The sequence below is a fragment of the Elaeis guineensis genome, chromosome 3, assembly GCF_000442705.2.
Source record: "Elaeis guineensis isolate ETL-2024a chromosome 3, EG11, whole genome shotgun sequence".
Classification (NCBI taxonomy): Eukaryota; Viridiplantae; Streptophyta; class Magnoliopsida; order Arecales; family Arecaceae; genus Elaeis; species Elaeis guineensis.
This window is the reverse complement of record NC_025995.2, coordinates 74,226,525-74,298,613: the sequence shown is the minus strand read 5'-3', so window position 1 is coordinate 74,298,613 and position 72,089 is coordinate 74,226,525. Positions and strand designations below refer to the sequence as shown.

General features: G+C 39.8%; 1 protein-coding gene across 1 annotated transcript; it reads right to left on the bottom strand.

Annotated features, from left to right (window-relative positions):
• Positions 1-19,636: 19,636 nt before the first annotated feature.
• LOC105042102 (uncharacterized) lies at positions 19,637-66,041 on the bottom strand. The gene is made up of 31 exons (XM_010919200.3): positions 65,792-66,041; positions 60,512-60,629; positions 60,355-60,416; positions 54,274-55,732; positions 51,973-52,247; positions 51,773-51,837; positions 50,523-51,676; positions 38,504-38,601; positions 38,152-38,337; positions 37,782-37,962; positions 37,503-37,697; positions 37,389-37,432; positions 37,153-37,209; positions 36,915-37,011; positions 36,632-36,804; positions 36,336-36,549; positions 35,927-36,052; positions 35,726-35,815; positions 31,684-31,800; positions 31,507-31,587; positions 31,321-31,428; positions 28,585-28,754; positions 28,352-28,430; positions 28,180-28,254; positions 24,825-24,922; positions 24,633-24,740; positions 24,416-24,473; positions 24,086-24,295; positions 20,074-23,990; positions 19,910-19,996; positions 19,637-19,820 (listed from the first exon to the last, which is right to left on the bottom strand). Exons 2-29 carry the CDS (start codon positions 60,614-60,616, stop codon positions 20,100-20,102), a joined length of 9,576 nt encoding a protein of 3,191 aa, XP_010917502.1. The 5' UTR covers positions 60,617-60,629; positions 65,792-66,041; the 3' UTR covers positions 19,637-19,820; positions 19,910-19,996; positions 20,074-20,099.
• Positions 66,042-72,089: the final 6,048 nt, after the last annotated feature.

Sequence of the window (72,089 nt, the reverse complement as noted above, 5' to 3'; positions counted from 1 at the left end):
ACTTATAAAGCAGTATAGATTTATAAAATTATATAATTTATATTTTTAATATAATATAATTATTTTTATATTTATAATTATATTAAATAATTATTATTTTATTTATAATAGATTTAAAAAAATATTATTGCATGTTAATGTGATTAAAATAGATTTTAAAATATTTAATTATAAATTTTAAAAAAATAAAAACTATTAGCGACGATATTAGTAACAGTAATTATCATCGCTAATAGCTTTATAAAATTTTAATAAAAAATTAAAAAAATATTAGCGATGCTAGTACCGATGAATGTGTCATCATTAATAATTTTTTAACACTTTAATTAAAAAATTAAAATTATTAGCGATAGTTTTTTGTCGCTAATACCATCGTTAATTATCATTATTAGCGACGGTGAATTTATCATCGCTAATAATGATAATTAATGATAAGATTATTTTCATCGAATTTTTAGTAACAGCGTGCCATCGCTAATAGCATTAGCAATGGTAAAATGATTATTAGCGATGGCAATTAGCCATTGCTAATAGTCTGTTTTCTTGTAGTGATGCCTGATCAACAAAGTCTTTAAGAAATAGATTGGTCGCAACATAGAGGTGTACGTAGATGATATGCTAATTAAAAACATAGAAACTGATCAGTATATTGCCGATCTTAATGAGGCATTTAACGAACTCAAGCTTTACCAAATGAAGTTAAACCCAAGCAAATGTGCATTTGGAGTAAACTTTGAAAAATTTCTAAACTTCATGGTGATCCAATGAGGAATTGAAGCAAATCCGAAGAAGATCCGAGCACTTATGAAATGAAGCATCTAGCCAACAAAAGAAAATTGAATGCTTGATTGAAAAGGAAGCAGCACTAAGCCGATTTATATCTAGATCAGTTGAAAAGTTTCTCCCATTCTTCAAGTCAATAAGATAGGCAAAGAACTTTAAATGGTTGGATGAATGCCGATCTGCTTTTAAAGACCTCAAGTATTTGGGATCGACACCCCACTTGTTAAAGCCTGTTGAAGGTGAGAAATTATCTTTTCAGTCATCTCACAGGCAATCAGTTTGGTTCTCATTCAAGAAGAAGCTAATGTACAAAAACTGATATATTACACCAATAAAGTTCTAAGAGATGTAGAAATCTGATACGTGAGAATTGAAAAGATAATTTATGCAATTGTCATAGCCAATAAGCATCTTTGACTATACTTTCAAGCTCATATTGTTGTTGTATTAACCGATCAACCCTTGAAAGTAATACTGCAGAGACCGAATACGTCGGATCATCTAGCGAAGTGGGTAATCGAGCTTGGAGAATTTGACATTGAATTTCATCCTCATACGACAATGAAGGCACAAGTACTAGCAGATTTCATTATCGAATGCATGATCCTACAAAAAAAGATAAGTATAAATGCTTGCGAATCATAAATCGACGTAGGGGATAACTAATGGATATTGCATGTAGATGGAGCCTCAAATTCATAAGCAATGTAATTTTGATTCTGACCAATCTCGTAGAGTTGTTGTCGAGTATGCTTTGAAGTTCAACTTCATAATAATGAATAATGTAGCTGAATATGAAGTACTCATCACTGGACTCAAGATCACAAAGGAGCTTGGTGCAAAAAAAGTTAAGATTTTCTTCGATTCTCAGCTCGTTGTGAGCCAAGTGTGGGGCCAGTATGAAGCCAAGAATCTCACAATGTCTAAATATCTATAAAAGATAAATGAGTTCTCCATAAGCTTTAGAAAGCTTGATGTTCAACGAATATCAAGAACTAAGAACACCCTAGATGATGCACCTTTCCATTTAGCCACTTCAAATTCTGCTAATTTGGGATGGAAGATCTATATCAAATATTTAGAGATCCCAAGCATTGAAGAAGCTCCAAGCCTCAACCAGATCAACAATGAGCCGAGCTAAATGGATCCATTGATTAAATATTTAATTAATGGTACCACTCTAGCTAATAAGAATGAGGCAAGAAGAATCAAATGGTAAGCCTTGTGATATGTTTTTCTGATGGCCAATTATATAAGAAATTATTTTCAATGCCATTACTTAGATGCCTAAGACCATCTGAGACTGATTATCTACTTCAAAAAGTGTACAAAGATATCTGCGGCAATCATTTGGGGAGTAGATCATTAGCCTATAAAGTACTCCATCAAGGATATTACTAGCCTTCAATGCAAAAAAATATGAAAGACTTCATTCAGAAGTACGATCGATGTCAAAGAAATACCAATATCCAACAGAAGCCAACATCTCAACTCACCCCCATCTCATCCCCATGGTCTTTTGTGATGTAGGGTGTGGACATCCTCGATCTATTCTTGATGGCATCTAATCAAAAAAAATTTCTCATCATAGCAATTGATTATTTCATAAAATAGGTGGAAGTTGAACCTTTAGCATAAATACTGAACAAAAGGCTAGAGACTTTATTTGAAAATGAAAAATATGTCAATTTGGACTTCCAAAGATGATCATATTGATAATGGCCGATAGTTTGATAATACGAAGTTCAAGAACTTTTGCTCCAAACGTCACATTGAGCATCAGTTCACTTCTGTCGGATATCCTCAATCCAATGAAGAAGCCCAAAATCACCAACTAAATTATCCTCTAAGGATTGAAAAAGAGGATAGACCAAGCTAAAGAACGTTGGGCAAACAAGCTCTACAGTATACTATGGGCATATCGGACAACATCCTAAACACCAACTAGTAAAATACCCTTCAAGTTAGCCTTTGGCATAAAAGCTATTATTTCAGTAGAGATTAGTTTACCATCACATACAATGGAGAGCTTCAACAAGTAGAAAAACTCTGATCATCTCCGTGCCAATCTCAACTTTCTCGAAGAAGTGAGGGAGCAAGCTCGCATCAGAATGGCCTCTTATCAACCAAAAGTGGCTTGTTATTACAACTCTCGAGAAAAGCTGAAGTCCTTCAGATGCAGCGATCTCATCCTTCATCGATCCGAAGTCTCTAAACCTATTGAGCAGGCCAAGTTAACCCTGAATTGAGAAGGATCCTACTGAATTTTCGATGTGATTCAATCGAGATCCTATTAGATTGAAGGGCTAGATGGCACTCCTATACCTCGGACTTAAATTTTGAAAATCTAAGAATATACCATCACTAAATTTTATTAAATGAATTAGCAGTGCAATCCTTGTATTGCTAAATATCATGATTCACCTCGACTTTCATTGATGTCAATTTGGCCTATGTTCTACATCATGCACGGCAATTTCATTTTGAGTCAATAAAATTCGAGAATGAACTCAAAAATTGGCAAACAAAATTTATGGAAGAAATTATTTCATTAGATGAAGTTTTCTTTATACATTTCATCTACTACATTCTTCATATAAAAAAAGAGAGATACAAAATGTATACAAGGTGTCTTATGATCTCCTACATCCCTTGGATCTCTTTGATGATCTCCCACAACTTTTGGAGCCTTCAAGATGTTTGGGTGGCCTCTCCAAATCTTTAGGAGCTTCGATCCTCAGTTTTTCAATGTATCCTTGACTCTCTGATATCCTACCAGTGGTGATAGCTATGTCAAAAGAAGTTCTGGTGCTGTAGGAATATGTGTCCAAAGGAGCACCCTAAACTTCATGACACAACTTTTCAGCATCGATATCCATCAAAGTCAGGAATGCTGAATCAATGTTGGGGAACAACTCCTTCACCTTAGTGATACATCGATTGAAGCCCATTTCGTAAACCTAGAAGAACAAGCCTGTGTTCTCGACAAGTGCTCATATCCTAGTTGTGGTGATGGTTGCCTTTGAGATCTTTTCCTCATCTTCAAGGTACACTATATTTTCACAAAAGAAAGAGGCCTTCCAAGTAGGCTGCAAGCATAGAATAATAAAAAAGATAATAAAAGAAGATAAAGAACATCTGATGAAAATCTTCAAAAAAAATATATTTTATTTCATTACAAGGTCTTTTGTTATAAGCTTTTCACAAAAGATGAAAAAATAAAACAAAAGACAAGAGTACATAAGATTATGCTTCGGCGGTAACCTTTAGATTCAGTTGGTCTTCGGATAAGTCATCTTTGAAGTCTCCAACTGAAGCCAAAGAAGGAATATCAACAATAGCTTTAGAGCGAACCTTTGCCTACGTCTGATCGAGAGTGGGGGCCTCGACATTGGCTGTGATCGTCGCTTCAATAGGAGCGATGAGATCTAGAGTACCACTTCGGGAGTAGTCTCATCCTCTTCATCTTCGCTATCCACTGGCTCTCTCACCCATGGGATGATGCGACCGACGTCAACCTCGGAGAAGAATTTCTTTATCTTCCCAAGGCACTTCTTAAAGTCGATGTGATAGGAGGAGATGGCACTCTCAACAACTTTAGACTTGAAGTCATGGGATGCTTTATACTCCACCACTGTAGCTACTGCCCGCTTTACCCTCTCCTCAGCAGCAAAAAGGATTGCATCAGTTTTCTTCTTATAATGCCAATGATCGGCCAAGTCCCTTTTCCTCTCTGACTGTTCTCTCTCAATGTCCTATTCCAAAGACTTTATCCTCCTCCAAGCTTTGTTGAGGTCAGCCTTCAATCGAACTTTATCTTCTTCAGCCTTCTTGGAGGTAGCCTTCAACTCCTCCTCAGCTGTTCTTAACTTCTCCTCAAGAGAAGTCTTAGCCCGATCATGTTCTGCTAAGGTTTTCCTAACGAAAATAATTGAGTGCATCATCTACACAAGGAATGCGAGTTACAAAAGAAGAAGGAAGAAAAGAAAATAAAAATAAAAGAGGAGAGAAGAAGAACTCACTGTAATGATGCTAATCGAACTAGCATCCAGAGCATTTTCAATTGAAAGATTCTTCTGCAGCTCCTAATCTGTTGAAAGAATTAAGAGATTCATCAGCTCACTAGCGAGCTGGCCATCCATCAACACCGATGCATCTTTCCTGAGTGTCTTTGCCAACATCATGGTCTCCTCCCAAGCAATGGGTTTAGAAGGAGGTCGGTCGTCCCCTAAAGGTCCCAAAGCCACACCAATAGGTATCATGACCTCCACTTCGGTCTGAGAGATGTCAGACCTCGAAGCCTCATCTGATGAAACCACCATCATTGCAGAAGACTTCGACTAATGTCAAAGTGAATCGAAAGAACCCGATTTCTTCCTCTTTGAGAGCTCAGCCACTAAGCACGAGCCTGATCTCTTTTTACCCCTCTTCGCCTGCACGGTTTTGATGTTATCAATTGTCAATTTCATTTCAACAACGACAAAAAAAAAATTAGAAGCTTACGGTGAGGAAAGACAAAATAATGAAACATGAAGAACAATAACCTACGTTGGGGAGTAATGTGGCCGATTCTTGCATCGTATAGTCCCTGCTCAGTTAATAGATTCTTGAATTGAGAGACGTAGATACCGACCAATTTCTAGTAGTCTCCAAGATCATCTTTAGAAGGATCCTTCCTAGTGTTTGGTTTAAGCCAAGGCTTGCCCCAAGTAGTCCTAAAGCCTCAAGACTGATCCAAAGAGATAAAGAAGTATCTATTCTTTCAACTACGTATAGAAGATGGCAGGCCAGCTATGATCTTACACTTCGGACAAAGAAAAAAGCACCACTACTCATTATCATAGGGATGCTTCTTCAAGGAAAATAAAGACCCAAAAAATAAACATGTAGGAGAAATCTTAGCAATGTCACAAATCAAAATGAAGGCAATCAAAGACCAAATTCCGTTCAAAGCTATATAATTAGGAAAGATTTTATAATAATCTAATACATTATAGATGAAAGGATAAAGAGAAAATCGAAGACAGAGAGGAATGCCTCCTCATAAAAAGAGACACAACCTTTTAGGAGAATGAAAACCCTATCATCCTTACTGGGTGTAACTAACCTAAAGAAAAAAAGGATGAAATATTGAATCCGAAACTTTTGCAAGTCGGATTTAGTAAGATAAGACTCTTCATGGTAGCCCCGACCGCAAGAAGTCTCTTCAGAGACTCTCTGTGGAGTGACCCTATGCCCTTTTAGAGAAGAAGAACTAGTAGGTTTAGAACTTTTATTTATCCTATGAGGGGCCATAAGGTCAAAGGAAGAGAAACAAAGACCTATGAAAGTAACAAAACTATTGGATAGGCAAAGTGAAGGTAGAGGCTAAGGCTTGGGAAGCTAAAAAACTAAACTTCAAGGATGATGAATTAAAGGACAAACTAGCCGAAGGATTTCTTAATAAGAGCGTAGTCAGAAGGCGCTGAAAACTGCTATCCAAGAAGAAAGCTCCAAGAATAGTAGATGCAATAGCAATGGAGGAAAGGTGGAGGCCAAGCCCGAATGACCTTATTAATAAGGAGACATCAATGGTTCTGATCCTCTGACTCTTATCATCTGATACTATGGGAACTAATACTTAGCATCATTTGATTGGTCGAGGTGGCATACCAAAAACCATCTCTTTTCGAAATCATTACAACTCAAATTTTGCTTTGACATTACCGTAGAAAGAACATGACAGTCATTTTTTTCAAATTCAGACGGCATGCCCCTTGGTATGCCATGATGGGCAATTAATGTCGGATGACAGTGCAACGGTTCATCAACGGGATATGCTGTTACAAGCACTAGATAATAATCGAAATCAAAAGTGCCCAACAACTCCAGATTCTATTTAAAGTGCAATTTCGGCAACAATCCGACATAAATCACCAACGTCTTTAAATGCTATCCGTCGAAGCAGAATTCTCATCACATCAATGAAGACCCGAACCAATGAAGCTTTACAAAGATAAAAGAGATCATTGTGACGTGACCCTGGAATCCAAGTGATGATCTACTTCCCAATACCGAAAAAGAAAAGAAATGAGAGAGCATGAAGAGATGCTTTTCGGACCGGAAAGTGGGGAGCAAGTGTTAAGCAATATTTAATCCACTTGATGACGTGTCCAACCTTTGAAAATATGGCAAATACTTGGCATTATGATGTGGATGACTTGGGACATGTGTTCTGTACAACATTGATGTCATCGATAGATAGCCGATCATTTAAGATCGACCCTCGATGAGGTATTCATCATCAACATTTTGCCAATCTCATTTTATGTTCGCCCCGATTCTCTACGAGTCATACTACATCTTAGAAACTATGAGGAGCCTATGGTGCACGGATTATTCTGAGTTAGCATTTGATTGTAACAACACCTATCTCTCCACATATGGATAGCTGGCCTCGTAACCAAGTACCAACAACCTACTAATAACCCACTACTCCAGCTCCCAGCGGTTGCTAACTGCCTTACAAACCTTTCTCTATAAAAAAAAAAAAAAAAAAAGAGAACAAGAGAGACTACAAAAAATACTCTCTTTCTACCATTCTCACTATCTTCTTCTATTGTTCTCCCTCTCTAACTATCACTAACTTAAATATTGAAGGATCTCCTACAGAAAAACCTCCCATCTCCTTCTCTGGCATATACAAACTTTCTTTGCAGGTGATCCAAATCCTAATTAATACTATACTGCTCCAGTTAGACAAAAAATCCGAGCTGTCACACCCTATCGGAGAAGCACAACAATAAATATGGATATGGATAGACAACTATCTGATCTGTATCCGAATCTACGTATAATTTCATATAATTTTATATAACACTTATTAATTTTTTTAAAAATACAATCATATAAATATACTATTAACTTGATATATTATCATTCACTAATATCTTTGATTTTATAGTCATAAGATTTAATTATACTACTTGTTGGTGCAAAAATTCACTTGCATCGGAGAAGCTGGAGTCGAGGGGGTCGCGGTCACCGCCGGGACCTGCAAAAGAAGTCTAAACCGGAGGTGGGGTTGCTCCGGCAAGACCCTCCGACGCTCAAGTCAGTTCTCTGCCTCAACAAGAATGGAGTGCTCGAACAGAAATTTTAGCAGAATTTTGGGATAGAAAAAAAATAAAATCCTTTTAATAACGTATCTGGGGCCCCCTTTTATAGACGGAGGGAGCAACAGACTGATAGTAATATCTGTAACCGTCTGGCAGTGGGATGCCCAGGGTCAGCTAGAGTTTGTTGTGAAGAGTAGTGGAGTAGACCCGTGGCTATCACCGGGGCGTGCCACATGGAGTCTGCCACGGGGAGTGGAGCAGCATCCATTGTCGTGACTTGCCAGAGGATGGAAGAATCGCGCGGCATCCATCGCGGGAAGTGGAGCAGGATCGTGGCCGTTATTGTGGCCTGTTCGGGAGTGATGGAGCCGCGTGGAATCCATCACAGGAAGTGGAGCAGGGCTGTGGCCGTTACTGCGGCCTGCCAGGGAGTAATGGAGCCGTATGGAATCCGTCGCAGGAAGTGGAGCAGGGCTGTGGCCGTTACTGCGGCCTGCCAGGGAGTAATGGAGCCGCGTGGAATCCGTCGCAGGAAGTGGAGCAGGGCTGTGGCCGTTACTGCGACCTGCCATGGAGTCCAGACTTATTCGGCTGAAGTTCGGTTGGAGTCCGTAGCTGGGGTCGGAAACGAAGTCCGGCTCCTATAGAAGCTCGGACAAGGCCTTCCTGCGGTCGAAGTTGGCGACGAAGTTCGGCTCCTGTAGGAGCCCGGACGAAGTCCACCTGCAGTTGAAGTCGGGGATGAAGTTCGGCTCCTGTAGGAGTCCGGACGAAGTCCACCTGCAGTTGAAGTCGGGGACGAAGTTCGTGGGTGGAGCCCGGCCCCCGTAGGAGTCCGGGCGAAGTCCTTGTGCAGCCGGAATTGAGAACGAGACCCGGCTCCTGTAGGAGTCCGAGCGGAGTCTTCCCACAACTGGGGCTGGAGATGAGATCTGGCTCCTGTAAGAGTCTGGGCGAAGTTTACCTGCAGCTGGAGTCGTGGACGGAGTCCGACTCCTGTAGGAGCCCGGGTGGAGTCTGCAGGTGAAGTCGTGGGCGAGGTCCGACTCCCGTAGGAGTCCGGACGTCGCGAAGAATCCGATCCTGCAATTGGAGTCGGGGGCAAGGTCTGGCTCCCGTAGGAGTCCGGACGTCGCGAAGAATCCGATCGTGCAATTGGAGTCGGGGGTGAGGTCCGGCTCCTGTAGGAGCCCGGGTGGAGTCTGCCTGCAGCTGGAGTCGTGGGCGGAGTCCGGCTCCCGTAGGAGCCCGGGCGGAGTCTGTAGGTGAAGTCGTGGGCGAGGTTTGGCTCCCGTAAGAGCCCAGACGAAGTCTACCTGCAATCACAGTCCGGGGTGAAGTCCGGCTCCCTTGGGAGTCCGGACGAAGTTTACCTGTAAGCGAAGTCGTGGGTGGAGCCCAGCCCCCGTAGGAGTCCGGGCGAAGCCCTTGTACAGCCAGAATTGAGAACGAGACCCGGCTCCTGTAGGAGTCCGGACGGAGTCTTCCTGCAGCTGGGGCTGGAGACGAGATCTGGCTCCCGTAGGAGTCTGGGCGAAGTTTACCTGCAGCTGGAGTCGTGGGCGGAGTCCGGCTCCCGTAGGAGCCCGGGCGGAGTCTGTAGGTGAAGTCGTGGGCGAGGTCCGGCTCCCGTAAGAGCCCAGACGAAGTCTGCCTGCAGCTGGAGTCGTGGGTGGAGTCCGGCTCCCGTAGGAGCCCGAGCGGAGTTTGTAGGTGAAGTCGTGGGCGAGGTCCGGCTCCCGTAAGAGCCCAGACGAAGTCTACCTACAATCACAGTCAGAGGTGAAGTCCGGCTCCCTTGGGAGTCCGGACGAAGTTTACCTGTAAGCGAAGTCGTGGGTGGAGCCCGGCCCCCGTAGGAGTCCGGGCGAAGTCCTTGTGCAGTCGGAATTGGGAACGAGACCCGACTCCTGTAGGAGTCCGGGTGGAGTCTTCCCACAGCTGGGGCTGGAGACGAGATCTGGCTCCCGTAGGAGTTTGGGCGAAGTTTACCTGCAGCTGGAGTCGTGGGCGGAGTCCGACTCCCGTAGGAGCCCGGGCGGAGTCTGTAGGTGAAGCCGTGGGCGAGGTCCGGCTCCCGTAGGAGTTCGGACGTCGCGAAGAATCCGGTCCACGCTGGCGGGGTCCTACCCGTCAGCAAAGCTTGGGAGAGTGGCGGAGGCTCGACCGCCAGGGAGGTTTGAAGAGACGTTGCCAGAGGTCGAAAGTCAGTTGGATCCCCGGAGGGTCACTCCCGTCACAAACTTTGGCTGGGGGGTATTTTATACCCAACACCAGTCCCCCTACTTCCGAGTTCGAATTTCGAATGAAGTACAGAAAGATTGTCGCAGCCAAAGTTCTTCCCTCGATGTTCGTGCACGATCGTCCTCAGATATTTTGGCATTTAATGTGCGCATGCTGGAGCTTTTTTTTGATTAGGGCGATCCGAAGAGTCTTTTCGAAACTCCCACCGGGATGTGATCCCAAGCGTCGTGCCATGAAAGTCCGCGAACAGTCAATCCTAGGTCGCGGTGAGTGGGACACGCGGGACACGTGGTGGGCATTGGTTGGCCTAGGGACACCTGCCACCATAACTGCACCAGGCTCCATTGCCTATTTAAGCCCCCACCTTTCCTCCAGGGACTTCACGACATCCTTCTTTCGCCGGAGAGCTTAGCCACTCAGACACTCCATCGGTGCTCCTTCTGACTCCGAGTGTCTTTCGCGTCGGTCTTTGCCATCTCCGCCGGCTCTCCGTCGTTTTCAGTCCCTCGAGTCTCTCCAAGGGGTTCCCCTGCTGGGGCCTCCACCCCGGAGGCCAATCTCAAGATGATGTCACAGACTAAGAAGAGTGCAAGGAGGAGAACAGCAGTCTGTGAGTTCTCCGATTGTCAAACTGCTGCTGAGGGTTCCCGCCGCCTTAACTGGGGCTCAAGGAAGAATTCCTTCAACAACAGGGGTTTAATAACGGAGACAACCGATGAAAATATTCCGCCTGAGAACTTCAAAGTAGCCGAACGGGGTGACACCGGTCAAGGGGGCAGAGCTTTCGTCACAAGCCGTGGCGGGATCCTTGATGTCGCTGGGGCCGAGGGACCAGAAGCGGTCGGCGCCGACGGTGGGGCAGCAGAACTTATTGCGGGGACGGTGGAAGTAGCGCATGCCGACCTTACCGGAACACCCAGGATGGTGGTTGCCATGGAGCACATGGCGGTGGTGCATGTCTTCGGCGCCACCGCTGCCTCCGGGGTAATTCCGGTTCTTCTTGAAACAGGTCATCGTCGTCGCTGCCGTTGCCCTTGCTGCCCTCTGGAATCTATCCCATCCTTTTCCCCCTAGGGTTGGGATTTCGGTGGTGGAGCGGAACGAGGCGGGGGGCGAGAGCCGAGAGGCTTGTCACACGTACTGAAAAATACTGCTGGGAAGGATAGAACCGGGAAGAGAAGTCTATAGCTCGAAGTGGCCTCCGGTGTATCCCTTTCGAGTCTTGTAATAATATTTTCTTTTTCTGGTCCTCCGGGTCTTGTAACGTACATCTTGTTAATCGAAAAATGAGAAGGAGATTTTATAACTTCGTTCGCGCTTTGCGTCGAATTGTTATCTGTCGAACTTCTTTCCTTTACCATTGTTGTTGTTGTATTCCCTTCTCTCTACTTCTCTTCTTTTTTTCTTTTCTTCCTCTCTTCTTTTTTTTTCTTTCCTTTTTTTTTTTTGACGTCGTTCGTTGGTCGCCGATAGTTGTCACGTCAGCTCGCCTTTCAGTTGTCCTTCTCCCTTGACCTCAATGGCTCTACGATGTATATTTGACGAATAATATGAGAAGAAAATTTTCTGCTACTTCTTTTATTCGTGTGTTGAATTGTCGCTTGTCGAGCTTCTTTTCGGCCTTTGCGTCGTTCGGAGGTATCTGATTGCCATCGTATCGACTTATCTTTTTCGTCCATGGCCGCAGATTCGTTTGAGATCGCTCGGGTTTGGCGCCCCCCATCAGGGCTCGAGCTCGGGGGTCTGAGCTTCCGTCACCCTGAGGAAGTCATCTCATCTCGGGCTTGCATTGAAAGCTTCCTTGTAAGCGGGGGTTCTTGATAAGAACCCCAATCCTTGCTAAGACGGGGTTCTCCGCATCTTTGACGCTGTTTGTTTTTCATTCGTCGCTGACGTAGTCCATCGCTTTCCCTTTTAACTCCTCTCTCCTTTTTCCTTTTCGAGTGGGATTTTTTCCTCCGCTCCTGGTGGGGCTGCGGGAGTTCGGCTCCCGTAGGTGAAGTCGGGGCGAGGTCCGGGTCCTATGGGAGTCCGAACGGAGTCTATCTGTAATTGAAGTCAGAGGTGAAATTTGGCTCCCGTAGGAGTTCGGGCGGAGCTTACCAGCAGTCGAAGTCGGGGATGAAGTCCGGCTTCTGTAGGAGTCCGAACGAAGTTTACCTACAGTTGAAGTTGGAGACGGAGTCCGGCTCCCGTAGGAGTCCGGACGAAGCTTCTCTGCAGTTGAAGTTGGAGATGGAGTCCGGCTCCCGTAGGAGTCCGGACGGAGCTTGTCTGTACTTGAAGTTGGAGACGGAGTCTGGCTCCCGTAGGAGTCCGGACGGAGCTTGTCTGTACTTGAAGTTGGAGACGGAGTCCGGCTCCCGTAGGAGTCCGGACAAAGCTTGTCTGCAGCTGAAGTTGGAGACGGAGTCTTCCTTCGATCAAAGTCGAGGGCGAAGTCCGGCTCCCGTAGGAGTCCGGACAAAGTTTTATTGCGAAGGGGCCGCTGGAGAAGGTCCTCCTTTTTCTCATCTGGTCTTGAATGACCAGACCTTAATTGATGTCGGGGCGAGATTCTTTCCCTATTTCTGTCGTAACAGGCTTCAGCCTGGTTAGGACGAGGTTCGCCTCTTGTCTCTAACGTGGCTGTAGGGGCACATATGGGCGTTGCTGGGCCCCTTCCCCCCGTCCGGTCTAAAGAGAATCGAGCCTTCGACTATGCTCAAGTTAGGACGAGGTTCTCCTCCTGTCCCTAACAGGGCTGTGGGGGCGCACAGGGGCATTGCAGGGCCTCTCCCCCCATCCGGTCTAAAGAGAATCGGGCCTTCGACTTTGCTCAAGTTAGGACGAGGTTCTCCTCCTGTCCCTAACAGGACTGTGGGGGCGCATATGGACGTTGCAAGGCCTCTCCCCCCATCCGATCTAAAGAAAACGGGCCTTCGACTTTGCTCAAGTTAGGGCGAGGTTCTCCTCCTGTCCCTAACAGGGCTGTGGGGGTGCATATGGGCGTTGCAGGGCCTCTCCCCCCATCCGGTCTAAAGAGAACCGGGCCTTTGACTTTGCTCAAGTTAGGGCGAGGTTCTCCTCCTGTCCCTAACAGGGCTGTGGGGGCGCATATGGGCGTTGCAGGGCCTCTCCCCCCATCCGGTCTAAAGAGAACCGGGCCTTCGACTTTGCTCAAGTTAGGGCGAGGTTCTCCTCTTGTCCCTAACAGGGCTGTGGGGGCGCATATGGGCATTGTAGGGCCTCTCCCCCCCATTCGGTCTAAAGAGAACTGGGCCTTCGACTTTGTTGAGACGAAGTTCCCCTCCTGCTTCCGACACAGTTTGTTTTGACTGCCCTGTCGATATAAGCTAGTGCCAAGAGGGGAGATATGTAGATATGCAACTCTTATTTAAGATAGAGTTATCGGTAATACATTCGTAAGTTTTCCGAGCTCCATGGTCGCGGGAGGTCTGCTCCTCCGAGCTCCTTGAGGTAATAAGTTTCGGGCCGGACTACTTCTTTGACCTCATACGGGCCTTCCCAGTTTGAGGCGAGCTTCCCTCGATCCTGAGGTTGCGAGACAGCGGCTCGTCGAAGCACTAGATCTCCTGCTCTAAAGGCTTTATTCTTGACCCGGAAATTGTAATAGCGGGCGACTTTTTGTCTGTAGGCTGCTATCCGAACTTAAGCTACCTCTCGCTTTTCTTCCAGCAAGTCAAGGTTGGCTTTAAGACCTTGCGAATTTTGATGTTCGTTGAATGCCACGACTCGTGCCGACGGGAGTTTAAGCTCAATTGGGATGACGGCCTCCATTCCGAAGGCTAAAGTAAAAGGGGTCTCCCCTGTGGGCAGTCTTTGGGTAGTTCGATATGCCCACAACACATGATAAAGTTCGTCTGCCCAAGTTTCTTTCGCCTTTTCAAGCCTTGTCTTGATCCCCTACAGAAGGGTTCTGTTGGTCACTTCAGCTTCGCCGTTCGCCTGAGGATGGGCTACTGATGTGAAGTTGTGGGAGATGTTTAAATCTTCACAGAATTCGACGAATCTTGCTCCCGCGAACTGCCGCCTGTTATCAGTGATTAGGGTCCTTGACAGACCGAACCTGCAAACGATTGACTTCCAGACGAAATCTTGCACTTTGGCTTCTATAATTTTCGCCAGTGGTTCGGCTTCGACCCACTTGGTGAAGTAGTCAATCGCCACTAGGAGGAACTTCCTCTGCCCCAACGCCATGGGAAAGGGTCCAAGGATGTCCATCCCCCATTGCGTAAAAGGCCATGGGGCGCTCAAGGGTGTAAGCTCGGTAGCGGGCTGTCTCTGGATGTTGGCATATCTCTGACATCGGTCACACTTTCTGACGTATTCAATCGAGTCGTGATGCATCATCGGCCAGTAATATCCTTGGCGGAGCAACCTGTGGGATAAAGATCTAGCCCCCAGATGGCTTCCGCAGATTCCTTCATGCATCTCCCACAGGGCGTAGTCAGCTTCCGAAGGCCGGAGACATTTTAAAAGGGGCAAAGAGTATGATCTCTTGTACAACTTGCCCTCATAGAGGATGTATCAGGAGGCTTGATTTCTGAGCTTCCGAGCCTCTTTTGTGTCCTGGGGGAGAACCCCGTCTCTGAGATAGGTTGTCAGTGGATCGATCCAGCTGGGCTCGTGGTCAATTTCCATCACGGGCCACGATTCTTCCGTACTCGGGCACTTTAGAACTTCAAAGAGAACGCCCTTGGGCAATTCGGCTGGAGCCAGCGTTGTCAACTTGGAGAGAAGGTCGGCCCTGGTATTTTCCAACCTCAGAATCTGTCTGATGTTGAAGCTGCTGAAGGCGGGGACGAGCTCCTTTACCTTTTCAAGGTATTTAGCCATGCTGTCTTCCCACGCTTCGTAGCTTCCGTTAACTTGTCCAACTACTAGTTGAGAGTCGCTGTGGACCTGGAGCCGATCTATCCCTAGCTCTTTGGCGATCCTCAGTCCTGCGATCAGAGCTTCATATTCTGCTCCATTATTTGTTGCGGAGAACTCGAAGCGCAGAGCGTACTCCACGATGACTCCCTCTGGACTGATCAAGATCAGGCCCGCGCCTGCGCCTGACATGTTGGAAGACCCGTCCACGTAGAGGGCCCAAAAGCAACCAGAGGGATCCGCTTCTTCTTCAGGGGAGTTCGGTCGGGACTCCAGGCCGTCAATTTTACCTTGTTCAGGTTCGGCCTCCTCTGGGATAGTACACTCCACTATGAAATCTGCCAATATCTGGGCCTTCACTGCTAGCCTGGGTCGATAGTTGATGTCGAATTCTGTGAGCTCGATCGCCCATTTTGCCATCCTCCCGGAGGCATCCGCCCGGTGCAGAATCGCCTTGATCGGTTGGTCGGTGAGCAGCGTTACGGTGTGCCCTTGAAAGTAGGGTCGGAGCCTCCGAGCTGTAATCAACAGGGCGTAAGTCAATTTTTCCAATTTGGTGTACCTGATCTCGGCATCTCTCAACACGCGACTGACGTAGTAGATCGACCGTTGGACTTTCGCTTCTTCTTTGACAAGGACTGCCGCGAGAGCCATGGGAGAGACCGCCAGGTATAAAAATAGTTCCTCCCCAGGCTCTGGCTTTGCCAACAGCGGGGGTGAGCCGAGGTAGCTCCTTAGTTCTTCGAACGCCTGTTGGCACCCAGGGGTCCAACAGAAGTTCTTCGGCTGCTTGAGAGTTTGGAAAAGGAGAAGCACCGTTCGGCTGACCTCGCAACAAAGCGATTCAGGACTGCTACTCTTCCTGTAAGGCGCTGAACCTCTTTTATCGACCTTGGGGCGGTCATCTCCTGGATGGCGTGAATTTTTTTTGGATTGGCCTCAATCCCGTGCCCCGACACCATGAAGCCCAGGAACTTTTCTGAGGTCACTCCGAAAGCGCATTTAGTCGGGTTCAGCTTCATTTTATATTTTCGGAGGGCGTCGAAGGTCTCCTCGAGGTCGGCGACGTGGTCCATGGAAGATTTACTTTTTACGAGCATGTCGTCCACGTAGACCTCCATGTTGCGGCCGATCTGCTCCTTGAAAATTTTGTTCACCAACTGCTGGTAGGTTGCGCCTACATTTTTGAGGCCGAAAGGCATGACCCTATAACAGTAAAGGCTACGGTTAGTAATGAAAGCGGTCTTTTCTTCGTCTTCCGGCACCATCCTGATTTGATTATAGCCGGAGAATGCATCCATGAAGGTGAGGAGCTCATGGCCCGAGGTCGCGTCTACCAGTTGATCGATTCTGGGAAGGGGGTAGCTGTCCTTTGGGCAGGCCTTATTCAGCTTTTTGAAATCTATGCACATCCTCCACTTGCCGTTTGCTTTTTTGACTAGGACAACGTTAGAAATCCAATCAGGATAATTGACTTCCCTAATGAATCCGGCCTTAAGGAGTTTGTCCACTTCCTCGGCTATCACCTTCTGCCTTTCTGGTGCATGACCTCGAATTTTTTCTTTCGTCGGTCGATGCTTTGGATCGACGGCCAGACGATGCTCCATGACTTTCGTGTCAATCCCCGACATGTCTGCTGGAACCCAAGCGAAAACGTCCGCATTCTTTCATAGAAAATCGATGAGACGCGTCCGCACCTCCTCCCCCAGTTTGGAGCCGATCATCGCCACATGCTCCGCATTCCCGTCGTTTAGAGGGATCGGTACTAGATCTTCGGTTGGGCCGCCCCTCTCTTCAGTGACGTCGTCGCGAGCATCTAGCCCATCAACTGGACAGGGGTTGAATTAGTCGCTTCTTTACAAGGCTATGTTGTAGCAGTGTCTGGCCGGGGCTTGGTCTCCTCGGACCTCTCCGATCTCCTGGTTGGTGGGGAATTTCAACTTCAAATTGTAGGTTGACACGATGGCTCGGAGAGCATTGAGGCTAGGTCGGCCAAGGATTGCGTTGTAGGCTGACGGCGCCTTCACCACCAGGAAATTCACCAGAGCCCTGGATTGCCTTGGATATCGACCTGCGGCCACAGTCAAAGTTATCATTCCCTCCATCGGAACAGCATCGCCGGTAAACCCTACTAGAGGGGAGCTAATCAGCCTCAAATGACCGTCAAGGATGGACATTCTTGAAAAAACGTCGTAGAACAAAATGTCGGCCGAACTTCCATTATCGATGAGAATGCGGCGGACGTCGTAATTTGCTATATTCAAGAAAACTACAACCGCGTCGTTATGAGGGAATTGAACTCTCCGAGCATCTTCTTCAGTTAAGGTTATGGGCTCCTCGATCTTTTGTCGCTTAAGGGATACGGCTGGTACGTTTGTTGCTTCCTGCCGGGATCCCTGAGCATCTTCTTCAGTAAAGGTTATGGGCTCCTCGATCTTTTGTCGCTTGGGGGTTACGGCTAGTACGTTTGTTGCTTCCTGCCGGGATCCTCCCGAGATGGTGTTGGCGAAATCCGTTGGAGACCGATTGTCCGACTGCTCCATGCCGGCCACCGTTGCCGGAGGATGCGGGGCCTGAGAAACTGGAGGCGAGGCCGAAGCTTGAGATCCGACCGCGGAGGCCGTGGGTTGCCGTGTGGACGCCTTACGGGGAGGCATCGAGCAAAGACCAAGTGGAGGAGGGAGGAGAGGGCGCCGGAAAAGATGCCTGGGGGCAATCCCGTTGAGCGCTCCTTTAAAAACAAGGGTACTGCGGAGGTTGTGCCCTTCCTCTAGCGCCAATCCTGTTGGTGCAAAAATCCACTTGCGTCGGAGAAGCTGGAGTCGAGGGGGTCGCAGTCACCGCCGGGACCTGCAAAAGAAGTCTAAACCGGAGGTGGGGTTGCTCCGGCAAGATCCTCCGATGCTCAAGTCAGTTCTCTGCCTCAACAAGAATGGAGTGCTCAAACGAAAATTTTAGCAGAGTTTTGGGATAGAAAAAAAAATAAAATCCTTTTAATAACGTATCTGGGGCCCCCTTTTATAGACGGAGGGAGCAACAGACTGATAGCGATATCTGTAACCGTCTGGCAGTGGGCTGCCCAGGGTCAGCCGGAGTTTGTTGCGAAGAGTAGTGGAGTAGACCCGTGGCTATCACCGGGGCGTGCTACGTGGAGTCTGCCACGGAGAGTGGAGCAGCGTCCGTTGTCGCGACTTGCCAGAGGATGGAAGAATCGCGCGGGATCCGTCGCGAAAAGTGGAGCAGGATCGTGACCGTTATTGTGGCCTGCCCGGGAGTGATGGAGCCGCGTGGAATCCGTCGCAGGAAGTGGAGCAGGACTGTGGCCGTTACTGCGGCCTGCCAGGGAGTAATGGAGCCGCGTGGAATCCGTCGCAAGAAGTGGAGCAGGGCTGTGGCCGTTACTGCGGCCTGCCAGGGAGTCCAGACTTATTCGGCCACGATCCTGCTCCACTTCCCGCGACGGATGTCGCGCGATTTTTCCATCCTCTGGCAAATTGCGACAACGGACGCTGCTCCACTCTCCGTGGCAGACTCCACGTGGCACGCCCCGGTGATAGCCACGAGTCTACTCCACTACTCTTCACAACAAACTCTGACTGATCCTAGACAGCCCACTGCCAGACGGTTACAGATATGCTATCAGTCTGTTGCTCCCTCCGTCTATAAAAGGGGCCCCAGATACGTTATTAAAAGATTTTATTTTTTTTTCTATCCCAAAACTCTGTTAAAATTTTCGTTCGAGCACTCCATTCTTGTTGAGGCAGAGAACTGACTTAAGCGTCGAGGATCTTGCCGGAGCAACCCCACCTCCGTTTAGACTTCTTTTGCAGGTCCCGACGGCGACCGTAACCCCCTCGACTCCAGCTTCTCCGACGCAAGTGAATTTTTGCACCAACACTACTTATATCCATAATTATACTCATATTTTTAATATTCAGATTATATATATATCTATTTAAAATAAATATGAATGTAATTTTTTACATTCGACTAATATCTATATCTATATTTATATTTATTAAATAAAATAAATATAAATATAAATATGTTGATATTTGATCCGATTTGAATCCTAATGGAACCGAAGATGATATCATTAGCAATGTACAGGAAATAGAGTAGCGATAGCTATCCACAAGAATGACACCTGGAAGGATAACATCTCCCCCCAACACCCAAACCCTCCACCCCACCCTTCACACACACACACACACACACACACGCACACACACAAAACACACCAACAATCATCATTGAATTTTTAAATAATTTTCTCAATTCTATTCTTCCTTTTTTTTCACATGCACAAACAAGTGAACTACAAATAACGAATTAGTAGTAGTTGGGCAGTGTGAGAATGTATCATGTCCCGCGGCAGTCCTATATTCCATTCAGAGTCTCAGACAGGTTCTTTCGCATTTTAATTTATGCAAGGTGGTACCAAGAATAGATTAGGCAAACCTCGCCGACCAGCCAAAGAATTCCATTCTGTGCACCAAAAGTCATTTAACAAAGACACAAACATAAGCTGATCAACTTAAAAATTGAATATAATTAGGCGCACAACAAACACAACAGCACAGAGAATAATAACTTAGGGCAGCACTGTACATCAACATAGGCCAAAAGCCAGAACAAGTCGAACATGTGATGCAGAGTATTGCTATTAAGGTAAACAAGTATTTCAAAGGGACAAAGGCCTTATATCCAAGTAATCAACTCCAAAACTTACAGGTACATAAAAAAGGGAACTGTTTCCACTTTCACTGACCATTCCAGTCCTTGCTCTTCCTCCTTTTCAGAGCAATCTTCTTTTTTTCCCTTGCAGAACAAAAGAGGAAATAAGTAGAAATATGGCTACTCTAGCAAGAGAGATAGGAATGATAAAAAGGGTGAATGGTTCTGCATACTTCTACATTTTCTTCGTTTAATTTCTCCACTTCCTTATCATATCCTGCTTTAAACTCTACTGCACTGTCCATATATGGCTTCTTTTCCTGTTACCAAAGCATCAGATGACGAACAGATCAAGCAAAAATATAATTTAAAAAGATGAAAACTCTGATTATAATACCAAAAAGAAACAGCATTCTACTCGCTTCAATCATGCATTTCTGCAGAGCTCACACATGGAGTATGGTCTTCGGAACAACTCATTTCTGCAGGACCACAATCTTTACCACCAGGATCCACATATAGCTGACCAGAGATCTCTTTACCCGGACCATCAGGAGTCAGATCATCATCTTTGTTAGTAGGCTCGCCATCTCTCTTCAATGTTTGACTAGGCAAATTTGAAGCATTGCCACCATCTAATGCAGCACGACCAACTGTCTCTTTAGTAATTTTAGTTTCATTAGAATTATCTGTGGGACTGATATTGGCAGGCAAGTCTACTTGCTGATCCAGCTGGTCAGTCTGTCCTGACAAAGGATTATCTGACAATTGGACCACAGTGCATTTTGCAAGGTCATTAACATTCTGAGGATGCTCAGATTCTTGAGATTTAGCAAGAGATGCTGTTTCAGCCACTTCATTAAAACTAGATCTGTTTTCTTGCTGATCCAGTGCACATTCAGTTGCCCTGCATATACTGGACTCTGGTAAAGTGGTAGCTGATGTCGGACAATTTGATATAGGATGACTTTTAATTTCAGCCACAGCAGCAGCTTCCATCGTAAATCTATATTTGTTGGCAGAGCTATCCAGATTCATTTCTGCAGGAGGATCACATTCAGTTTGCTTACCAATTGGAATATTTGCATGACGATCACATTCAGTTTGCTTACCGATTGAAAATTCTGCAGTAATCCTAGCTTCAGATGTTTGCTTATCCTTGCTTGCAACATTACTTGCAATAGAAGCAGAGAAAGTGTGGTCTTTCATTATTGACTTGCTATGTCTAATGTTATTATTGAATGCAGTAGTGCAAATGCTTGCAGGGCAAACATCACTTGCAGCAGACCCTGTTAAGATTTCTTTGTGTGTACATGTTGGCTTGCTTCCAGTGTCTGTTTCAGCCACTACTGAAGATGGTTCTTCACCCCTAGCTACATCTTCTATCACAGACAATGAAGGTACTTCACCAGTCTGTGTCTTTGGATTTTGCAAACAAGATTCGTCCAGTGATGTTTTTACCTCATCAACAATAACTGCCTCCCCAGGACAAGTACTAACAACTTCAGAACTAGGAGGTATAGAACAGTCCATCTCTGTACAACTCTGTGAAAGAGGATTTTCATTGTCACTCTGCCTTTCATCAGCAGCGACCTGCATAACTGGAGTACAGACACGAGGAACTTCAACAACCACCACAATTTTTTCCTCCTTTTTGGCTTCAACTTTGGAACTGAGGTGAGATGGACCTTCACCAAGCTTCCCAGAGAAGAAGCCAGATGGAGCTTCACCAGCCTCCACAATTTTCTCCTCTGCAAGTTCAGCTCCAGGTGGGATGACAGAGCTACTAGGATGCGCAGGGAATATTTCTGTGGAGCTTACATGTGCACTTTCCAACAAAGAAGTTTCTTTACTATCAGGTTTAAGAACCTCAGGTCCACTATGTCCTTGGCATATTTGAGATGTGTTTCTTGTGAACAGCCGCTGTGCAGCAGTCTCACTGGGTAAGTTTACTAGTTGATTGACTGCACCACCAATTGCAACAGCCTCTGGTTCTGATGATGGAAGCATAGGCTCCCTGGTGTCTACAGCAGTTTTCCTCGTGCATGACTGATGCTTTATATCTGCAATGTTATTTAATTTAGATTTCCCAGGATCATGTAATAAGGTACCCATCTCACCTCCTGCAGATGATTGAGGTACCCCTGACAGTGTCAAAGAAGCTTTACCTGTAACATCCCCAGCTTTGGCATTTGTTGAAGATGATTCAGTAATGTTTGGTAAAATTTCATTTATACCAGGGGTTGATGATTTCATAATATCCTCATCAGTACCATGCACATTATCTTGGATCAATTTGATTTCTGATTTAGCAGGTGCAAGAGTTGTACCAATCAAACTGGCAGCACTTTCATTAATTGAACATATATCAGACTGCCTGTTACATTGTTTGGACAATTCTGACTTTCCACATGAAATTTCCAACTGCATAGGTGTAACAGGGACCTGAATCTTTGGCAATTTCTCTTCCAAGCCAGAAACTGTGTCAAGTGTAACATGGCTTACTATAGCATTATCAGTCTCCTGTTTCTCTCTCAAAGTGTTTGCCTTCACAGATTTTCCCCTACTATCTGTCTTCCTTGATCCTTCTAACCGCTTTAATCCTGCAAGTCGCGCACGGCGTTCACATGCTGCTGTTGAAGAATTGCTTCTACTTCTTGGTTCGCGAGCAGTGGCTTTTTTCCTTGTAACTGAAGCTTTGTTCCCAGGTCCTTTTTGGATTACATTAGGGACTGGAGAACATTGCATTTGAGATAAAGGGACTGCAACGAGTACTGTTCCATGCTTCATGCTCTCGGACAATGCACCTGGTGCTATGTCAAGGTTTACATTTTCCTGGTGTTTGATGACTTCCACAGGTGTCAGGCACTGTAGTTCAGCACTGGAGGTGGCTTTGTCACCACTTGCACCACTTATAAGGCTAGTCTTAAGGGCATCACTTTGAGGTTCTACTATAACAACGTTTTGAAGGGAAGCATCATGCAACTTTTCAACTAATTTCTGCTTTTCACAGGATTTAACATCAGGACTTGTTATCAGTTTCTGGACACTTCGAGTAGAACTATCATCTTGTTTTTCAACCTCCTGCTTTTTCTCACTAGATTTAATATCAACACTAGTCGTTACTTTCTGCATTCTTGCAAGAGAAGAATCAGCTTTTTTCTCAGTTGGACACTGCTTCTCGGTTGACTTGGGATCAGAACCAGGTACTGTTTTCTGGGTGCTTACAAGAGAATATTCATCTTGCATTTCAGCTGGTTTCTGCTTATCAGTATATGTGACATCTGTGCCCACATGATTTCTTCTGTCTTCCAAATTTTGTGCAAACACAGGCATCGCAGATGCAAATGGCACAAACATTTGACCTGGACAAGCTTGCACCATAATACCTTTCACATTATCATGCATCTTTGACTGCATAAAGCTCATACTATCTGCACTTGCAGTCCATTTTGTTCCAATAGAAGCTGCTTTAATATCATAAGCAGGATTTCCCCTTCCTGATTGTTTTATGTCCACAGCAGGTAAGATATTCTTAAATTTCTCGGGCCCTTGTAGTGAACTGGAGGCTTTGCCAGCGGCCCCGTCAACAGTGTTTTGCAATCCTGAAATAGGGTTGACCTGGTAGCACACAGGAGGTGCATTTGTAATTCCTGAACTTTTGTCAACACTTGGACTCTCCTGGGCAAATGCAGAAATTGCAGATGTATTATTTGGTGCTTCAGTACCCTTTGGAGCTCCAGTAACCATATTAGCTTGAGCTCCAGCAGCAGAAGACACGCACTTCTGTTTTCTGCCACCTCCTCGAGGTGTTTCTCCAGTCTGAGTCTTCCGACGCTTAGCTTGAACTAACATTTGAGGGCCAGGTGATGGAAGAAAAGCTGTAGTTCCTACACCAATCTCATGCTGTGCATTCCTAGTAGTTTCCTCCATAGAAACGCGACCTACACCAGCAACCGTCGAGCAAGCAGAAATGCTCTCTCTCTGAGGTCCTGTTTCCTGTTTGCTGATAATATTTGATGGTGGAGCAGCTGGAGATGGTGTGACACCTGTTGCCGCTCTCTTTGGTCTACCCCTTCCCCGTTTTGCTGGAGGTGGTGTCTCCTTACATGGCTGCAATGACTCTTTGGATGTAGCTGACAGATTTTTTGATGAAGATGGGTGCACCTCTCTGGCACTCACCTTCGGGCCACCTGAATCATTTGTCAGACTTGGATCTTTGGGTGCTTCTGCAGGTTGGGGTGACTCAGGCAAATCAACCTGACATAGTTTTTCAAATTCTTCTTCTGTCCACTGATCTTCATAAGAACGGACCTGGGGGAAAAATTTTTAAAAGAAATTATTGCAAAATGCAAATACATAAATATAGACAACTTGTTCTGAGTTGTATGTTGAAATATGACACCAACCTCACGAGCCCGTTTACCCCTTCCATATTGATGCGTGTCCAGGCCCACAAGAGACTCGCCTTGTTTTTCTACATTGACATTTTGGGATTCATATATCATCATAGCTTCATAAAGAGGTTTCAGGTCCTCATCTGTAACAAGACGAGAAGGCATGGGTAATGGCTCCAGCCCTTCTGCTGAACTCCCCTGAACCAATCTCTGCCATGCTGCCTGCAGGCATTTGAAAAGAAACCCCATCAGTCAACATAAAAGCCTCTGTTCATTAGATCTTAAAGTGCATTATCAGAAAACAGAAACTAAATGCACATGCATTAGCAAGGAATGACAGACCATCTCTTCTTCACGCCTTTGTTTGTCAACAGATTCAAAAACATCAATCTCAGATTCACTACAAAAGAGAACATAATAAGATAGTATGTTATTCATGTTAAACTGCAAAAGAACAGAATAAAGGCTTATTTACCTACAAATTCAGTGGCTAGAATAGATTATGTCATCTTAAAAGGGTAATAGAGTAGTATGCGATATATATAAAAAAAAATGATACCTGCGGACTAGGAGATCATTGAGAGCATCATCATCTAAAACAGGAGCTGCCTCTTCTTTCTTGCACTCCCTAAGGAGGGATTCCAAATATTCCCTTCGATCTTCAGCACTGTACTTCATCAAACCAAAGGCATCAGAATATTAGAAACTGTTCAACCTGACCCTTATATTCTTTGATTTTAACACAAAATACCTTGTGTTATTGTCAAAAAAGCCCGCTGTTATACTCTGATTAGCAACACCCAGTTTGTGCTCAGCTGCAGCTCTAACTTGTTCTTCTACAGTGCGGACCTGTATCACATTAAACATAAGAAATATGTCAGGAAATACAAAAATCAGCATACTGGAATTACAATTGAATCCTTAAGAATTAAAAATAAAGTGAAATCAAAGAGAATTTAAGCCAAAAGAATTAGATGAGCTACTAGTGGGCAACTAATATCACCAAGCGTATTTTATAATATGTGCAAAAAGCAGTGATGTTCTGGAACCTATATTCAGGGACTGAAGACAACATTTATTTAGGACAAATGTAAGGCTCAATAATTCAAGTTTACCCTCCTTTTCCCTCAAAACAAAATGCTCAATAACTCAGCATGTGTAAAGAATAACTTATGAATATGAATAGAGAGGGGGAAAAGAATCAGTGCATTGTTTATATCAGAAAAAAAGCAATAAAGAAATGGTAAGCAGGAGGTACAAGATGGCTGCATGTCAAAAATAGCAAAGATTGAAGAAGCACATGCCTGTGCAGTGCTAAACTGGCACAATATCCCGCCCCCCACCCCCCCACCCCCCCACCCCCAAACAGCAACCCCAACTCCCCTAACCTCCTCTCATTTAGTTATGTCTAAACATTCATTTGCTTGTTTCTGTAGATGCCTTCTTGTGAAAGTTCTCAAGTTTATCAGTTGATGCACTTGTACATTAAGAATGTTTATTTTCTTGGATCATATTAAAAGTTTTATTTGTGAAAATTCATGTTCAGTTGGCACCCCTCTAATTTTATTTAGAAACTTTTGGTGATTGTGTATTTGATTTTAAAATATTATATATCTAGCTATAAAAGAATTGATAATTGCTTGACCCAAATTGCAGATCCATCCCAGCCCAGATCTAAACATTTTAGGTTGGCTCTAGGACATACTTGACACTTGCCAGGCATGAATTGGTTGTTGGTTCTAAATTTTTTTCCATATGCCTGGCCCAATTGATCTGGTTAGCCAACCAGTCAGACCAGGGTCCAAAATCATGATCCAAAATTTTACCAGGTTAGGTCTGGATCGAGGATGCTCCTGTCCCTGTCCCACCCAGTCACAACTCGATCCCCAATCATTACCATCTCCTCTTTTACCCTCTCCCTCGAAACCAGATCCTCTCTCACTTCCACCCTCTATAGACTAGATCTTCTCTCAATGACACTGCTGCAGGGATAGGGAGTTCAGGCAATATTGCATCAGTTGGACTAGGTCAGGGTTTGGGACAAAGAATGCAGACATTAGGCCAGAAGTCACACACCTGGAACAAGCCAGCACACATTGCCTTGATGCTAATCAATTGGCCTGAACCTGGACAAACCCAATAGATGCTTAGATCTAATCTAATGCGGTCACTATCTCCATTACATTCAACCACCAATAATAGTTCTAACAAAACCCTCCCTACAAGCTGACAAATCAAAACTCATTTATCCTTGAACCATCTCTTATGGGCATGTCTTTATAAATCATCAAGCTCTAGCTCAAATACTCATGTATTGGGTGAATGGCCAGAGTACTTCCTCTCATACATATTTTTCCATGCTTGAGTCTGCTTCTAGCAGGTTATTAAAGGAGCGGTTCTCTAGATTCAATTCTAGTATATGATGGTGTGTGGCCTCTTAGTCATACTACGAAGGACAAATGCTTTCTATCAAATGCCCCTTCCTTGATCAATGTATGGAATCTTTCTTCAAACACAAGGCATAAGCAAAAGGTCCCAGTCCCACCATGGTCTGCCAACCTGTTCGGTTCAGGGAGTACCCAACTGGATCAGTCAAGGATCGGCACAGCTCTACCTTTTAAAAACGGTTCGACCCTCCCCGATTGCAACTCAATTCCACGCTCCCCTCCTCCCTCGTGACTCAATTCTACGCTCCCTCCTCGCGACTCAATTCTGCACCCTCCCACGCTCACGAACACCACCGAGCATCTCCCCACCAAACCCCCACCCCCTCCCCACCAAATAAACCCCCAAGGGAGGCTGCTCGTAAAAGTCTACCCCCCCTGCCACCCTCTGATAAGCTCCTCCCACCCTCTCCCTCTCCCTCCCCCTCCCCCTCTCTTTAGGCTACAGCTAGGGTTTCCTTGCCCTCCCTCTTCCCCCCTTCATCCCTCCCTCCCTATTTTCCTCTCCTTTCCTCCCTATTCCCCTCCCTCTCCAGCTCAACCTGTGTTGCTACCCCTGGAATGGTATAGTGCAGATCCATTCCATGCCGAATCCATCACCAGCCAGCATCCCCACTAGTACCAGTTCGACAAACCTTGGGTCCTTCCCCATCCTATTTATCAATCTTGGCAAAAGTCGTGACTTTTTGATAATAATTAAAAACTTTCATTCTATCAGTAGATCTATATATAGAAAAAAGCTCTCGAACCCTGTACTAGGCTCCATAAACTCATGATTTCATAGTCAAATAATGCCCATCTAAGTGATCCTTCGGGTGGATCTTAGTCTCGATCTAGATCTTGGTACTTTTGTTTCATAAAAGATGCCATTATTAGTCTCTCTTCTATATATGGAAAGTTAATAAATCACCATAAGAAAATCGAAAATTGCAATTGGAATAAAAGGTAAAAGGGAGGTTTGTGATGATTTGGAAATATTTTCTATTGGTAATCTACTATCATAATGCATGAAGATCATAAATTCAATTATTGTGGTCGGACTCAAATTCCTAACCACATTCTCCATAGAGCTCTCTTCTCTCTTCCATCTCTGAGCATGGGTAATGGAAGAAGGAACCAAGAAGGTATCAGCAACAACAGCTTTTATTATGGGGACAGCTTAAAATGTTCATATCAATCTATTATGTGCCTCTGCATCTATCAACTAGTAGACCTCATACAACAATTGGCCTAGTTTTACTCTATCTTTTGCTTCATTTCTTCAGGGAACAATCACAAAAGCTTTTTTGATTATGGATCTATAATGAGTAATTCAAAGAGATAGCATTCAATGTCTATTTACCGAGTTCAATGTGAGCTAGATTACTCAGTATTTATATATCTCGATGCCACAACATGGTGTTATTTGTAACTAGTAGTTTTGTTGGTCAGGTGTCGACGCTCGTAGAAAGTTAATCTAACCCATTATAGGCCACTCCCAAACAATACCAACAAGACTGGGTTCTTGCAAGCCACCAAGTAAATAGGAAAACTTTTACAATTATCAACTGACATTCATTTCCTTTTGGTAACATAATTATTCAGCAGAAAAGAGCTAAAGGATGAGTAGAAGAGGAGTGAAGATAATTGTTTGAGAAGCTTTATCAAAGAGTTAAAACTTACCGTCTCAAACCGTAGAACAAGTACATCCTTCTTTTGGCCAATCCTATGGGCCCTTGCCTGTGCTTGCAGGTCAACCTAAACAAACATCAAGCAGAAAGCAGACATCACAATGGAAGAAAAGATCAAGATGCATACTGAAACTTGTTAGACAGGATAAGGTACTATTTATTACCTGAGGATTCCAATCAGTATCAAATAAGATGACAGTGTCAGCTGCTTGAAGATTTACTCCTACTCCTCCAGCTCGAATACTACCAGAAGTGCAAAATTATGTTAACTTTTGTTTTTTTGTCTATAACAACTGAAGAAATTAGACAATAATTTTCACCATTAATCCCTAATGAACAAAAAGAGAATGAAAGCTGGCAGATTCCTTATCCATTATAACATGCAGATGATAAGAACCTTAGCAGAAATATAAAAAACTCTGAGTCAGGACGATTGAATTTCTCGATGAGAGCTCCACGATCCTGTCCTGAAGTGTGTCCATCCAGACGAAGGTACTTATAGCATTTCCAAGTCAGATATTCCTCCATAACATCAAGCAATCTGGTCATTGTGGAGAAAAATAGAACCTGCAGCAACACCAGTCTAAATTATATGGAATGTAGCATTACCATAATTCTTTAAAGATAACAACAGTTGACTTAAAATTAATAGTGAATTTGTGGTTGCTCTAGTTTAAAAGCAAGACCACAATAGTGCTACCGAGGGACCCACAAAGTTCATATATTTGGCAAACATTAACATAAGTATTTATGATACAACAATGACTAAACAGATCTCATGTGATACTAGCATAAAAAGTGCATGCCCATCTAAGAAAGTTCAACGTAATATCCTATAATGATTGAGAAATCTAATGTATCAAAGTTCAAGTTATTTTTCAATCACAAAACTCATACATATAGTTTATCAGAAAGAACTAGAAGCATATAATTGCCAAACATAGATTTGAATCTGTCTCACCCTACATAAAAAATGATTTGTAGGTTTCATGCATAAAACATGGGTGTCACGTTAAAAGGTCTATGTAAATATTTGCAAGAGGAAAGTAAGAGCAAGTCAGCGAGCAGCACACTAGGAGAAATAATATATGCCAATATCACCACCTCAACCCCTCTGCAACCCCCCCCCCCTCCCCCCCACCACCCAAAAAACCCCACCACAGAGAGAGAGAGAGAGAGAGAACAAAAAATTACAAGCAAACCCAATTTAGGTCCAGAACCAGTGTCTCTCAACCCAAAAAGGTCAAGCACAAAGCTTATGACCAAACAATTGACCAGTAAGCAACAGTGCAAGAGGTGGTGTCAGGTGTGATGGTTGGTATGTATTTACCTGAATATAGAGTTGAGATGGTGTTGGATTCATAAGACAAATTAGTATGTTGGCCAAGATAAATGACCATAAATGGAAGTCACAAGCTTCACAAGCACGAAAAAGAAAAAGAAGAAGAAGAAGAGAAAGAAGAAGCTATGAAGGTGGTGCTAAGGCATGTCCACATGGTATTGAGAAAGATTCACAAGAAACTAGCAAAGCCCAGATGGTAGTCTGCAGCAGTGAACCATTGCAATCTAATAGAAATTATAACTATGTGGCCTAGACTGAACAGGGTAATCTGTGCAGCCAACCGACCATCTGAATTGGTGGCATCTACAAATTGAAACATTTGACTGTTCTCCCAAGAGGGGAAAATGGGGGAAAGAAAGAAAGAACAGAAGAAAGAAAGAAATGCAGATTAGAAAGGCTTTCAAACAGGATATCTACCAGTTTAAGTAATGAAACACACTGACAATCATGTGCTAAACAGTCAAATTGGAACCTGAAAAGCAATGAGAGGTCCTGGCTGAGCCAAAAGATAGATGAGATAACAAAGTAAGTGAATGCAGCACCGATGTCGCAGGAATATTGTGACAATGCAGAAGGCTGAATCATATTTATAGATCTCAAAAGAGGCAAAAGATGGCCAGAAGTGATTCAGAGAAGCAGAAGCAAGTCAATTCCTTGAGCAAAACATGGGGAACAATGCCATCAATAAACACTGTGTATGGAACTTATGGATGGTTTTGAATCTTATATAACTAGGATCCAATTAATCAAAGGAATCAAACAATATAGTTTATAAGAGTGAATCAAAATAAGATCTCTCAAACAAGAAATATATTTAAAAAAACAAAGAGACCACAGATCAAATTGCTGATAAATCAAAAATCAATAAAGGAACTTTAAAGCTTACCGAGTGGGGGAAAAATAACAAAAGCCAAGCAGATCCATCAAAACTCACTAAGAGTTATTAGCTGATTGGTGAGGAAAAAAAATATACAAAACTCGAACAACAGTCTCCAAGATCCAAGAAATATAGCAAATGAAACCCTCCCTCTTCCCACCCCCCACCCAAAAACAAAAAAAAAACAAAAAACAAAAAGAAGAATGAGGAGTTAGCTACCGCGGAACCTCCAATTAAAGATGTATGAGATTTTCTTTTTCAATCAGGAAATTAACTAAATCAGACAAAACTCAAACCAAAAGAAAGCCAAACTGATAGCCAAAATGAACAGACTAATATGTAAAAGAAACCTAACATGGGCATAAGAATCTTTAAAAAATAAAGGAAAACAAAAACTTAAATGATCTGGAATGAAAGTACAACGAACTTATGATTAGATTTTCCATGGCTCAAGGCCATTAATGATGCTATGATGTTCCAAGATGTGGCACCAGACCTCTAAATGATCGAATGAATATAAAATAGAAGTAACAATAGTTAGAAGAAGAAACGACTGAAGGAGAGAACAGGAAAGAGGATAACAAGCAGAACAGAATGAGAGCTCCACAGCTAAAATAGCTAACCTTTCTCTTCTTACTTTACCACATAAAAATGACAAATATCCCTTAAGCGGGCATCAGCTGCTTAAATAGATTCCCATTAGAAGCTATCCAAAATATTCCTTCACACTTGTCTTTGTCACTGCCACTAACTATGATATCATAGTACCTATTTATCTACCTGTCTACCTACCTCATACTACTACTATTATAACATTTGTTATATTTAATATTCAGATAAGTATATGAATGAACAAAAAGGTAAAAAGAAAATGCCACATTTAAACAGATTGTTGTTACAGACAACTTCCATACCCGATGATCAGTTGCCTTGAGCTTGGGCAGCAGGCGGTCCAACATCTCAAGCTTTCCACAAAGTCTCACAACAGTGGGCAAATAGTGTTTAGGTAATAATGTATCAACCTGCAAACAAGGAAAAATAAAATTCAATTGGGAAATAAGGCAAGCGAATACACTATAGATTTAATTACTCAAACTTGCCTCCTCCGCATGAAGTTGGCTGAGATACGGGTGATTGCATATGTTGCGCAATTCCATCACAGAATTATGTACAGAACGACCCTGATTGAACATCATGGAAAAATTTGGTAATGGGAAAAGCACTAGGATTTCCAATTACGCCAAGATGGGGAGGGTGATGGGATTAGATGAAGGCACCTTTGAATTTCCAATTACACCAAGATTCTCCTCCACTCTTTTCATTAAAAGTTTTTGATAAGCAGAAGCTTCACATCTTATAAGTCTTTCAATTTTCTCAGGCAACTCATTCTCAACCTATCAAGCAAAGGGCAGTGTCCAAAATAGAAGAAATTAACACAACAAAGCAATATTTATTTACATTATCAAAACTTTTTGGAAATTTTACCCATACAGACAAGCTGAAAATCAGAAAATAATAGTCACCAGTCTATGCAAATCATTCAAATAATTAATAGTTGAAGATATAAATTTGAAACTTGGAACCAATACATCAATACTATAGACGACAAAAGTACAGCAAAGCAAGAATTCATATCCTGTCAGAGGGGGGAATCTCCATTTTTTTCTAACAGAACAGGCTGCCTCCCGACACTCGGGATGGTGGACATCCCATCCCGTCATGCCCAACATCCCACTGGTATTTAAATCCTTGAAACTAGGCATACAAAACTACGAAAGGAATTACAAGTTAAATCCTTTCTGTTCTTGTATCAAACAGACTACAAGCCATTAGTTGTCCACTTAAACACAAGCTCAAAGACACAACTGAAGTAAATCAACTTGCTCTAAGCACCAGAAAAATCAGCAATTTTCTTGGTTCCACATTAGTAGAATCATCTAGTGGAAACCATCCCTTTGCCAAAACAGCAGTTCTAACAGATCACCAGCTACATGGTTGGTGGTATCAAGTGGCAGATTTTACTTCAATTCATGGAATGCTTTTGGCAACCAAAACAGTATTTACAAATGCTCCACAATAAACATGTTGATAATGATGTTACCATTATATTGTCGAAGGTTTTAGGACAAGCTTAGGGTAAGATACTAAGCTCAATCATCATTACATACAGGTGCATCTGGTTATTTATATTTATTAATTTGAGAGGAATCCTAAGTTCTTAAGCATGCAAGCAATGTAATTGCATACAGGTTTTTGCACATTTAGCACAATGTACAACATAATGGATGAAACGATAGGGGGCTTGTAGCTCCAAAATTGCAGAACAAGAACATGTCACCAGGTGGAAGGGCAGTTGTAGGTGACAGCTTGTGATGAGAGAGAAAGACACACACACACACACACACACACACACACACACAGAGAGAGAGAGAGAGAGAGAGAGAATGGTATAAAATGAAGGTATGGGGACAAGTGGTGGAAATGGACATAGAGGCAAGTTTTTCAGAAGTGAAGAGAGGTTAAGAAAGGGATGCACTTGGGGGCAATTTTCAAGAAGGAAAAGAGGGGTGAGAGAGAGTAGTTATCTCGATTTTTCTTCATTTCTTGGATTTCCTCCTACTACTTATGTGTGAGTTGTTCAGGGATGCTCACACATTGCCCCCTCCAACCTAATTACAAAGTGCATCCAAAGGTAAGAGCTTGTGATATTTATCTTTACAAAATCGTGCAAAAACTAGGAAATGCCTAATAGCAATTAGGGAGAACAGACGAATTGCTACTGAAGACAATTTGCAGGAAAATTGCTTAACTGAAAAAGTGGAAAAAGGATTTGCATTCTTCTCTTTATATTTAATTTACCCAGGTGTTGTGCATGTGCGCGTGTGTCTCATGTTAGGGTGATGGTGGTGCAGAAGGAACAAGTAGCAGAAAATCAATCCCTACAAGTAGTTTTATATGCCAATCAAATGGAATACAGGACATTCTTCTCCTTTGACAACAGTTACAGCTCAAAACATATTAACCCCAACCCAGGAAACCCGATGCTGGTTTGACTATTTAAGGGAAAAGGTCCTTGAGTAGGTTAGCAGGAAATGATATGATGCAATTCACATCCATCAAAAGGCAATGACTTAATGCACACCTCCAGAAGTTCAGATAAAGAATATTTAGATCAAAAAGGGTCAGAAATCAAGAAAAGCCTAAGAATTTAAAGTTTTAAACCTCGTGAAAAATAATTGCAGTCATAACAGCTATAAGTAGTGATGTTAATATGAGGAAGCAAAGATACACAACAAGAAACTCAGAGTTCTTATAGCATGGATGCACCCACTTTACAAGAGTCCTGCAACAAAGTAACAAATCTTTACCTGTCAGTATAAACTGTCAAAGCCAACAAAAGAATATAGTCAACTAACAGTTATCTTTGATTTTTGAAGCTAGTGCATTCATACAGAATGCATATTGAACTTTGAATATAGGGATTGGCACATTATAGCATCTAAAATGTATACACGTAAGGCTATGGCATCAATATTGACTGCCACACTGTCTAATTTTTAACTTGGCTAATCTGATAATTTGTTTGCAAGCCAAGTGGTTATCGTACACAATTATGGTGTGTTCCACATTAATGTTCAACACTCGAGTTCCACTTCCAAAAAACATATTATAGGTGTGGATTTTGTAAAGTCCACTTTCAGAAACAATATCACAGGCTTAGATGTTCAATGCATCAGATAGTTTGGTCCTTTATCCTAAGGACATATTTAACAACTCTTGACCAGCCTTAATCAAAGCAGCGAAGACATGATGCAAGAATAAAACTAGTGGAGCACATTGGATGTTCTCAACTGTACCCTATTCTATCATATTACCCCTATACCAAGCATCATTACAGGTGCATATGGGTTTTGTACAAGATTGTTTAGATCAGATTGGATTGGTACCAATTCCAATTTTTCGAAAACCAATGGGATTAGGTTGGGTCAGGTGTAAGGGGTTGAGTAACCGAAACTCAAAACCAAACAACCCAATCCATTCATAAACATACACATTATTTGTTGGATTTGAGCTTGTGACATTAGAGATCTTCCTTTATTATTGTTAGCTTTTACTTTTCTTTCTATTTTGGATGGATAGGTTTGATTAAATATTTCCTTATGCTTGTTTTAAACATTTGAATAATCTTAGTATCATCTATAATTCTCTTTCCCCTATCTATTTCTTTAGATTCTCTATTGACATGTTTGGCATGTACTGATTTGTGGTTAAATTGGACATAGAATTTGCCCTCATTAGTTAGTCTATAATTTGCAACAGACATAGCTTCCAACTTTATATTTTCTAATTTTTGTATAAATTATTAGATTGTTGTTGTTGAATTTTATTTTGGTTGTTTTACTAAACATCTTCTATGGTAGCTTCATTTTCATATTTTTTGAGACTACAGGCATTATATTGTTCTTGAATAAAATCAACAATTTACTTGCTTTCTTTAATAAAAGGGCATAACCTAATAATCAGCCCAAACCAACCCAATCTTGATGGGGATGGGAAAGGTTCCAACATTGATTGGTTCAGTTTTGATTTCAAAAATTAGGAACCAATTGAGATCGGGCTGTTTTCAAGTTAGTCTCTAATGGTCTAACCTGATGCACAATGCTAAGAACTATATCAACCGGTATTGACACAGGGGTATCATTCAGTTCAACGAACCCTGGGTGAATACAGAGAGCATCCAGCATCTCATACCATATCAATGGTATCATTCAGTTCAACGAACCCTGGGTGAATACAGAGAGCATCCAGCATCTCATACCATATCAATAAGTGAATGGTACAGACTACAAAGGCACACCACGAGATCTGAAACCTGTGGGCTATCACATTTTGTAACCCTAGATTGTGTCAAATTCAAGGTTAAAGTGGAATAAGACCACTTCAACCACTTACTCCACTAAACCTGCCAAACAGTCTTTTGCAGGATACTTTATCCCCTAGGGCAAAGTAGGCAAAGAGTAACTATAAATTTAGAAGCAAGAAGTCATACAAAATTGGGAAAATTTAATATGAAGTTGCAAGCATAGTATATAGTGGTGGCAGAAGAGCATCCAATATCAAGCAAAGTTTCTAGTTAGATATAATATGCATTTAGAGTACCAATGTCTTCTTTCAAAACAAATGACAATAATCATTGAAAGATATGAGTCCCTGCAGAATATTCTGACACATAGCAGACTTTGGGCTTCTCAAGTTCACAATCAATTTTTTAAAAAAAAGTAAAATCTTGACATAAACATAGATAATGCAATTGAAGACCTTATGTTTCAGCCTTCGAAGTACAAAAGGTCGAAGAACTTGGTGAAGGCGGTTTATAATCAAAAGATTCTCCTCCTCTGAAAGTAAAGCCTGCACATGTGTGACAGTATTTAAGTTAATCAAAAATGAAAACACCATCATAAATTTAATATCATAAACTTTAATTATAATTTTTTTCCAAAAAAGAAAAAAAAAACTTACTTCATCAAGATTGTTATCACCGCTACTCTCAAATGGTTTATTGAACCATTGAGAGAAATCCTCTGATGAGTTGAAAATATTAGGTAACAAGAAATTAAGCAGTGCCCACAGCTCCTCAAGATTGTTCTACATAAAAAATTGCCAGGTGTTATAAGCAAAAGGAAATTTAAACAAAAGTTGAGTGTACATCAAATTGTTTTTCTATAGATGAGGGGAAAAGAATCTCAGCACAGAACACTAAACATTTAGACGAAGATAACATCAGTTAAAACTTAAGGACTTGGCAAATAAAAAGAAACGAAATTTGATGAAACAACCAGTCTTTTGAAGGTTAAATTCGAAGTAAAAAAGACAATAGCAAATAGCAGAACAATTAAGGAGACAACTCCAGAGATGGGTGCAAGACAACCTGTAGAGGTGTTCCAGTCAAGAGCAAGCGGTGAGAGCTCTGGTAATGCTTCAGGTCTGCATTGAGCTTACAGGATGCATTCTTAATGCGATGGCCTTCGTCAATTATTATATAATGCCAATGAATTTTGCTTAGCTTCGGTCTATCATGTTTGTTCATCAGAAATTCATAAGTCGTCAGAAGAACGTTGAATTTCTGATGTATGATCATTTCTCTGCAGAAGAAAGAGATCATCAAAGTTCTTTTTCACATAAAAAAATGGGAAAACAATATTCTTCACAACAATGTGCCATTACTTGAATAGCCTACGCCTCTCTTCTGGAGGACCAGCATATGCAATCTTGTTTATACCAGGTGCCCAGAAGCTCATTTCAGATTCCCATCCAGGAAGTACAGATGATGGTACCACCACTAAAAATGGACCCCTATCATTTTTTGTTTCCATAAGATAACATATCAGAGCAATGACCTGTTAGTAAGATGCTTGTCAGTTTCTTCTTTCATGGTCGGGACACAGATGACAAACGAAATCCACAAAAGGCATCAAATGAAGAGGCATAATATTGCATTAAACCATACTTGAACAGTTTTTCCAAGCCCCATTTCATCTGCTAGAATCCCATTCAAGTGGTTATTGTACAAGGAGACCAACCAACGCAAACCATTCATCTGATACCTATAACCAAGTAGCAAAAATCACATTAGTTGAAGTTTTAGTAGAATTTTACACCTATGGCTCATAATGAAAGATAAAAAAATTATATAGAAAGCAACTGAAAGTAAATGATAACAAAACTGGAATCTAATCATTACTTACTCCCGCAATTTTCCACCATGGAGAGAAGTTGGCTGCTCATTTATGATCTCTTTTACACTGAAAAACATAATAGTCATTGTATTATAATAGTTGAAAATAAACAGGTTTGTGAATATGACTAGAATTTTACAGTTCTTTTAAAAATATATGAAAAACAAAACATCATCCAGCAATGATAGATATGTAACTGTTAAATAACTGAAATCTATAAAATTTAAATCAGATGTTGAGAATACCTGTGAGCCAACTTATAGTAGTTTTCATTGCTTTCCAGATAATGCTGCAGCACAGAGAGACAAAGTCAGATGGAAATAGAAACCATCCTATATAAGTACACAAAAACAACTCACCTGAGCCTGGTCACATTCGTCTTCATTGTCATCTGCATCCTCATTCTTCTCAACAAAGTTAATTGCTCGGCTCTCATCCATTTCCATCTCAAACCGTCTTGCCACCACCTTAGCATCCTGTAACTTTGAACCCAGCTTCTGAAGATACTTTTCTGTTTCTTTAAGGAGCTGTTTAACACGATCTGATTTTGCATCCTACACAGAAACAAATGGATTGATACAAAAAGAAGAGAGCTAAAATGCAGCAAAGTAACTAGAAATAGAAATATTGGTAGTAACCTGAACCATTCTCAAGTATCCCTCCACATCATTGTTCTTCAGTAGATTAATTTTCTCACGCTGGATTCTGTCAATCTTCTCTCGATGTATTCGTTCCTTCCTTTTATGAAACTCTTTCACATATCTATTGAAACCCTTACAGCGCTCTCTCTTGACCTTGAAATAGTCCTCTAGTTTCTCTCTGTAAATTAAATGACTAGGTCTGACATCAATAATGCTAACATGCTATATGAACAGTTGAATCAACAACTAAAGGATAATATAAACTCCAAAAAATTTTACAACTAGATTACTATAGATATTGAAGGCTCTTTTATTAAAAGGAAAAGAAAGGTGGAATGTTGCAAGATAATTGCACAATAATACCCACTTGTGGAATTCTATTTCACGAAAGAATTCATTCTGTCTTTCACGAATTCGCTTTTGCCTCTCTTCCTTCATTTTCTGTTCAAATTTTTCAAGTTGTTTCATTCTCCTTCCATGTCTATGTTTCTTGAATGATTTCAAACGCTCCATGTCAGATGTAATGGGTTTGAAAAAATCATTCAGAAAATCACTGCCCACAGAAAAAATAAAGGTGTCAAGAAAGATAATTTGAAAACACGATACATACCAAAGAAAAGGTCAATGCAGTTAAAATGATAAGATGTCATGTCCTTGCCTTGCTAAGCTATTACATAAAACTTTATGGAAAATAAGTATCAAACATAGTGTTTAGGCACCTGCGTAAACGGCGTTGAAGCTTTTGAAGTTGAAGCTTTTTCAATTCAATCACACTTTTTGTCTTGGCAGAGATATCTTCTGATGAACTCACACATTCCTGATTAATAGAAACTGGATCAGGACATTTTACAATACAAAGAAAAGCAAAAGAACTAATGTACATAACATAATAGATCTGCATCTACAGAATCATAAATTAAACATGCATCATATTTTATGAAAACTTGCCAGATGGATTTAAATAACAGAAAAATATATAATCAGGGGGGCACAACCATAATAACAATATAGTATACTAGTACTTAATAATCAGCAAGAATGAAAAGATTCATGATACAACTTAACAATTTATGATGGCAGCAAATTTTCTAGCAAAGATTTACATTTCCTTTCCACTTCTTCAACAGGCAGGATAAAGACAATATTAACCGAGATAAGTAAGAAGCTTACAGACAAAAAAATAGGTAATAAAGACAATGAAGTGATACTTAAAAAATATCAAGTTATAAACAAAATTAGAAATATCTAATATCTGCCTCTTTTACTGAACCCCAAATCAGTAACCATAGGGCACACTGTATCATATGTCCAAATATTATGATTTAATTCAGTTCTAACATAATCTTTTGGACAATCCATGTCAATCTTGCAGCACAAAAATTAATTTAATGTTAACACACATTCAAGTGATAGGGTGATGTAGGCTAACAGATGTAGACTAGGATATAATATAAGCAATGAGAAGGAACCCTACGATGTCCAGAAAATATTCTGCACCATCTTAATGGTCAAAAAAATGACATGTTCTTTGGAGATGAATTTATTTAAGTTAAAACAGGAACTTTTGAATTGTACAGAATATGGAGGGAATAAATGGTGGGCTGCATTGAAAGAATAATTAAATATTGTGTATTCATACTATATCATAAAATGCATGAGTGTTTTGCTAAAAAGCACATAATTGCCAATATCTCTGGAAGGGTAACTAGAGTCATTTGCAATCTATATTATAGTCTAATAGAAGGTACATTATCATATATAGCAATGTGTACACTAAATGGATGCAATTTCTGAAATTGCATATGCCATTTTCTATGTCAATCTGCAAAATTTAAGTTGTCATAATAGTTATAAAATGCAATAAGTAATCAAAATCAGCAGAACATCACAGACATTCATAATGCAGAGGATTTCATGTATGATACATTCATAAAAGTGATATATGTTGTCTTTATGCTCAAAAAATGCCATTTCTTAGAGAATGATCTGGAAGATAAGAAACAGAAAATGAGCAGTTACCATCCTTTTTCCCATATTTCTGTGTGTTTATGCAAGAATGCATCTATGCTGCACATGCAAAAGGAAGGGTGAGAATGAGCTCTTTAGGAAACTACCAAACTGCTGGTGCAACCTCATTTCAGATGTTTGTATCAGTTAAATGTACATATGGTTGTACAGATGTATGTGCGTGTACATACAGCATAAAACATAAACTTCTTTTGTATTTCTCTATCAACAGAAAGAAACTGATTCAACCGAGGAGGCCGGCATAAAGGATCCATTGCACAACTTAGGGTGAAAAACCAAAAAACCCCTTCTCTCTCTAATAATGGAGATTGACTTAACCAAGCGTGATCCGTATTGCATTTGTCTATCAATACAAAGAAACTAGTTCAGTCAGGGAGGCAAGCATAGAGGGTACATTGCAAAACCTTTTCTTTGTGCAGGCGTGGGTAATGGAAATCTTAAGCCGCCCTTACACATTTACACTAGACGTGGGTGCAAATCCAAATTTAATTAGGATTTCTTTAAATTGCTGATTTGATTTGAAATCCTAGTTTGATTAGGATTTCCTTATATTGATGATTTGATTTGAAATCCTGATTTGATTAGAAATTAGAATTTCCTCAAATTACTAATTTGATTTGAATTACTGATTTAGTTAGGATTTTCTTAGTTTGCTTATTTGATTTGCTTTGATTGTCCTTATTTATAAGATTCTATATGTATTTCCTTATTTTGTTAAGATGTGTTGTTTAATTTTGTTAGTTTCCAGCTGTGGAATCATAAGCCTATAAATACGAGCTTATAAGATATCATTAGTCTGTTATGAATGATTAAGAATTTAAATCATTCGTAGAATTTTCTATTTATCTTCTTTGAGTGCTCATCTTAAATTTCTTCTCTTATCTTTACTCTGCCATCTATCTTCTTCCTCTTCTTCTTCTATTTGATTCGGCATCAATTGATATCAGAACCAAACTGCGATCCACAGTCATTGTTTGCTTCGCATAAACAACTCACCACCATCACTGTCACAGAACTCCGAAAGTCTTGCAACCACCAGAATCATCAAAAGCCCGTGCCATCACCATCATTAATTTCAGAAGGTGTCCACTGTTCCTTCATCGCCAGAATCCAAGCCTCCGCTGATCGTCGACATATCGTTGTTCTTTGACCCTCATCACACCCGGAAGGCCCACTCTCTTCCCTCTCTGTTGCCATTGTTGCACCTCAGGCTGATCCAAACTCAAATCTAGATCTGTACTCGCAACCAGATCTGGATCCAACCCAGTTTAAGGCTCTAAATCCGAATCCGACCGATCAAAAAAAAATCTGTTTCAAGTACACACTTTGGGGTCCCTGGAACTCCGATGCAAGGTATGCTTTCTCTATATTTGAGATCTATTACTGATTCCATATTAATCAATAAACTAGCAAATAGTAAAAGGGTCCAAGTAAACCATTAAAGCCTATTTGTCTCTCCTTTTATTCAAAATCCTGCTTGCTTGCACCATATTTACTTAGATTTTTAGGATTTCTTCATTTTACTTGTTTGCAAAAAAAAAATCGCTAATCACTTCACATGGTTGCACTCACTAATTTCATGATTTTTTTGCAAGAAGAACATAGTAGTTGGGGAATTGTTACTCGTTACAATTTGAATCCAAAACCAGCATTCATCTTTTTCACCCAAATTTCTCAAACTATACATTGCTGAGATTGAAATCACCATAACCATTCGAGACCTCTCCGATGCCCAGGATGCATTGGACAAGCGGGTCGACACCCTTAAACATAAAGTTAATTGATACTTTCCAAACAACCATGGACCAATTTCGAGAAGAGATGATTAAACAGTTTTTTCAATTACAAGTTGCTTTAGGTAAACATCACTCTGAGGGTAACTCTCCAGTTTTTCCTAATGTTGAGCACGTTGGTAGCATAAATAATAAGCATGATCCCATAGGGACTTCAGATGCTAAACCATACTTGCTACCTACTCCTACCATTCCTCCATTGCACCATGTTAGGACTCCTACTGTTAAGGGGGTAAAGCACTACATATTGGAAGGAGATTTGCCCCTGCTGCAAATCCCCATCAAGTTATTTATCACAGGGGACTCCCATCTAAGTTAGGACACAGAAGAGGAGGAACCTTATCTAGAGAATGACCTGGAAGCCTACCCCAGGTCCCGAAATTTTCATGCTGGGCACCATGATGGAAATCATGAGAGACCGCAAAGGCACTCCCCTCCTCAATACCACCACAACCAGCAGGGATATTATCCTGATAGTTCAGAGGGTATCAAAGATAAAGGTTGAGGCCCCTAGTTTTAATGGCAGATTAGATCCCAATATCTTCTTAGACTGGTTAGCAGACATGGAGGATTTCTTTGAGTGGTATGATATGACCGATAGTCAGCGAGCTCGTTTTGCCAAAATAAAACTCGTTGGCTCTGCTAAGAAATATCGGCATAGAGTGCAGATGAACCTAGTACGTTTAGAATGAGACCCTATAGACTCGTGGGTTGAAATGAAAGAGAGATTGAGAGATAAATACATCCCCATATATTATATAGCTCAACTGATGGAACAAATGCTCACGCTTAGACAACTATCTTCCAATGTGACTGAATACTTGTCTAAGTTTGATGAGCTACTCACCAAATGTGATATCAATGAGCAACCATGGGTGTTGGTCATTCGATTTATCACTGGACTAAAGCCAAAAATTAAAAAGAAGGTTAGTCTCTATTCACCTGATTCTCTTGAGGATGCCTATCATAAGACCTTAGAGATTAAGAAGTTTCACAAAATATCCACTCAGAGGTGCATGGCTTCCCAAGCCGGGGAGTCATCTCAGTCTAGAGTCACTAGGAGTACTTTCTCTGACCCCATTGCTTCTAGGGGAAGTAATAGTCTTGCTTAGAGGACATCAGCGTATCTCGATAGAAATGCCGGTGTTACCAACCCTCACCATAATATCTCTGACATTGAATACCATAACTGTCATGATAAAAGTCATATCGTAGCCCAATGTCCTCATCGTACTCTGACTTTAGATCATGATACTGAAAATCTATCTAATGAGAATGACATCCAGTATTTTGAGACTGAAGAGCATGTCTCTAAGTACAAGGACGACAATGAAGGACAAGGCAATGATGACAAATTTTGTGGGGTCATGAGGTATATTTTGTCTACCTCAATGAGCACCAATGAATGAAAGCATACTTGCATTTTTCACACTTATGTGAAATGTGGGGATGCAGTGTACAAAATCATCATTGATGGAGGAAGTTACATAAATGTAGTTTCAAAGTTAGCTCTTAGAAAGCTGAAGTTGCAGCTTGAACCACATCCTTAGCCATTTAGAGTGGCATGGGTTGACAAGACTCCCTTGCCAGTTACTGAGCGATGTTTAGTTCCTCTACAGATAAATGATTACTTGGATAAAATCTGGTGTGATGTCCTTCTTATGGACGTATCCCATGTCTTGTTAGTTCGACTCTGATTATATGATCTAAATGTTACTCATTATAGACGAGACAACACTTATGTGTTGAGGTTTAAAGGTAAAACCATATGGCTTCAGCCCACCAAACCCTCTAAGTTGGATGAGAAGATGGCATGTAGGACTCTGATACCTAATAGCTCTTCGCATGCTTTGAGTTCTTCTAGTGCATATAATTTGAGTTCTTCCTCTTCTCAACGAGTTGGAAAGAAACACCTCCATCTTCTGATTCCTAGAAAATTTGAGAAAGAGGGCAAAGAGTCAGGCATTGTTTTAGCTTTTGATAGTCAAAGAGGTTTCACAAGGGCCATCTCGATCACAAGTTGACCTTCCCCCACAGGTCAACCAATTATTGCATGAATTTGAAGACGTGACACCTGAAGAACTTCCTAATGAGCTACCATTTATAAGGGACATACAGCATACAATTGATCTGGTCCCAGGATCCTAGCTGCCCAATTTGTCTTATTATAGGATGAATCCTTAAAAAAGAGCAGAGGTCAATCAGCAAGTTGGACTTTTGGAGAAAGACTTTATTCAGCCAAGTCTTAGTCCCTGTGCTGTTCCTGTTCTATTAACTCCCAAAAAGGATAGCTCTTGGTGAATGTGTGTTGGTAGCTGCACCATCGACAAGATCACCATAAAGTATAAAATTTCCATCCCTAGGTTGGAAGACATGCTAGACTTTTTGATCAAGGCTAAATGGTTCACCAAGATTGATTTATGCCAGGAATACCCCCAAATCTAGATTAAACCAGAAGATGAGTGAAAAACTGCCTTCAAAACTCAAGATGGATTGTATGAGTAGTTAGTCATACCCTTTGGATTATCTAATGCTCCTAGTACTTTCATAAGGGTTATGACTCAGATTTTAAAGCCATTCATAGGCAAGTTCTTGATGGTATATTTTGATAACATCCTGATCTATAATGAGACCAAAAAAGAACATTTGAGTCACATTCATCAGGTGTTCTTGACATTAAGAGCAGAAAAATTAAATATCAATCTCAAGAAATGCTCTTTCATGCAGTCTCAGGTTGTCTTCTTAGGATTCATTGTTACGGCAAAAGGTATTGCAGCTGACCCTGAGAAAGTGAGAGCTATTAGAGAGTGGCCTGAACCAAAGACTCTTTCTGAGATTCTTAGTTTTCATGGGTTGGCCACCATCTATAGGCAATTCATTAAGGATTTTAGTACCATTATGACTCTACTCACTAATAGCATGAAGAAAGGAGAGTTCAAATAGACTAACGCTGCACACACAACCTTTAGAGAGATCAAGCAAAAGATGACTGAGGCACCTATTTTGAGAAATCCTAATTTTTCTAAACTCTTTGAGGTTGCTTGTGATGCATCTAAAGTAGGTATTGGAAGTGTTTTGAGTCAAGAGAGACATCAAGTTGCATATTTCAGTGAAAAACTTAATGAAACTAAGTAGAGATATTCCACCTATGACAAGAAGTTTTATGCTGTTGTGCAGTTCCTGAGGCACTGGAGGTACTACTTGTTATCCCAAGAATTTGTATTATACTCCAACCATCATGCACTCAAGTACCTAAACTCACAGAAAAAATTGAGTGCCAGACATGCCTGATGGATTGAGTTTCTCCAGGAATACACATTTGTTCTTAACCAACGTCCAGGAGTTGAGAACAAACCATCTGATGCACTTAATCGAGTGGTACATCTCTTGCATACTATGAGTGCTCAAGTGGTAGAGTTTGAGAGATTGAAGGATGAATACACCACTTGTCCTGATTTTGGACTTATATATTAGGAGATCATGGATAGTAATCGTCGTGACCATGTAGATTTTCTTGTCCAAGATGGTTACTTGTTTAAGGGTTTTAGGCTATGCAACCCTTGCATGTCATTTAGAGATTTTATTATTTGGAAGTTGCATGCAGGTGGCCTCGCTGGTCATTTTGGGCGTGATAAGACTGTAGCCATGTTAGAGGATCGATTTTATTGGCTCTCTTCAAAGAAAGATGTTGCTCAGATTGTGTCCCAATGTCGCACTTGTCAATTAGCTAAGACTAGGAAAAGAAACATTGGTTTGTACACACCATTGCTTGTTCCACACACCTTCGCAAGACCTTAACATGGACTTTATTCTTAGGACTGTTAGAGGTCATGATTCCATCTTAATTGTTGTGGATAGATTTTCCACAATGGCCCATTTTATACTTTGTGCAAAGACAACTGACGCCTCACATGTGGCCAAGCTATTCTTCCACGAGGTTGTTCGACTACATGGTTTACCTTCTTCCATAGTATCTGATAAGGATGTCAAGTTTGTAAGCTATTTTTGGAAGATACTTTGAAAGTTGTTGGGACAATTTTAAAGTTTTCATCTACTTTCCATGCCCAAATTGATGGACAAACTGAGGTTGTTAATCATAGCCTAGAAGATTTGCTTCCATGCCTTGTGAGAGAAAAATTAGGAAACTGGGACTTGCTATTACCTATTGCTAAGTTTACCTATAACAACTCTGTTGATAGATCTACTAATAAGTCTCATTTTCAAAGTGTCCATGGTTTAGCCCTTTGCCAGCCCATTGACCTTGTGCCCTTATCCCATAATTTTCGTCCTTCTGAATCTGTAGAATCCTTTACTCACTATATTAGAGACCTTCATGTTGAAATCAAACGTAAGATTGTGATGAGTAATGAGATTTATAAACTTGCTGTTAATGTTCACCGCAAAAATCAAGATTTTAATGAGGGTAACTATGTAATGGTGCATGTGCGTCCTGAGCGTTATCCTAAATATTTGTTCAAAAAATTGCATGCTCAAGCTTTTGGACCATTTCGTATCATTCGTAAATTGAGATCTAATGCTTATTTGCTTGATTTACCTTCTGATATGACTGTTAGTCCTATTTTCAATGTGAAGAATTTGTTTCCTTATCGAGATATTTTCGAGCCTCCCAAAGTATCTGCAAGTATTCTTATAGGTGGAGGTCGGACTTCTTCTATGCCCATCCCTAAGCTTCCGTCGGTTCATCAGTCAACCCAAGAGCAGATTGAGAGTGTCATTGAGGATGAGATTGTGGGTCCGACATATGGTGGATTCCAGCGCTACCTGGTGCACTAGAAGGGACTTCCTATCTCTGATGCTACTTGGATTACTGAAGAGGAGTTTCGTCATTTCGATCCTAATCTTTTAGAGTCGTACCAGCATCATAACTTATCGAAGTCGAGTTCTCTTGAATCAGAGAGAAATGATGGAAATCCTAAGCCACTCTTATGCATTTACACTAGGCATAGATGCAAATCCAAATTTGATTAGAATTTTCTTAAATTACTGATTTGATTTGAAATCTTGATTTGATTAGGATTTTCTTATATTGGTAATTTGATTTGAAATCCTGATTTGGTTAGAATTTTCTTAGTTTGCTGATTTGATTTGCTTTGGTTTTCCTTATTTACTGAATTCTATATGCATTTTCTTATTTTGTTAAGGTGTATTGCTTAATTTTGCTACTTTCCAGCTATGGGATTATACGCCTATAAATACGGACTTGCAAGACATCATTAGCATGTTATGAATGATTGAGAATTGAAATCATTTGTAGAATTTTCAATCTCTCTTCTCTGAGTGCTCATCCTAAATTTTTTCTCTTATCTTTGCTCTGCCATCTAGCTTCTTCCTCTTCTTCTTCCGTTTAGTTCAGCATCAAAGGGGGTGTTGGGGGCAGGGGGAGGGGAAGGATCATAAGACCCCTCGTCTCTCTAATATTAAGACCGACTAAACCAAGCTTGATTCATACTCATAAGCCTATCATATGGAATTCCCAAGTATCCAATTTGGAAGTGGTTACATTTCAAAATTATCAGGCCCCTCCCATAAGCACATTCTAGACTTATGACTTCTATTGCTAGATGACCAAAAAATGTCAGAACTGGTATTGAATCTTGCAAATTTTTCTCTATGAAGACTCATCCATGTTATCAAAAACTTGGATGATTCTAATGTCAACCAATTTTACCAGGTTGTACTTACGCTAAAAATATACCTTCTTTTAGCATTTGATTCAGGTCAAAAGTATGAAAATACTGTCCTTAGAATGCTTAAATGGGCGCATGCTTCTTACAATAACCAATAAAATGTGATTCCAAAAGTAGCCACAGGCAAAGAAGGAAAGTAAAGTTTTAAGCAACACCCGAAATAGTTGCTGTCAGCTGTGCTAATTCCATGTAACCATTCCACTTGCTTTAGAAGGATCGATGTTGGTAAGAATTCCATTCCAGCAAGGTAACCTTGCAAAAGATAGTATTTTGGAGGAGAACAGCTTTCCCAAATCATGCATACATGGCATTCTATGATCTTATATATAAGAAAAACTAAGAGAAAGAAGAAACAAGAGAAAGCAACTATATGGTATTTCAGTAACACCATAGTCTTCGTAGGAGATAAATGAACTCTTAAAAAATCATCCTCTAGAACAATTGTCCTGCCATAGTAATGGTTACTGTCAGTTCTTTTATTGATTGAAGAAATACATAGTTCTCAAAAATCTACAGTTAAGAGGTTTCTCTACTCACCATGTTCATCCTTAAAACTTATGCCAAGTCCCCCAGACGATCTAAAAGAAAGCATAAACTTTTTAGCAGTCCTTGAAAGTTTAAAATTGATCATTCTAACACTCACTGAAAGTTTAATGATAAATTAAGTAAAAAGATACCCTTGGTGTGGTTGGTTCGCTCAAGGTAAGATCAATCCAGTACTGTAGTATCATTTGCTTCAAGCTACAAATTTTAAGTTTTAAATTTTGATGGCTCTGAGGTTACGTTTAGTGCATCGCCAGACAATCTTGGAAGGTAACATGGATAGCCTTCGGGATGGATTGCCTTCAGGATGGATTGCCATCATTAAATCGTCAGTAATGTTGATTACTGTGTTTGGAACACACAGATAATGTTACAGTAAAATTACTGAAAATCTTGATTGACATGTTTGTATGACAATCAGATTACTGATGATGTGAAATCAAATTTCCAAAATAAACCCAATAATTTTATCCTGATGCTCTTCTTTTTCCCCGATGAAAAGTAACGGAAGTAATGTGGGTGTGGTGATGGCATGGAGAGTGGAAAACCGAGGGTGTGGGGAACCGCGAGCACTAAAGGGTGGGGAGGGGATGGGCACATGTGGAGCGATGGAGGTGGTGGGGATAGACGTCGAAGAGTCATTGAGGGGTGGTGGGGGACAAGGGCGGAGGAGCCGCGGGCAGGCAAAGGGAGATGGAGGAGCCACGGGCCAGGGGCCCATGCAGAGGAGGGTGGGGGGAGGGAGAGGGTTAGGCAATGGGTTTTGTGTAATCTTTTTAAGGGATAATTTTCTCCAAAACTTTTATTGCAACATTCCCAAAAAAATAGTAACCTGGATAGCCACCCCTCCTCAAGGCAATCCAGATTGTCACCCATGAGGCAATCTAGATTACCACCCAAAAAGCATACAAACCACATTAATCCAGATTACTACATTAAATTGCCAACAATTTGGATAGATTGCCAGCTACCAAAGCAACCTGAGCTCGATTTCTCCTCCTCTAAGAATGCCTAACTATAAAACCAAGAAAAATAAAAATAAAAAGAACCTAAAGAAATGGGTTCAGCTTTAGAATTTTTAGAGAAGATCCATAACGGAAATTTGAAATAAACAAAACCAGAACAAAAGAGGGTAATATCCTGTTTCCATATATCAAAAAAGGGCCTAGTGCATGAAGCTCCCGCTATTGCACGGTCTAGAGAGGGTTTGACACACACAGCCTTACCCTTGCATGCGAAGAGGCCGTTTTCATGTTTTGACCCTATGACTTCCAAGTCATCATGGAGCAACCTTACCATTATGCCAAGGCTCACCCTCTAATATCTTGTTTCCATATATGACATCAAATTGGTTCTATAGAAATCTTCATATTTTACACAACATGGAATGTTCCAAAACTTTAAAGCATGTTCCAAGTTCATGCTACCCTCATCCAAATGGCACTGCAAATGATGCTTCTAGCCACCAAAACATGTAGTACAACAGCTGCAGAAAACTATAACTTCAAGCAAGTATACACTATCACCTTTAAATCCAAAATAACTGACTAACAACAATGACTATATTCCACTTCAATAAGATGTGATGTTTCATTAAAACATTCATATTTGGATCAAAAGCTTCCACCAGAAGCTACATTCCAGATTATATAAAAATTCAAAAAGAAAATCTGAATCAGTTTAGAATATCAACATTGTCTTTGTTATTGCAATTTCAGAATACAGAAAGTTCTTCAACTAGGAGTCAGATCCAAAGGATTATGTCATCCTAATATGCTTCTTCACTATCAACTATATGCTGTTGTTCTTTTTATCAAACTTTTAAAATAGACATTGTAAGGATGAGTATCTTGTGTATTTAAATACAAGATATGTTAGATTATTGAACAAAGAGAAGGGGCCATTCCAAATAATAATCACATTAAGCAAAAGAATAATTAAAGAGGAACATGTGTGGCATAAATAACAGCTTTTAGATGGACTTTTTCCCATCTTGGTTGACTCTACAATTTGGACAACCTCGTATGAGAAGAAGGCTTCGAAAGAATGGGTAACTTGATGCATCAAACCTCAAATTTTAAACAAAGGTCACATTTTATTGGATGATGAAATTTGGAAATCAACCATATTTGGAGAGACTTGGGTCTTTGCAATGGTGGCGTTCAAAAATGGAGGAAGAAAAATGGGTCCCTGGACAGCTGGTCTGCATGAAATGGAAACTCAATGATAAACAAGGATTAGTTGCTACACAGCAGATGAAAGTTCTGTTAGAAATGAGATAGGAAGTCTTCTTTCTTCTACATTGACTTGACTCTTTTGATTTTTATAGGAATATGATTAAAGTCCACAAAATATGTAACTGTATTCTGGTAAGCCTGGGATCTGCTTTCCAATATTCCTGCCCATCATGAGATGGTATATACACTATGTTGTTATGTAGCTTCCATTTTTGCAACTGATTTCTTCCTCTCAGCACAGAAGAAATTTTGCATCTGAATTAATGGATTTTTCTGAGCTAAGACATTGTTTTTAAGACTGCAGTACTCTAGCAGACAAGTTAACAAAGGCCAAGTACTTAATGCTCCATCACAACATATTATTATTTCAAAAAGAACTGATTCACTGAAATATGCCTGGAGAATGATACCAGTACATAGAAGTATTACCTTTAACTTGTCGAAGCATGCCACAATTCTTTTCTCGGCCTTCCTCTGCTTTAACACTCTTTTTTGCTCTTCAACAAGTTTCCTTTTCTGCTGATCCATCATCCACTTTTCTAACATAGTGTACTTTGGAGGAGAAGGCATCTCATCAGATGATGATTTGTTGCCCTCTTCTTGATCAGCAGATTTATCCAGCATTGTCTCCAAATTTCCATGTTTTACTGTATCACTGATGGGCAAAGTCTTGAATCCATCAGAACCACAATGTTTTTGGATAACAGAAACCCTATGTTCGTTCAGCTCACTACTTCCAGCATAAATATTGGGTGGACAATTAGATATTATCGACTCAGAAGCTGCAAAAAGTTTTTCCGCGGAATTAACATGAGTGAAAAACATGTTTGCACCCTTTGAAGGGTTCACCATGTGCTTGAAGTTTTCAACTTTGCTTCCTATAATCTGTGGATTCTGCTCTTTTACTAGTATCGAAGACTGGTTTTTATCTGCCAGTGTGTTGGACTCTGGCATTGGAGAATCTGGCTTAAGTAACTTTCCTGAACCATCATTGCCACCGATGATTTGATATGGATCACGATGAATCAATGGCATTGCTGGTGAATCTTCAGAAGGGACATCATAAATACTGGTTCTTGCTGCAATAGTCCCCTCAGGTTTGGGGGGCAGCTTATTGACACCCAAAACAGATGTAACTTGGTTTGTCCAGGCAGCTTGCTGCTTAGCGTTCTCCAGACCATTCCTATCACAATGATTGCCAGAGGCACCTTTTCCAGCATGTATCAGAGAGTCTGACTCTTGTGGCATGACTGATACTGCACGTGATTCAGCTGTTTCCTGAGACCGCATCTCAGAATCTGTTTTTTGTTTAAAAAATGGAGGTCGCCTATTTTCTTCTGCCATCATGGAACCATATGAATTTGGGTATTTCTTGCTCTTCTTATTTGTGTTTTCTGTATCCTTGGATGATGAGTCTGTTTCCACTATACTTCCAGTAGATGAAGTACTTGGTGGTATTTTGGCAATATCATTTGGCCTATAGAACATAATAGAGCTCTCGTGACTGTTACCAGTCTCCTTCGTAGATGCATCTGCCGCCCTGCTGTCACTAAAGCCTTTGCGAGTTCCATCTGCACTGACACCTAAACAAGTAAACAAAGGGAGAGATGAGCATATGCAAAAGAATGATACAAACTTTGATATCATAAAAATGCATGCTGATATTAAAATATTCTTACCTTCTTTATAGTAGCTTTGCCCAAGTGCAATTTCGAGATGTAGCTTCCTGGGCACATAATTATTTCTGCGTGCAACAGAGGAAGTAGTTCAGAACAAATATCAGATTTTTTGGGTAATCCATACACAACACCTCGTTCATTGGCTTGCTGATACTATAAATATAAAGGACACAAAATCAATAAAAAGTATCTTATCATGCCTGAATGCAAGAAATACAAGGCACTGAGCTCTAAGCTGTTTCAATTGCTGTTCCTTGAAAGGCATGTTCAAAGAAGAAGAGGCCTGAGATGTAAGACCCACTCCAACTTTAGGAGCTGCACCTATTAGAGTATTTATTTCTGCATTATTATTTGGTTCACCATATAATTTGACCTCTGACTTTGGTCTAGCAAAGAAATGCTGAATACTTTGATGAACTGTCTCAGCTTTCAATGGAACATTATCTTTGTTCTGTCGCTCTTGAATTCCACCTCCCTGTACAATCCAATTAATCATCAGCAAAAGCAGAAGGCACAAAACTAGCATAAGTTGAGCAAAATATGCACATGAATGTAAACTTGCCTAAAATGAGCTGCACAACAGCATAAACTAATTGTTATGTCATGGTAGGGGAAAAAGGGTAATTCACTATTAGAGCACAACCCTGTAACCTTTAGATCTGCTATATACAGATAAACAGTAGAATACAAGAATCATGAATTTCCAAGGAAATAGTAGGACAATCTATGGATATATTCTTATATTTATTATTAAAAATAGGCATAGGAGATGCAACAATAAACAATAATGAGACCACCACTACTACCAAAAATAAATGTCATTATTGATTGTAGACCATCAATATACACTTAAGTTGAAAATAATTCAGTAATAAATTGAACTGCAAATCATTAAACAATTCTTGATTCACTTGGTTTCCTGAGAACAATCTGGAGAATCATCGGGCTGATGGAAGAGCATAAAATCCAATAATTTTTCAACAATAGGGTAATCAATTTAAAGGTCTTTATGTAACCTGGTTCCTCAATTGTTTAACATGTCACAATTGGATCATTGTTAGCAAGATCTACTACAAATGTGCTTTGAGATACCACATCTTTCAACTCCAATCATCCATCTGAACCAACCCCTTATTGACTGACCAACATGGGTGAAAAAGAATCCCTTGAAGGTGGTCATTCTTCTCTTTGAGGAACTAAATCAGTGCAGACGTATCATAACATGATCTCATGGCAGTCTAAACTTTCGCTAATAGCTCACCTGACTCCTAAGTACTCTTGGACTGCAGATATCAACATATCTGCCATGGAGCGATGCAACTGGTCACCCCAGGAAGGATTGGCTATGATAACAAGGGTACCCACAAAATGTACTTTGCCCATATCTGAACCTAATTAAAATCCCACTACTTGAACCCATCCCAAATTAGATTAAAAATTTGCCCAAAAAACCCAAACTCATCCCATCAAAAAATGGTAAATCCATTAGGTACTGGAACCTGCATGATTAATCTTTATTTGGATCAGGTCCGGTACCCATCCTGGGATTCCCAAAAAAATAAAAAAATAAAAAAAATGGGGGAATAATATGAAGTAAAAATGGGTATAATTTATATATCATAATTGGGTTCAGTTAGTGGATACCCGAAGGGCAAATCCCAAACTGTAGCAGGTTTTAATTTTAAATCCAAACCCTATAGGGTTTTGCTAAACAGGTTCTATTAGGGTTTGGGATGAGTCGAATACCTGAACAAATCTACCGGGCTGCCATCCCTATATCAAATTGATAATAGCCCTAAGAAGAAAGTTATAAGATTTTATATTTGGAAGAGAAAAAGGGAAAGAAATGAGAGAATAAAAGAAGAAAGAAAAGGAAAAAGAGAAGTTGAATGACCAAATATAGGTTTTTTTTTTTTTCTTATGATAGTGGTATATTACATACATGTTCTCAAACTAGTCTAAACACAGACTAAGACACATTGAATGTCAAACTTAACATCCCAATTTGAAGTGTTATTCCACATGAATGAGGCTCCTAAACATATCACCTCATGTTTCACATATAAATTATTATTAATAATAACAAATGACAACAAAAAGTAGAAGGTAAGTTACTTAGCATTGTAGGACTAGATATAATATTTAAGCATCTTTAAATAATATAAAAAAGTAAAAACAAAGTTTCATTGGGTCATCATTAGGGCTGCAATGTCCGTGTGGATCTAACATCTCTCAGGACAAACTTCATGAAAGTGAGTTGGACCTCGCACAACTATTTCTAAAAGAAAAATATTAAGAAAAAAGGATGATGGATGCATGTTATCTGGCATGGCTATCTCAAAGTGTTAAATTTTTGTTTGTTCACTCAATGCAGTTACTTTGTATAGAAGCCAAATTTTTGGAGTCAGAATAAAGAATGGCACTTAACCAAAATAAAAGAGGAAGCATGCCTAAGGGGTACTGTATGAATTTGCTTGTGTACAATGGGATGATGAACCAACCTGGGTTTCCAAAAACTTCTCAGAAAATCGAGATGTTCCATCTCTCATGAGGCCGGACTCCCTGATCCCTGAATCAGCTGTAGCTTTAGGAGAAACACCTGAGGGGAATTCAATGCTAGTATTGGCAGCAATCACATCCTTGCCTTTTTCTGACAACGGAAAACCTGAGGCCTCAAAACTTCTTTGTAACTGCATTTTTGGAGCAAACTCATGACCCTCGAACACAGAACCTGAATAACGTGCTGGAGCAGGAAAACCGATCTTTGCCATAGTGAAAGAGTTGAAAGCACCAGATGTTCCTACATTAAGTCTCTCCATACCATGCACATGATTTGCAGGCAAGTTTACAGGCCTTGAGCCATCATTTGTTAACTCATTTGAATTAATTCTTGATTCATTTCCAGTATAAATAGCTTCATTATTGGCTCCAGGAGAAGTTTCCACAAAAACAGGACCAGAACCTTGAGAGTTTGCTGATGACGGTGGGAATTTATACTGGTTCCAGACATAAGCAGAGCCAAAAGTATTGGTTCTAGGTGGCTGTAGACCTCCTTTCTGCAGCCCAAAAACACTATGTGCAGAAGATACTTCTTCAGAAATATTGGAAGCATAAGTAACAGGAAAAGAACTTGAGTTCTTAACTTTGTCCATAGTCCTCTCAGATAAAGCCAGAGCATTTTCTAGTTTGGCTTCATATAATGGCCCAGCGCCACTGGATAATGATGGAAAGTGTTCCGATTGACTGGTATATTGAACAGGATTTCCTTGTTCATTATCACCACCTTTAATGGCAAACGGACCCTGCATGCCCCCTTTATTTATCTGCTTCCCCTTTCTTGAGTTATGTCTAGTAGCGAGAACATCTGCCTGCTGGGGGATATCAGAATGCACATCAGAATCTGCTTTTGAATCTGCCCTTTTTCGCTTGGTACCAAATTTTTTAACTTCTTTCTTGTTCACTTGATCTGGTTTTGAAGTGTCAGGCCTTTCCTGGGAGTTTGCAGACCCAATGTCCTCCATCGGTACGCTAGCTGGACTTTCATGCTCAGATGACTTGCTGCTTTTCTGAGAAACAGACCCTTGATGAGGATCAGGTCCCATATTGTCCATCCTCCTTATTCCGAAAGTTGGCCTGTTTGAAACAAGTACGTCGTGCCTAGTCATATCTGTTGCCCCTGGAGCTGCTAAAGAATCTTTCTGCATACCATAACCCTGGAAAGAACCAGCATAAGCTTCTTCCTTCATTTGACTACTTGATGCAACTTGCCATGTGCTAGCAGGCATACTTTTATGAGGCATATCAATTCCACCAGCAGGTAGCTGATTCTCAATTGTCTCATTGCCATTTGATCTCATCTGTCCTGGATCCCCCATGTAAGTCCCACCAGCAAATGAAAATCGAGAAGACCTCAAAGCATCAATATCAAGACCGTGCTGACCGACAACAGTTTCCATTGCCCTGATGTAAAGAATTTCAGGTAATCACGTAAATGCAAATGATGATTTCAGTTTACAGTTTAGAAAACTTGGTACACTGTGCTATCAGAATAAAATGGTACAGTCAGAAAACCAAACTGGCATTGATAGCACATGGGAGGAGGAAAAAAATCTTGTTCGTTAGATAGTCATACAACAATGAACTGCTAGTGCTTCCGCAATCCCCATGTTTCTATAAAAATTTCTCTAGCAATTATCACAAGCTGTGCAATAAGCGAGCACTTAGGTCATAAAATTCCATACCGGCCCAAACCGTCCAGTACACCCCGTACCGAGCCAGACTGACGGGGAATTGGGATAGTTCGGTCGAAGAAAATGGTACACTGAAGGAGGGAGAGGGAAAGAGAGGAAGAGAGAGAGAGGAGAAAAGGGAGAGAGAGTATGATGCTACTGGAGGCCCGTGGTGGCCCATTGTGGCCACCGGAGTGCCACGGAAGCCTCCGTGGCTCGGTGTCATCCGATAGAACTTTTAAACGAGCGAGAAAGAGAGAGAGAGGGAGAGCAACCGTACCAAAAAGAGGAGCAGACGGTAGAGAAGCTGCCAAAGGGCGCCGGATAGCCACCGGAGGGCGGCAGAAAACACGCAAATGGAGCCACGGCCACGAAACAGGGGCGACCGCCCCGTTCACTTATCGACTTTTTTTAAAAAGGTCAATGAATAGTGAAGCCTGCAATCAATTTACCGGCTTCACTTTTTAAGAATTTTTTTAAAAAAATTTAAAAACAATGAATGGGGCAAACCCATTGCCAACTTCACCATATCCGCGTTTTAAAAAAAAAAATCCGTGAAATAGGGGCAATCGCTCCTGTTTTATGCCCGCATCAAGTGCGCCATCCAGCGGCCAGCCGAAGCCCCTCCGACGGCCTCTCCAACAGCTTCCCTCCCTCTTTTTCTTTCTCCCCCCTCTCTCTCCATCTCTCTCTTTCTCTCTTTTCCTCTTCCCGATTCGATTCTTTTGCTTTGTGTCGGTTCGCGCCCATCCGGTACGAATCCACACCAACCCATACCGCGGGCTGGCCGGCCGGCACAGGTTCCGGTACCAAGTCCGCGAACCTTGATTCAGGTTCAGCTAACAAGCACATGTAGTCACAATGATTACCTCTCACAATGAACTTTCACTTGATAAGGTCATTTGTTTTCGATGAAAAACTTCTTTGACCAGATAAAAGCTTTCTTGCTGAGCTGTTTAGCTCACTTCATCAATTTAATATCATTTCCAAAGTGGTTAGTCAGGGACACAGGGGGTCTTTTCAGAGAATGAGGACTTGGTGCTTTTAAGTTGCTTTTGGATCAAGCAATTTTGAAAGGACACTGAAAAATATAGCAGTTCTTGTATTTTTGAAGGCACAGTAATATGTATGATAGGCTAAGTTCAAATTTTCTAACTGGATTTTATTTAAGATTTATGGCTTGTTATGGACCTTTATTTATGCTATATTGAATCATATGGTTTGCTTTAGGGATGATTTAACATTAATGTGAAATCATCAATGTGCCTTTGATTGACAATGACAGTCACACATTATGTTTTAAATGTCTCAAGGCATGAGAAACAATCTCACCTATCCATCAAACAGATTTGTCGCAAATGCATCCAAGCTGCAAACTGCTTTTCAAGGATATTTCCAAGACACCACTAGTGCAAGCTAAACATGCATAAAGCTTAAGGGGAAGGCAAGCTCTCCCATCCTTGTAAAGGTAAGCTTACTGAATAATTGTAGGTCTACAATGATTATGATGAAGTGGCAAGATGACCTTATGTTCATGCCAAATTCCTAGATTACTCTTTGCATTTAAAAATTTGGATACAGCATATAAGGTCATCTTTGTCACCATTAATTATTCATTTAGAAGCCTTGGTCTTCATCTAGCAATGGAAGGGCACATTTCTCCAAGAGGTTTTCCTTTGAATAGGTTTGCCCTCGTTTTGATGCCAATGCCTCTAGGTCTAGGAAAAGGAACAAGTGCCTCCTGATTCTTAGGGGTGTAGATGAGCCGAACACTAGTGAACAAGACCTAGCTCAATCTTGACTTGTTTTGTAATTAAACCCAGCTCAAGCAAGCTCATTTGATTTCAAGACAAACTTGAACTGTTAACAAACAATCTATCTAGGACGTCTGGTGAGTGCTTAAGGTCTTCTGAGAATTTCATTATACTTTAAGCTAATAATATCTTTTATATTTTAACGTTATAGTTAAAATAAGCTAAGATGGATGAGTGGTAAAAACTAGAAAGGGTAAAATAAGAAATTAATATAATAAAGGGCTGCAGGAGTTGCACAAATTAAGAATAAAGTGATGGACAATTGTAGGAACGTATGGACATGTACAACGAAGATTTGGGGAGGCTTTGGTAAAGTGAGGCACTTTGTTTTATGTTGAAGGAGGAAAAACATAAAATAGCATGAATGGAGGTTGTGAGAAAGAATATTGAGAAACCTAGAACAACATCAAAGGTGGCCCTAAATAGGAAAACTCAACAAATGAGGATCCATAAAGCTTGCAAAAGGCTAGATGATTATAATTATGATTATGATTAGCTGAAACATATTTTATTATGCATCTTCTATTTTATTATGATGATGAGAATCCAGTGCATGAGGCTTCCACCATTACCGGATCTGGGAAAGCTCACATACATGCAGCCTTACCCCTGCTTGCAGATAGGCCATTTCCATGTTTCAGTCCCATGACCTCCAAGTCACAAAGGAGCAATAAGTTCTTAAAAGAATTCTGTGTAGCAAATAATAATTAAAATAATATATAAAAGTTATTCATATATTCATATTTTGAGATAAATGCAGCTGAGCTTGGGCAAGCTAAGCCAAGCTCAATTAATTTGTTAGTTGAGCAAGCCGAACTCGAGCCATGTTTTGTCAAAACTCACATTGACTAGCAAAAAGCTCAGTCATTTGATACCTCTAGTTTTCTAAGACTTATTATTTAGTGTTAAGGTTAGTCACTGATGTAGAACCCCAAAGTTTCAAAGGGTTTCTACTGCCACTAGTGAGAAGCTTTGCCCTCATAATTAATAAATTAATGATTTTTTAGGGAAGAAATAAATAGTAAATTTCTCTATTTCTAAACTGACTTACCATGACAGATTGCTGGGGTGGGGTTGGGGGGTGGGGTGGGGTGGGGTGGGGTTGGTATGAAGGGATGTAAAAAAGATTAATCATGGAGTGCTGAAAAAGAAGTAAACCATATAAATCAGTAACATAACAAAATTGGCAAAGATAAAATGCAGTATTTTATCAAAAGTTAAAATCAAGGTTCAAAATCTCAATTTCAGTTTCAATTTTGACCAAGCTAAATGAGATTTTTTTTTTCTTTGGCTCTGAGCTAAATGAGACTCAGTTTCCACAATTTCAGCAATTTAAGTAGTTTCAGGTTCAATTTAAATAATTTTGGTTGAGGATCATAAAAATTAAAATATAAAACCTAAATTAGTGAACATAGAAACAATAAAGAACAGGGCTTAAATTAAATTATATATCATTAAACTAGACAATTAAAAATTATTTCTCCCAACTTTAGAATGTTAACAAAGTATATTAAAGCAGAATATCTCATTTTTGCATTTGCTGGCAATCTAATATGAGACTATCTAAATACCATGATACTTGATTTTTTTAATAGGCAAATCCTCATCAAAATCTTTTCCTCCCATTATCCCTTTGGAATCAATAGTTGCAAAGCTTCTAAAACTTTCGAATCCCCAACAACTAGAGAAAATGCTTTTCTGATCGAACAAAATGAAGAAATGACAATAATTTGCATTGACAGCTCACCTATACAGTCAATTTGATCTCAAATGTCAGTTTTATCTGAAGTTCCAAAACTAGCTCAATTTTTCAGATTTGCTCTAAGTAAAACTAGAATATTTCAGCTTCAATTACGAATTAAGATAGAAATTTGAGAACATGGTTAAAGTTAGATAACAAACCATGAAACCATTCAATTAGAATATTGGGACTGCTATAGCAATTGGATGGAGCATACATTGAAAAGGTTCTTGGTACAGCATAAAACCTGTTAATATGCAAGACTAGTTGGATAGAAGATCAGTGCAAACTGCAAAGTTTTAGCAAGATCTGATTGTAGGTCACCCTCAAAGTCCATCGCTACCAGAAGGGCAAGCCTCATTTTTTAAGTCATTTGGAGCATTAATTGTTCCTCAACAACAGGTGCTTGTGTTTGAAGGCATTTCTAAATGATATGGCTTCCCTCATGTATGTCTAGCAGCAAGTGGAAGCAAATAAAGAGTTCATTCGCATATTAAAATCCATTACCCTATCTTCAGTCTTCCTCAGTATTATTTAAAAGATTTTGCAGAAACATGCTCCTTTTGTATAATAGTTACATATGGTCTGGTGTGATAGTCTGAAGTTTCAGCTTCAAGAGTATTCTACTGAGAAAACTCATAGTTTTCAGTCTGAAGCAAATCCCCTTTTTCAAGACTTTGAGAGAATTCTAGTGTATTTGGAATCATATTTGGTGAGAAGAATAAAGGGACAAGAACACCTCTATGTGACAACCAAGACTCGTAGTTGGATCTGTGAACAAGGTAACAAGTCCTTCACCTTGATATAACTTGATACGGCAACGACTGCTCCTTTCCACTTAATTTCATATGCTGGCATATCTGGGCAAGTTCAGATCGATAGGCATCAGGTTACAAAATTAGGTTTTAACTGAAGCTGCTGAGAGTTCTTGCTTGATATGAAAATTGATACATACAACATAAAGCTTCGTTGCTAATTTTGCAGGCTCATCCTTTGACTCTTGAATAAGTTTATGCAAAAGTTTGGCCGCCTCCACTTCAACATGCTGGGAAGAAGCCATCTCTTGAAGAAAACTGTCATAAACAGAAAAGGTAGCACAGCTAAAATCAGATACACAGCCACTGCTAACACTATGGTAACTTTTTTAATTAACTTAATAAAAGAAAATTAATATCCATCAACCACACTATCTGCATCAAACTCAAACTCAGTACAGCACATGAAAGATTACAGTACAGCACATGAAAGATTAACTCTCAATACCGGAACCTATACTAGGGGTAAAAAATTTGTCTTAAAGACTTTATTCCAAAAAAAAATGTTAGATTTTTACCAAAATTGAAGCTTACATACACATCAATACATCACAGAAAATATGAAGGATCAATGATTCTCAAAGATGAAGAGAACATTGGTACTGGTTACCTTAAATAACATCCAACCCTGATCTGTACATAACTTCGGCAAAGCGACCTGACTCTAACTTTTATAATTGGTCTTCCAGCCTGCACTTAGCTTGTATTTCTACTATACAACACCCAAAAAAAAATTCTGATTTCTACCTGAACAATATTTATGTATCATACGTTAATGATCATGTTAAATCAGTCAAGTACTTTAATACACTTAATGGAACGTTAAAATAATCTATCATTGTTATTTGTTATCAAATGGCTTGAAGACAAAGGAAATTGCAAGGATAAATTTGACCATTATATCAAAAAATAATTTTTTCTTTTATTATCCTCGGACAGCATCCAAACAGCACAAGAACCCAACTGCAATTATTATTTGGGATAACAGCATTTATCCCATCAGAAATAAGGCCCTGTCCAGACTGAACCTACCAAAATTACACCTACCTGGTACAAAACCTGCTGATCCACAAAAACAGCATCCACTTTCTAAACTGGGGCTTAGGACTTTCAGATGCAATATCAAAAACAACTATATGGAAAAGTATTATATCTAAAATAAAAATAAATTTTGGAAAGTCCAAGATATTAAAAAAAAGGGTTTTACTCACAGTCAACAATATCCTCAAATGGGAGACTATAAGTATTACTGATAAAAGAAAACAAGCTATACAACTTTAAAGAACCACTAGTTGGTCTTGACTGAACACTATTAATGAAAAGAATGCATCTAAAAGCAGGGATGGTTAGGTAAATAGAAGCTCTAGCATGAGCACTAAATAGCATGTGACCTGAAGTATAGAAGTCTTTCCTAAAGGAACACCTCAAGATAGCACAAACAACAAAAGCAACAGTACAAAGAAATATAGAAAAAAAGTATATATGATTAAAAATAGATAAAAATTAGGAAGCTCAGAAACCTTGATATCAAAGAGGTTGGTCATAGATGTCAGGTGAATGAGGCCAGATATATAATTCGAAAACAAGTAGTGGGTGTATTTACCTTAGGACAGTAATTTGGAGGTAAGGGTGGCGATTATTAGAGTGGATTTGAATTTATGGGTGTCTTTTAAGTGGCACATTTTTTATGGGAAGCAAGCAATGAATGATTCCAAGACATGATAATAATGCGAATACAAATGATGAAGTATGTGAGCATATTTAAGAAGTTTTTCGTCAATAACTTGGAGGAGAGAGAGCAATGTAGATCATTTCTGGTGTTTAGGGTTATGATGACTGAGACGTGGATGAGGTGAAATCTAACTTTACTTTTTGATTCCAAAAGTAAAAAGGCTAGAACCACTATGAATCAGTTGAGGTGACTGTCCAAATGTTGCATCCAAGCATTAATTGATCAAATCTTTTGGACATGCTTTGACAGGGAGAAATATCAGTTCTGATTTCATTAATGTGGGGCAATGGGTGAACTGGCCCAAATCTTAATCATGGTTCTACACTTTAATACAGATATGGAGGATTAATGTTGTTTAAATTTGGAAGTTAAAGTAAGAACATGAAGGTCTAACAGAAGTAGAGTGAGATATGTGGGATTCAAACTCTTATGGTGATGGTTTGATTAACACAGTTGATTGCAAAGTATAAAATTCATGATAAAGATTAAATGGCAGGAAGGATTTTTTCTAAAAGCAACATTCACAAAGGAGAGAACATTTATATATCCATTTATAACTCGAAGCTTCTAGGTGAAGCAATGTAGGGATATCAGTGGGTCACAATGAACCCCAACATCATGTAGAACCACTCTCATTGCTGCTACTCGTATATACTAAATGTAATCTCTTATAGTCTACATAAAGTAATGGTTTTGTTGGGAACCAAGAACATCTAATGAACTAGAACAAATATGTTGCATTATCCTTGCATGCAACTTAAATGCTAACTAGCTTGTATAAGTACTAACATCTACTACCATACATAACATCCTAGTTAACGCCATGAAAGAAGTCACTGTGTTATTGTGGATTCCCATTCTGTGCAAAGCCACTCACAAGATCAGAGCTCCCATGTCTTAAAGGTTGTGTGGGGTTTGAGAACAAGAAAAATGGCAGAAATTTCTAATTCCTGGCCAGAATACATATAGAGCTAAGGATATTATTGTCCATGCAAAGAAGGCAGAATTAAAATAGGGCCTTACCACCTGAAGAATAAGTTTCAACTGTCACTTAAGCACATTTGACCAAATCAGTTGTTCCTCCCTTATTCTAATTTAAAACAGGTTTGGCAGGAATGAGGCTTATTCCAAGCCTTATTCCAGCCTTAAGCATAACACAACCAAAGGCAAAAAAAAGTAATGTGTTTGATGTGCATTGAGAACATAATAGAAGTAAGTTCAGTACCTAAGTTATGTTTCCTGTTCCAATCCCAGTTTACTTTCATTAATGCCAATTAGATGGTAATATCACTCCTCCTAGACTGTTTCTATAGTGTAACTAAACCAAAAACATTCTTTGAATCCTGTTACCAAGTCTTTTGACTTTTGATTCCCCAATCTATCAGTTATCATCCATGAAATTGGGAAGTCCTAATACCTAAAATACATTATTTTAGTCATAAGCATCAAAATGAACTCATGTTTGATACCTAACCTACCATATTTCTAGAACTGAAATTAAAACACCCCAGCATGCCTTGACATCTGCATGTTCAATTTGATGCACTAGCCTCTTTACGTATTTCTCTTCTTTCAGAGCACACTCCTCTAAGTCCTCTAGGGACTCCTTTTCAGAGTTTTCACAGTGTTGGAGAGAAACAAGAGGCATATTAAGAAAAGTGGGTATGTATGCATATGTAATACATCAAAATATGTGTACATACATACATATATACAAATATGTATGCATAATAGATATTTCTAGGTATATACAACAATTTGTAGATAATATATATCTATCTACTTCAAATTAAAAGGGAGTTATTCTAAATAATCTTGATGCGACTAGGAACACCAATTAGATACTCCAACCTCTTAAATTTGTCACATGCACTGCACATGTGTGGTGCTAGATTACAGTTAACTAAGTCAATCCTTCTACATCAACTCTTATGAGAGGTTCAAGTATGTATCGGTCACGATTCTCAAGAAGTAAGTCCTTTGAATCATCCAGCCTCTTCTATAGCCGCTTAAGCAGAATCCTTCAGTCCTTGCTAGATCATATGGTATCTATAATACACATATAAAAACCATTTGAAAACACTTTGTAACTCTACTTTTGATTGATGGTATTCACTAAATTTTCTCAACTTTACTCACTCCTGACTCCTTGCTTCATAATTTAATCATGAATCTAACTTATTATCCCCAAACTTGATATGCTTTGATGATGATCCATTTCTTTGTGGAGCATCTTGATTTATACATCGAAACTGATCTTATCGTGCATATTTTAAGTTTGAAAGGTACCCAAACATTCTTCAAAAATACAAGTTTTACAAGTTTAATCTATTCTCTGGTTTACCTTTTACCACAAAAATTAAACCATCCATATTGAGACACAATTATCCATTCTCAGCACAAAATTTTATCCATTTTTGCATGGAATAAAATTATTAGTTTTATACTTTAATGGCATAAAACACAAGTTTGAGTTGTTAAAGAGTTAATCCGACAAATTTTATGCTTTGATCTAGGATTATATAATTCAAAATAAACTCTTTCTTTGGTCTTTTACCAAAAAAAAATATCGAGACACAAATGTAAATTAGTTCATTTACTCTTATGATGGAATAAAATTATTACTTATGCGCTTTGAAATGGCAAAAAGCACAACTCAGCATTGTCAATGAGTCCAATCCAGTGAGTTCTACACTATGATTTGGATTCTTCTAGTTTATTTACCTGACTGTTCATGAACATAGGCAACTTCTTGAAAACGTAGGTAGCAGGAATCATTATCTAAAAAAAATGGATGAGGAAAAAAGCCACAACAATGGTTACATTTTCTGAAACCAGATCATCATTGATCATTTATGCTAGGGGCAAAAAGAAATAAAAACAATAGCGAGTATTAATGGGGATCATGTTTCGCAATGCAGATCCCAAGGGTTAGGTTCATTGTCTCCTTTTTCCCCTCTTTTGTTTGTGATCAAACACCCTCTCCCATTTGATTCCTAATTTTTTTGGCAGAAACATCGCAATCATGTTTTCTTTATCTTATCTAAATTTCACAATTTCTTTCATTTTTGTTCGAATATTATCATTCATTAAAGGAATAAATGGTGAGCAAAGTACCGTTAGCTAGTCAAGGATACATGGATCAGACTTGTTCATTATATTTAGGTAGCAACTAGCAACAGAACATTCAAGAAAAGCCACATAAGCTTCACCATGAGTGGATATCAACCATCCATCATGCAACACTAATAAGCAAGAATAAAGCTCCTGAACTGATACAACATAAATGCGAAGAGCACAAGTCCAAGTACACTACTAGAAACCAAGGCAGCACAGTTGAGGCTGTCATCATTTATGATTGAAGGATTTTACACCACAATTATCACTCCATCAAAGAAAAGCAGAAAAGAAGTTAGTTTTACACATATCCTTGTATAACGATCCAGGAAGGTCATCAGCCTTTTCTACTGGCCAATTATACATACTATACGCTCAAGACCTATACAAGGAACCATTAGATATCGATTCTTTACTGGAAGAAAAGACAATTCATCAATTGCAAGCCCTAACGAGTTGGATCATAGAAACATCAAAATCCGCCCTTTCTTCCTCAAAAAACGAAATAGTAAATTTCACCAAAAAAGACCCAAAATAATGAAGAAAAAATAAACCACGGAAAATAGGGTACCTCACACTTGGATTTCCTCAGTCGAATCGGAGGCGAACGAACCTCAACTCCATCCCACGGAAGCATAAACGAGATCTCCTACGAGATTTATCGAAGAACGTAGAAGTTTGACGATCGGTCACAGGAGAAACCCTGATTCCGCCATGAGCGACCTCGAAGAGGGATTTTTCCTTTTTCCTTTTTTTTCCCCCTCTTTTCTGAAGGCTTCCTTTGGCGACAGCAGAAAATGGGAAATGGCGGAGCTATCGACACCAGAGAGGTCGCCTGTGGTACCAAATGAAAGTTCTATGGAGCGCCAGCAGCTCACACAAAGTTCCTCGGGCACCTTAGTAGGACGTGGCAACCCATGATTCAACTCTACGCCATGCGTGGAACCAGTCATTTGTTACACGTAGAAGGAGTACTTGTGGGCTGGATGGGCGCTCTCAAGGAAGTACAAGACCGGGCGTGATCCAAAAAAATGCGGGACTGGACTGAAGCTCCCGGCCCATTACTTTGTTGAGTGGGAGCTTGCCAGCATGTTATCATGTTCCCGCCTCTTGATTTTTCCATGGGCCAAATGATCCTATGAATTATACTCTCCAAAAACAGATCAAGAGAAAATTTTTGTGCACCGCAGGCAGTACAGCAAATTCGATGTGAAGCATATCGCTTGATGTAATTGGTCCATATAGTCATCACTTTCGATACATATTTAATGACTACAACTCGATTTTTTCATTTAAAAATTTTGTATGACAAAAATATCCCTGTTGTTTAAAAAAAATATGGTATTCTATGATATATTATGATTTTCTATACACAAGATGTTATAATATGGTCCAAAAATTATGATATCCTGTGCATATTATGACATCCTGTGTTAAATTATGACTTTTGCATACAGGATGTCATAATATAGCCTGGGATGTCATAATATGGAAGGGACATTTTTATCCAACCACTTTCCAATGCGCATTTAATGACTTTGCTTTTTTATTTGAAAATTTTAAATGACGAAAATGCTTCTATTCTTTAGAAAAAATTATGAATCTTGTGTATATTATGACATCTTGTTTTATATTATAACATCTTGTGGACAAAAATTATAATTCTTTGGACGCAGGATATCATAATATTGACATAGGATGTCATAATTTTTTCAGAAAATAAAGATATTTTATCATTTAAAATTTTAAATAAAAAAAATAAAGCTGCAAGCATTAAATGTGTGTTGGAAAATAGTGACTATATGACCAATCGACAAGGCGATGTGCTCCACGTTGGATTTTTATACCACCCGCACAAAAAATTTCCCAACAAATCAATCCAAAAATATGTACTATTCCCAAATACCATGGGCAGCAAAGTTTTTTATTAGTATTTCTTATTATTTCTCTTTTATACTTAACAAAATTACATTTTTTAGAGAGCCCATATTTTTTCAATTTTACTATTTATATTCCTGGTTCTCCAAATATTTGTGAACTTCTAATAAACTTACCAATTTTTTGGGGATTTCAAATCATTAACTTTTGATCAGTTGTTTGTAACCATGAGTGGGAGTATGTTCAAATTCTCGTACCCTAAAGGGTGAGTAATTGAGGTTGGATTTTATCAAACTCGAATCGGATTAATCTTGCTCCTGGTTTTGTATTTAATCTAGCATGATTGAGTCTAATTTATAAATAAGCTATGAGAGTCTATCTTGAAGGCTTTTATATTAAATTGGACTCTAATCAAGTTAGAATCAAGTGAAAACCAAAATAACCTTTTTTTTTTTTTTCTTGCTTTTGAGATTTGAAAGGGCTGGTCTGTATCTTTTTCTATCATATGCCTCTCTATCCTTTGAAGTCAACCCCAATCAAAATTGAACCCCATCTTTTTGCCCAAGTGGCAAGAGGTGATATCATTCTAGTGAGTGCTTAATGGTAGAATCAAACTACATTCAAGCTTAAAATACAATATCTTATTTATACAAACAAAAGTATAATTTGCAAAAATAATAAAGTGATATACCTATATCAATAATTTTTATAATTATTCACTATCTACTCATCCACTAATGTACAATGGTCCATTTTCCTTTATCCAGCCTCTCCCACTTACTGATTTTCTCTTTTACTCTTTCCCAATGCACAACTTGGCCTCATTACACATGGAAAAAATTTTACATCCTTCTATATTTCATCCTATCTCCTTCCAACGGTTCTAGAATTATATGGCAATTAAAAATTTTACTTTATTTAATTATTTTTATCTAATTATTTATAAAATTTTTGTAGACTTAAAGTTTTCTTTTAAATAGAAGTAATTATGCGTGAAACCAAAATGGATCCCACGTCTAAAAAAATTACACACATGCTAAGCTCCATTGAAGAAAGAAAAAAAAAATAATCACATCTATCTTTGTTTTTTTTAATAATAATATAGGAGAGATGAGTTGAAATTAAAAAAAAAAAAGACAGTATTCCATACTGATCCTGGGTTTACATCGTTAAGCGAGACCTTTCTTGCTTTTTGGAAGAGCTACAAGAGCAGAGTTTCTTCTAATTTTTAAAGCACTCGGGCTGCTTATATTGCTTATCTATTTGACTAGAAATGCTACTATTTTTGAGAGCAATATCTAGGCACTGAGATTCGTTATAGAAAGTGCGCTCTCACAAGCCGCTAAGGTTATTCATCCTCTTGCAATTACAGAGCTTGTAACAGCTAAGTATATGTAGAACTCCTCGATATTAGATATTAGTTGTACAATAGATGATCTTCTTCACTCGAGAGACCCACATCGTAGCTTCCTTAAGATGAACTTCAATGATAATGTATTTAATAAGGCAGCAAAGAAGGTGTAGGATTTGTGATTAGAGGTCTCCATCTAGGTTTATTGGTGCTAGTGGTAAACAAATCTATGATATTTTAGTCCTAGAGCTGAATTGAGAGCAACATAAGAATGTATTAGTTATGCGGGGTTTATTCTAAGAGCTGACCATATTACCATCGAGAGCGACTAAGCAATTGCTATTAGGTGGATTTCGAGGTAAGCCCAGTCGGTGGATTGGCTTCCTTTGCTAATGGATGTTTGGAGGATAACTAGGAGTTGTAGTATATTTTGAGCTACTCGTATATATTGTGACGCAAATAATATGGCAGATTAGATAGCTTTTATTTGACAGAACATTCTAGTGACACTTTGTGAACTAATTGTATATATGTCCTTCTCCATTTTGTATGATTTTATTTTCTAATTTTATAAGATATATTTGTACTAGAATCTTTCTATTCTATTAAAAAAAAAAATTATAGAACATCACTTCAACTTAGAACCTATTTTATATATATACATCTTTTTTATTTTAAAAGATTCCAAACGGACCCTTCAAGTTCTAAAACTATTTTAAACTAATCCACCAACTCATCAATCAGTAAATGATATTAGATTCCGTTTCAAATGATAAAAATACCCTCTTTCTTTAAGCTTATTCAAACTGTCTTTTGAGTAGCCCCCACCTCTCAATTTCAACCCTTCTTTTCAAAACCCCTTGCTCTCGTCCTCCATCCCTTGGTGATTTTTTGGCAACAACCGATTTCCGCTCTTCACATAGGTTTGGCCGTCTCTCTAATTTTGCACACCTCTAAGGCAAGCATCCATAGAGGCTAAAAAGACTCCATTGAGTCATGATGGGAACTTCACCCTCTTTGATCAACAATACCTTTTTAAAATTTTTCCTTGAAAACACTTGATGTAGTTTGCACTATATGCTACAACGTCTGTTTGAGGCTGATATTTGTTTGCACTCTATTTCACTTGGAAACCTTAGATTTATGGTTGTTGTACATATAATTCTTTGTTCTATATATATCTCCCATGACAAGTTTATGGTTTAATCATGTTTAAATATATTGTTCACTGGTATGCCGTGTATTATGGTCCCACTTGTGATACATATGCTTTAATGATCAGTATCCAACAATTTTTAAGAAATTTTTTTGGCTCTATAACCCTGTGTGCGGTCCATTTTGTATGATTTGGATGCCCCATTCACTATTTTTTTTATGCTAAACCATAATTTGTATGTCTCATTCCTTTTCAATGATTTGCATATCCATGTATTGGGTCCCTTTTAACTTTGTGCCCTTGTGTGCTCAAGGTTATTTTAGAAAAAACTAATGAAAAATATCAAATTAGGTTTAAATTTAAAAATGACTATCCACTTAAGTTTCAAATAAAAGATCCTACATATTTGAAATATAGCTTAAAAGAACTATCCAAATGGGATGAAATAATCCAATTATTCTTACAATTATAAAGTAATACTATACTATTATAAAATAATACTATACTATTATAAAATAATACTATATATAATAAAAGTAATACTATATTATTATAAAGTAATACTATACTATTATTAAGTTATACTATACTATTATCAAGCAATACTACATTATTGTAAAGTAATACTACAATAAAGAAATACTATGCTCACTATAAAAAAAGTAAAGTTTTAGAGACGGTTCATCTGGGATGGCTAAAAAACAATCTCAAAAATTATTTTCAGAGACGGCATAGAGACGGTGTGGAGATGGCGCTCTCCTACGATGGTCAACTGAGATGGTCTAGAGATGGAGATTAAGTTTTTTTATTTTAATTGAGTATTAAAGATGACGTAGAGATGGATTACAGACAATAGGACTTTCAGAGATGGCATAGTGATGAGATATTTAAAAAATAAATAAATTTTCAGAGATGGTTTAGCCATCTCTGATGGAAAACCAGCATAGCCATCCCCAATAGTCTGGCAAATAGAACCAATAGCTAGCTAGCTAGCATGCAACAGCTGGCTTTACCAAAAAAAAAAAAAGCGCGCCAGCCCAACCCCACTATTTCTTCTTCGCACAACTTCTAGAGGCTGTGGCGAGGGTGTAACGCTTCGAGCAATGTGATTCTCTCGATGGATGCCCACTCCGCATGAAGGCCCGATGATGAGGGCCCCGTCCACCGTCGACATCGGTCGGCCAAGGAAGAGTTCGATCGATGCTGATGATGTCGGAGAGGATGAGACCAACGCCAATCCTCTCCGATGGATGCCCGCTCTGGTGAAGGCCCAGCAACCTAGGCCACCATCGATGCTGGTCGGTCAAGGAAGGGTTCGACGTCGGTGATATCAGGGAGGATAATCGATGCCGATCGAATGCTGGCGACTATGGTAGGGGGTGGATGCAGTGGAGCCATGCGATCCTCTCCGACAGATGCCCGCTCTGCATGAAGGCTCGACGATCGAGGGCCACCATCAACTCCAACTAGCCAAGGAAGGGTTCGATGCCGGTCATGTTGGGGAGGATGAGACTGATGCTGATCAGGCACTGGAGATAGTGGCGAGGGGGCTAATGTGGTGGAGCCACACAATCCTCTCCAATGACTGTCTGTCCACCTGAAGGCCTAATGATCGGCCATGTTGCCAAGGACACGACCGGCTGGTCTCGGATTGCCGAAAAGTGTCTTTTCGATGCTTCCAAAATACCCTAATTTCTTTAAAAATTAAAAAAATCATATGATTAATTAGTAATTCTAAAATATTTTTATTTAATTACAGTTAATAATTGTTGATCTATACCAAATTAGATTTAGTTATAATTAATATAAATATAATATGAATAATATTATTTAAATTAATTAAATAATTTTAAGATTAAAGATGAAATAGAGATGGCATCAATGGTGATGATTTCGAGACGGCAATCATTGGAGACCGCTTGGAGATGGTGATTAAAAAATTCAAAAAATAATCATATTAGAGATGGCTATCTTTAGAGACGATGTAGTGATGGGACAACTATTTCTAAAAATCCATCTCGATAGATCTCTGATTTTAGTGATGCGACTTAGAGATAGTATAAAGATAACTTTCTTAGATATTTTAAATAGATTTTTTTTTTAATTTTTTTTTTTTTTTTTTTTAATAACTATGAAATAAAACTATTAAAAAAAAAAAAAAAAAAAAAAAAAAAAAAAAAAAAAAAAAAAAAAAAAAAAAAAAAAAAAAAAAAAAATAAAAAATACTACATTAATATAATGTAATACTATTTTATTGTAAAAAATATTATACTATGATAATGTAATACTATAGTATTTTAAAGGGTATAAGGATATAAGGATAATTCCAATCAAAATGGTTAGTTACTTTTAACTTATATTTGAAATGGGTAGGTACTTTTATATAAAACTAGAAAATCATTTGCAACATCTCGAGGAGATTCTTAGCACATTGAGGAAGGAGAAGTTATTTGTCAATCTAAGAAGTGCAGTTTTGTGATGGAT

Excerpts from the sequence above, each read along its gene's own strand:
- LOC105042102 (XM_010919200.3), bottom strand. The coding sequence starts at position 60,616 with ATGGCTTCTTCCCAGCATGTTGAAGTGGAGGCGGCCAAACTTTTGCAT. Across the intron at positions 51,677-51,772 it reads GCAAAGCTACTATAAAGAAG|GTGTCAGTGCAGATGGAACT; the intron begins GTAAGAATATTT and ends TTACTTGTTTAG. Across the intron at positions 28,755-31,320 it reads TCAAGGCAACTGATCATCGG|GTTCTATTTTTCTCCACAAT; the intron begins GTATGGAAGTTG and ends GTGTTGCTGCAG.